Source organism: Azolla caroliniana, unplaced genomic scaffold (genome assembly GCF_043228905.1).
Source record: "Azolla caroliniana isolate FFs.n. ecotype wild unplaced genomic scaffold, voAzoCaro1.0.p SCAF_4, whole genome shotgun sequence".
In the NCBI taxonomy this organism is placed as follows: domain Eukaryota; kingdom Viridiplantae; phylum Streptophyta; class Polypodiopsida; order Salviniales; family Salviniaceae; genus Azolla; species Azolla caroliniana.
In genome coordinates this window covers 4,962,855-5,034,943 of record NW_028230439.1, presented here as the reverse complement: position 1 = coordinate 5,034,943, position 72,089 = coordinate 4,962,855, and the positions used below count along the sequence as shown (strand labels likewise).

The window sequence follows — 72,089 nt, the reverse complement described above, 5'->3', positions numbered from 1 at the left end:
ATAGACACTCCCTACAACGGTATACATGGTGGACACTATTCCATGCCATTGTGTTTTCGTGCATAAAAGTATGAGAGATGAACATTGACAGGAGATGTAGGAACATTGACAATCCAATCATGATACTACATTGCATTGACTTCGTGACAAAATGAAAAACAATTGCAGTGTGAAATCAAAGCCTTTCCTATAACAAATATAGCAAGCAAAATACAATGTTGATTTAATGAACTGTGATGACACTCCCACTCTTATCAATTTCAACACTATCATACCAAAACTCCAAAAATACCATTCAAAAATTTTCTTTCCAAGTGTAATTATTTTACGCTAGTCTTCACTGCATTTCATTACGCTAAAAACAAATGGTATCAGATATCACAATTGATGATGATACGGGAAATTAATAGCAGAAAGCAAGAAAACATTGGGAGTATGAAAGAAGTATGCTATTAATTTCATGGTCTAGTTACTATTTTTTCACCAAAACAGTAATTGGACCATAAAGTTAATAGCAGAAATCATGAAGGCTTAGGGAGTATCAAAATCATAGAAGTAGAATAAGCCTCAAAAGGCACCTTGTCAATCCTGCAAGTTTGGTACGGAAATCATTGAAAGAAGGATTAGGTGCATCTCCCTCAAGATAAATTTGAAGATCTTTTTCTGCACACTTATGAAGTCTTTCGAGTCCAGCTTCAGCTTCCCCTGGAAATATGGTATTATTAGTGTTTCCATCTATCGCATAGTAAAAAAGACATACTCCCCAACATCCATTACTACATTGTTACAACAAAATTTGACTCATTATTCAAACTTATTATTTCTATATACCTTGTAAATATTCGAAGAATTGTCTCTTAGCTTGCTCGTTTTCTGGAAGGTAATAACCATATGCATATGTCCATTTCAATACTCGGCGACATTCAATTATCTACAAAAGTTGAGAAAACAGCATGAGTTCAAAACATTATCTCAAAGAAAAAAATCAAAACAATTCAGAATTGCAACAGCCCTCACAATGAGCATTATTGTTACCTGAAGCCAGGCTTCAGTTATAAACTTAAGCTGAGACACTGGTTGACACTGCCTATCACTGAGCTTTTCAATCTGCAGGCAAATTTTCTCAATTGTGCATAACCAATGACATATAGCTTATAAACACATATTCTTCTAATGACCAAACTCTTGAATTCCTCAGCAGCTCTATGATGTCAAAGATGAACTAGTCTTATTATCTGCTGATGCTAATAGTTTAAGGCCCTTGGCAGAAGATATGGGTATCCCCATCAAAAGTATAATGTATAATCCTGGAGATGTAAATCAAACTAAGTTCAGATTATTATTTCAAAAAAAAACAATACACACCTGCACTGTTTGCATTTGCTGAAGGTCTGATAATGCCTTTGCTCGGGACTGAAATAAAAAGTTTTTAAAAAAACAATAGGACTTGTGATTGACAAGCTCAACAACACAAGGAAATTTCTTAACTGATTCATTGGTAGCCCATCGCTCATAATAATGTGTGTATCGTTCCAATGAATTCTTGGCCATTTCCCTTCTTCTTTCTGCCTCATCATACTATAATCATATAAAAATGTTAATCCTTCTGGACTACTGCAAATGTGGGATGTTTCTGATACAGTGGATGTTAACTTAATATATAAGTAATAGAAAGGATCTTACTACTCCTTCCTGCTTAGCAGTTTCATAGCGGTTGCATGCATAGAATCCACCAGTTCTCTCACCATGCTCAGACCATGCTCCAAGACAGAGCCTGCGGTTTTAAAAGAAGAGAGATGTGTCTTTGCGCAATCAGATATTTGTTTCCAGAATCTTGTTGAGAAGGTATCAAACAGACAAGTTCAAACCTCACCAGCAAAATTCATATTTACAAGGTGGTGTACAGGTTATATGCATACAGCCTTGGTTCTTCTCTATTGGCCGCTTACATTTTGGGCAGGGTTTTGAATTTGCAAGAATCCTGATATTCCAAAAAACTTATATTTAATTCAGATCACTAGCATCAATGTTAACAAATAGCAATAAATCAAAGTGAATGCTACTTACAATGTTGGCCATTAAAAATGCCCCAAATTAAATCAATTAAAATTTGTGAATCTAAGAGACATTGCATCTAGTTGCAGCAGTTATCCATAACAAATAATGCTGCCCAAAAATGTCTATAGTGTCATTCAATGTTCAGAAATTTACTCACCAATTCATATTCTCGGATTCCGCAGAATTTTTCAATATCCACTTGGCAACTGTATCGCAATCCACAGGCCTATGGGCCTCTTCCAAACACTTCAAACAAAACAGTAGAATTTAAGCAGAAAACTATTTGTTCTATTATGATTTATGAGAAATTCAGCTGAACTTACATTCCAACAAAAAATGTAGCCACATCTGCAAACAACGTCATATGGACCACTTCCAGGGGTAAACTCCAGAGCAAATTCACAATTGGGGGCAGGGCACCATTTTGTCTGTATTTCACAAAGAAACATGGAGTTGTAGATGTATTTACTTAAAGTTAATAGCTAATAGATACAATAAAACACCGAAATAAAATGCTGACCAAACCTTTCTATTATCCTCAACATAAGATCTTAGGACGTATCGTGTATACTTCACCCTGTCCTGATCTGATACCAAAGAAAGAACCATATCTTCACCAACCGTTGCATGACAGGATGGATCAGGACACCTCAATGTAAGACACCCAGGGCCATCATTAATGGCCGTATGAATATAGCCTGTACGTAATTACAACATAACTATGCTCACTTAGCATTATATAGGTGCCATGGCAGAAAGTATACCATTGTACCACACCTGAGATATTTTCTGTTATAAATAAATTACCTATCCAGCAAGACCTACAAAAATTGTGTCTGCACCCAGTGGCTTTCATGTGATCAAGAGGATAAGACTCAAAGCAGATTCCACAGGTGAGCTGCATTGTTGTTCAAACAGACACTATATGGTTGGAACTTTAAAAATCAAGAACCCCAAATATTATAAACAGATTGCTACTCACATCTCCAGCATCAAACACCGGTTCAGCTGAAGGTCTTAAAAGCAAACCCAACGATTTACGAACTGCTTCTTCATCTGCAAACCATTCATCGTTCACTTTGCTGACACTCCTAAACACAGTAATTCAGCAGTTAAATCGTGGCATTCGTTGTAAATGATACAGGGGAGTCCCATATTGTATTTTGATCGATACATATATGATGTCAAAGAAAAAATAAAGCCATTTCTCATTGAAAAGACAATGGGCAACACCAACCAAGACATATAACTGTGCTGAAATTGTCCATAATCAATTAGGAATCATATTATTGTTTATTGCACACCTAATCTTCCATTTACAAAGAAGTAGCTTATGTTCTCTGATGGTTGCAAGCCAAAATCAAGGCTATGAAAATTAATTCTAAATTGATAAAATCTTTGAACTCTATCACTATTCAAAACCTCGAAAATCTCTGTGCAGGAGATTTTAGAAGAAATGCAGTAAATAATTTAGGATGAAATGTTGCTTCTTCAGAAAGTACATAGTATACAGAATAGTTCCCATACCCAGCTCATAGTTTTATGTCGAATTTAATCTTGAAAAGTAGGTTTCTCTCTCAATCATGTAGCATACTGATAATCTTTAGTAGAATAGAAATCAAATGTTGAGCCTCAATTATGTTGAAGTATCGAAAATATCAAAGAATGGCCGATATTACTCTTTGAACTCTTCATATGTACCTATGGCATATACTGTATTATATACTTCATGGCGTTCAGATTTTGCTAAAGAAATCTCAAATACTAATACTATGCTCTCAGTGGCTATATGCTCAATTCATAACCAACGTATCTAAACTTGGGAGTTTATGATATTAGTAAGGATGCCATAAGAATGATATTCACAATACACAAACTATGTGTCAAAACATACAGTTCTCAAGTTTGATGTAATATGTAGCATATATTTACATTGTCCTCCTTGGATATTTACCATAATATTGGTTTGCTTTTATTTTCATTTTCCCTTTAGAGCATGATCATTCAGTAGTATGTATTGAGGAGGCTATTCCCATGCTTTACTAGCCAAATTACCAATAACAGACATTCTCACAGAAAAGCCAATGTACCAGGCAATGAGAGCCCCATTTTATACGCTATCTCTCGTACTCCACTTTTATGTTACCACTGCCCACATGAGTTGAATGCATTGATAACATCTACATTGGCCTGCCATTCTATGCATTCATTACATTTAACTAATTTAGGTTTTTCATGCTATTTTGAACATGGATCATAATGAATAATAGATTGTTCTCTCAGTGGAATGCACTGTAAGGAAGGCAAATCAATTATTTTCAAATTAAACATTGCAAAGGAATCAAAGACTAACAAAGAAATTCTAGGGTCTATCTTTTATTGTTCTAATGTCATTATTGTTTGAGCTAATTTAGGTTTAACTTTTTCCATTGATCTATTTGACACCCAAATTGGAATCTATTGCATATTGAATGTAATAGTGTTGTCCAATAGATGATAGATCAACCTCCACCTACTATAGATTTAGTTTATTACATTGTCTGAATTGCAGCTTTCACTATTTTTCTTTCTGAAGAAAAGATGGCAACTCATGAGTTCAGGTCAGTTAAGTTATAATCAATAGGATGCAAACATCTTTTTACGATGGAGAAAGATTTTTGTAGCTCATAAAAAGAAATAACACTCTAACTTATGATGTACATCATATTACTATATTCAAACTCAAGATTTACTCGAATGATCCAATCATACTATTAGGGAGTCCTAAAAACAAATGAAAGTCAAATTTATGAAGGCCAGATATGAATACTATTATGCACATATATCTACACTCTACAATGTACATAAATGAGATTTGTATTTTCATCAAAAGGTAGATGAGCAATGTTTGAAGGTCATAAAGCCTCATTCCATAGAGAGAGATCACCATTTATGACATTAAGAAACTGGGCAGAAGTAACAATAGCCCAATTAGTAATTACAATGATGAACTCTACTAAAATTCTAAAGTAATAATACCATTTATAATTTCGTAAAAGGATGCCAGCTTGTGTTGGTGAGATATCCAAAACTGTCGCCACACTTTGCACAGCCTCTTCTTGTCGTTGATTGATATCTTTCTCACTCAGAACAGTATACGCAGCCTGTGAAGTTAACATATTTGTGTATGCATTACTGTAAACATAGTGACGTGAGCTTTATGTAGACAAATAAAACAAATTTTCCTTCGAGGATTGTAAAACTGCAAGATAACATATTTGTATATGCATTACTACAAAAATGGTGCAAATGAGATTGAGCTCAGAGAAATGAAACAGTATTTTCTTACAGGTAATGGTATATGTAGCCTGAAAAGATGTTATATACGATACTGTAATCATGGTTCTGATGACCTTGAGCTAAGACAAGCAAATAGATTTTTCTCACTCAGAATAATACACGCATCCTGAATGATCATGTATTGTATATGAAGTACTCTTCACATGATGTCAGTGAGCTTAAGCTAGAACGAAACATTATCTCCTGAAAACATGGATCGTCAGAGCATAATGGTATATGTAGCCTGAGATTTACATACATTTCTACATGCATTATTGTAAAAATGGTGCTCGCAAGTTTAAGGCAGCAGTTGTAGCTAGCGCGAAACTAGATCGAATTAAGATAATGAAACAAATTACCTGAATTTAACCTGAATCCAAACTAGAATTTTTTTATTACTTGAGCTTAAACTAAAGAAAGAAAAAAACAGATTACCTGAGCTGAAGCTCAATGAAAACAAATGCAAATCAATAAAAAGGTTTATATGACCTTACCAAGTTAAACAGATTACCTGCGAGCGACGAAAGGAAGGTAGAGAATCGTCGTCCTCCTCCTCATCCATTCCATTCTCATCAAATCCATAATCGGACTCCTCACTCTGATTGCGTTCATCATCATCTTCATCATCATCATCATCATCATCATCAGAAGGCATAATATCGCTCTCATATTGTTGCTCACACTCGGACGTGCTCTCCATGGCATCATGCATGTCCTCCTCCGAATCCATTCTTAGCAAGAGAAGGAAAAAGCAAAAGGAATTCGATTTCTCCTTTTTTTGGCTTTCTCTATTGATTTTTTTTGACAGTTTTTTTTTTATTACTTTATGACGAGGTCTGCTCTGCAGGAATTTGACGAAACCCTAAAACACATCTGGTGTTTCTTTATGCAACGTAACAATCACAGGAACGGGACACCCTCTTCTCTGTCTCTGTCTTTGTCTGTCTGTCTGTCTGTCTGTCTCTCTCTCTCTCTCTCTCTCTCTCTCTCTCTCTCTCTCTCTGTGTGTGTGTGACGGTGAGAGGGAGGTTGAAGGGTAGAAGAAACAGAGAGGGCCTCTTCTGTAGAGAAGATCTCGTTCTAAAGGTAAAGACAAATCTGTGTGTGTGAGAGACAGAGAAAAGGCAGAGAGAGAGAGAGAGATTGTTCATACATACTTCATTATAAAACCAGCTTTTTCTAGGGGCACACATTAGTGATATCTTACACACGCATCTGGGCTCCTTTTATCATCGATAATTCTCTTCATTGTGGATATGGCTACTAACCACTCCACCACCACCATCCTCCGACACTCAAGAGTCCTCTTGGCTTTCTCCCATTCACAGGACACAGAGACAGAGACAAGGAGACATTCGTCTTATGTCCATAGGAGATCGATTACAATCTGTGTATGAGACATGGCCTAGCCCATGTCAAGCATCGAACCATCGATAGATACATATTTTTAGCGTCCATAGAGAGAGAAGAAAGAAAGAAAGATATATTAACGTCTTCTTAAGGCCAAATTTGGCCCATGAGACAGTTGGTTTACAACAAATTTGGTATTTATCCAATCATGAGAGAGACAGAGAGAGACAGAGAGACAGAATGAAGATGGCCCTCAAGATATGTTTAAGACTATTGTACTGCTCTGTTCGTGACATGGACTGAAGAACCTACGGAATCGTGATCAACTTTGGCCAACTCCGTCACGCTCACCTTGGCCCCCACGAGCCTTTCTAAAGACACCCTCAATCTTAATTTGTAATTATTTGCCTCTTTAAGGAGTCTTGGGGATCAACTCGGGGGGGGGATGTGTGGACTGTTGGTAGATGATTTTCTTCTTCTTCTTTTGCATGGTTCTATTGTAAGATAGTCATTGTTTCAAACCATCATTGATTATTTGTCAAATTTGAGATTATATTTCTTAGATTTGGCAAGTTTTGTCACCTTGCTATTTGATGCAATGCGGATTTTTCTCTTTTGAAGTGTTCGGGATTGTGTTATAATTGGGATATGAGCAATGTTTCCATATTTAATAATAGATATGGAGTTAGAGCATGTTTACAAAAGGTCATAGTGAAGTTGCAATTTTGCGCGTTCGAGCAAGTTGAAATTCTATCCTCATTTGGGTGTTCTTTGTGCCTATTGGGGTTCAACATGTTCCATTACCAATGTAATGGCGACATCAAAATAGTTGTAGTAACATTATAGTGTTTTCATATGTAATTGATACGATTGTGTGTTTTGAGAGAGAGAGAGAGAGAGAGAGAAGTTTGTCCGATGAAGACCATATGATCATGCAAGTCACCTACATTCAATGATATTGTCAACTACTAAAATAGTGACATTAGTGAGCGTCAAACCAATATGGAGGTATAAAAACCACTATGTTAATAATATATATGGATGATGATGATGACGTGCTAATGCCCCTAGAAGTGGCCTAGAGAAAGTAAGTAAGAAAAAAAAATCCCCTTGAGACATTTGGTATGGAACGTTGATAACTTACTTACAATGGATACAATTAAAAATAGGGAGCATTATTAAGAATTTTTCAATGGTTGTAGAACTATAACTTCAACTTTTAATGGAGTTAGATCTCCAAACTAACCAATCTTGTTGAATATACATGATACACTTGTATTTAACTAAATTTTCTATTGTTGTTCTCCCTTGCGAGTTCAACATTGGTGTTTTGAAATTACAACGGAGTGATTTCTTATCCAAAATTGTCATTCTTTATCAACTTTACTTGTAGAGGTGCCATTTCTTAGTTTCATAATGGAGAGTGCCATGTGTCACTTTCTCATAGATGGATCATGGGTCTCATTATCCACACATGGATGAAATGAAGAGACATACAATGTTTCTATGCATAATCATTGACTCATGAAATTCATCCTCAATCATAGACATCTTGCTCATTCCAACCTTTAGTGAACTCACCTTGGTGAACACATGTAGCAAATCTCTCTTGGAGCAAAATTTCATGATGCCAACTTTTTTAAAAATCGAACAATGACATTCTCTTTGTTGATGAGGAAATATGTTACATCCAAATGGGTTGGTTTGGAAGTCTAGCTATCATATGGCATGGAATTCATCCAGAAAAGTACAAATTCAATGCGTGTTAGAGAAGATAAATGCAATATTGGAGTTACCGAATTAACCTCTTAGTCAAATTATGAATCACGAAATCTACACTTATTGCATGTACCAATTTCTAAGGGCCAATTATTAGTTGGCATGGAAAGAAATTTGATAGATTCATGTTAAAGATGTCATAAGAAAGGAAATTTCCTATTAACCTTGGAACTATTCCCAAACCTATAGCAATTTACTTGTTAAAGAACTATTCCCAAGCCTATATGGAACTAGATTTTCAATTTATGAGCAAACTTGCTTACTAGAAAAGCTACATTTCTACTTCATTTTGTTGAATAAATGCCTCTATGCACACTCTTGGTTGCAAACTTATGCTAAAAATGATCGATTTTATTATTAGACCATTGCAGGCTAGTAGTCTTTGTCATTTTGAAGGTATATGGATAGCCTCCTAGTACTAGTTTATTATTTAGTTGGAATAAATGACTGTAACACTTTAAATGGAAAGGTCGAGATGGTTAAGAAGGGAACTCTATATGATTAGAACCCATACAAATGAATTCAATATTTTTAAAAATAACAATTGATGTGTCATTCATGATATCACACAGGGTATATTCACCATTCAAGCTATCAATAAGTATTATGGAAATGTATGACATTCTAATGAGCCAACAAAAGATATCTCTTAAGCATGAACCATTCACATATTTGGAAAGCCATTCAAAGCATGATCAAGTATATGCCTTAAAGGTGGACATCTAGTTGTTAGTTCTTGTTGACCATTTCAATTAGTATATTCAGTGCTACTCTACAATCCAAATCATGGATAGATGTATCATGTCCATAATGATTTCAAATGTGTAGAAATCAACGTTAAAATACATGTGGTACAAATCGTTGTTAGTGAAAGATGTGCATTCTTATTGGGATATGCAATGCAATGTAGACAATAGAATATATAAAAGCCATTAATTTGGTATAAATAAAGGTTTAAATGTATCTATTAGAATTTGCCATTGATCAAAGAATGTGCATGTGCCTTAAATGGAGGTTTTTGCTTGGCCCACTACTTTAAGAGTGCTTCAAGCTCAAAAAATCCCACACTACATAAAAATTTACAATGATGTGAAAGCATCTTAAATTGGTGGGTAATTTTCTACAACTATCATATTGTTTGCACAAAGGGTGGTTGGTGTAAGAGTTGGCAAGGTCTTCTTGTTTTTTGTTTACTTGATTATTTATGTATATACAACCATATGCAAGTTTTTCCAATGGGGTCAAAAACATTCTATTTGTCCAACAACCAATTCCATTACAACTAATGAATCATAGATCCATCAACTACCTTCCAATAAGCAATAAAATCATATCTAGATGTTTATTATATTCAAATGACATTTCAAATCATCACATACCCTCCTCCTTGAATGTTTTTAGTTTATAAAATAGAAGGAACGTAAGGAGCCGAAGGAACCTCCATGTCCTTTTCTTTTCTTTTTTCCAAAAAAAAAAACTCCTTCCATTAGTTATACAATTTTACAAATGAGACGATTATGTACAAATCCCTAAAACTAAAGGGACGCAATAGTTCCATCTTATGTGGGTGCCCACGGACTCAAGAAAGGGAGAGGACGACCATTGTTGGATGAAGGCTATTCGTTGTCTTTCAACTCCCTAGGAGCCGCCCTTAAGGCCATCATATTGGCTCTTCAAAGTGGCTACAATTTCACTCCATATCTCTTGCAATAACCTTGTTGGATGGGTGGTTTGGTTGGAGAAGACTCGCCTACATCGTTGTTTCCAAAGAATCCAAAGGTTTATTGGGTTGACCAATTCCAACACCTCTTGAGATTTGTCATTAAGAGGAATGGAGTGGACATTGCCGATGGAGGAGAAAAGGACCTCTTGTGCTTTTATCACCAAAGTCATCCCCTCCTCCTGATGCTCATATCTGCCAATTGCAGCCTGCCATGATAGCCAACATATATTTCCCCACTTGGTTGAGCCTTGCACCTGGCATAATTACAACAAGCGGCCAACCCCCAGCCATATTCGATGGGCCGTTGGGCAGTCCCACAAAGCATGTCGTATGGATTCTATTGCATGTGGGCACTCTACACAATTAGGAAAGCTAAGGTTCCGACGTTGCGATGCTCCCACCATAAGGACCTATGTATTAATAGCCATTGGAACATGGTAATTCGCCTCGCGTGTTGTTGTTTCTAGATTTTCTGCCAAAACTTGGTGATTATTGTGGAAAGAACTTGAAATGTGTGCCAAACCTTCACAACATCTAGTTCTTAGGCGGCTTGAGCAACTAGAATGTGACGACCCAATCTAGTTGTGAATTGGAAGAAAGGGATGGGTTTGCTTCCTTGCCCCGCATAGGGATCACACCATGTCCATTGCAAAGGGTCCCAACTGACCTTACGTAGCCTCCATGTCCTTATCTTATATTAACTCACTTTGAACCTCAACACATGTTGACAATTTCGTCCATACAATAAAATGTATTCCAATTACAATAGTGTTGTGGAAAACCAATATTACTGAAAAATTATAATTTCAAAACCAGATATAACATGATTCAATTTAGCAAACTTTCTGACACTAAATAAAAAAATAAATTTCACCACATAACCAATGAAATGATACTATCGAATTAAAGTAAAGCTCACTTAAAATGATTACACATTAATATATGTAACAACGTTCACAGACAACACGTAAAATGATTACTTATAAACTGTTGGGATAATGATAACCTAAATCTAGCATCTGAATAGCAAAAATATTGAATACTTGGTTGCTTTCCAATAGATATATATTTAGCTACTACTCCTTCAAACTATATCAACCCATGATATTTCTATTGCAAGAGAAAGGGTAACAAAATGTACATGATAATATAAGCTTGCAAAACAACATCAAAAGGTTATAATTCCTAAAAGAGAGAATAGAATATATACATCCCATTACATCATTGGAAGACACATGACCATTGAAGTAATGGCTACAGCTTTAATATTTCCATGAGAAATATGTGTCTTACAGGAGTACTTATTCACATCAAACCCAAAATAGAATTTCATGACATTAACAGAAAGATTAAAGGTATTTTGCATGTGTGAAACAGAGTACCTAATGGACATACAAGGATATGAGAAGAGTGAGAGGTGAAGCAAGCTGCAGAAAGGATAATGGAAGGCAAACAAGAATTTGTTAAAAACAGTTCAAAATATGTGCAGTGCCAAAATTGACTTGGCAAGAAGTATAAATATCTGCCTTTTATTAACCATAAATTGCCCAAAACCCTAGAATCTAGCACCCTTCATGCATCCAATTCTCTTACATCATCAAAGAATTAAAGGCAAAGCCCAACAACGTTTCAGACTATTTATGATATCAAAACATTAAAGTATAAGTGGACAGAAGTGAGATATGGAATCTGTTGTAATGTTTTTTATGCTGATCCCCAAATAAGTTCACTATAAAGAAGTTTTAGTCATCCCGTACAGCCCTAACAGTTCCTGCAAAAGAGAAGAAAAGAAATGTCAACCCAAATTAAGTATTGAAACCACCCAGCAATGTCCTTTGACTGACTTATTACCTTGTTCATTTATGATCATGAGGGTTCTTGACACTACAAAACTTTGAAGTGCAAACAGAATTTTCATTCTAACACTGGACAAATCAGACATTTCTTTCTTTCTCCTTTCACAAATTGTGAGTAAAACGGGGGGTAGTTTTCCAATGCTTAATTTTAATCTCCCTAGGGCAGAAATGGCCAGTTGACAGGAATAAAATGGAGGATCAATGCATAAAGCATTTTCTCAAGAATCACCCAAGTCTCTGAATGCAGAACTTTTTTGAAACTTGCAAGTAGGTCACCAGATGACCTAATGATTGATGCCAATAGCCATTTCTCATGCATCTGAGATAAGATTTGGGAAAAGCAGACCACTTGATCACACAGATTCCTTTTGAACTTTCTATGCAGTATATCGACCAATGGAGTATAGGTCAAGTTCTCATGCATCTGAACTTCATCCTACAACCTGCACTGCAAAGATTTGGTACGCTAAAGCTTGAACTTGGCCATATATATCACACAGACTCCTTTTGAACTTTCTATGCAGTATATCGTCCCTTGAAGCTAGTAACTGTCTTCTCAAAAGAGGCTATCCTTGTTTATAACAGAATTACCCTATATGTGAGTGCAAACGAGATCGTGTTACACTAGGACAAGGTAATCTAGACATTTCTATTTAATAAAGATAATTAACTTTTGCTCTCCTCAGAATACACTTCTAGATCCACCCGATATCAACGTATAATAAGATGGCAATTATAACATAAAATTCCTCTCCTAGAAGCCAATAGAAATGAAATTATCAATTAGTCTCTCTGAGTGGCTTTTATGAGACCAAAGAAATTTACATCTGAGCTAATGACTGATAACTTGGAAAAAGGGGAAAAGAAACTCTATCTAGGATAAATAGAACATTGATGAAATAGATTGAGAATGCATCAAGCAGCGGTATAACGAAATGGGAGGAGTAAAAATGTCCTTCAACGTCAATAGATATGCCATATGTGGTTTTGAGATAACCACAGCATTATCAACACAAAGCAAAATAATTACAACAAGAGGCTGCTGATTTATTTACAATCATACTTCCATCTATTACAAGGTTTCGAAAAAGAGGTAGTCTGAGAAAGCTGTGTAAATGACAGTTTGCAATTGAAAAAAAGAACCTGGCCATCTAAGTAAGCCTGATCAGATCACTTAAGCATTTGCAATGCGTGAAATGTATGGATGTGTAAGAGAGGAATGTGCAAACATAGAGTACTATGAATGCAGTGTTCCCAATAATGAGCAACAAAATCCTTCAGATATTTGTCGAATGTTCCAGAGTATCCTCACTTCTATTCAAACACATTTGATACCAGCATCTTCATAAAAATGTCCTTAGCAGATTTTTTGATTCCCCACAAGGAGAACCATCAGCGTACTACATAGAGCCAAAGCACTCATCTTTATCAAAGATTGACTTCAACTATTCTTGATTACATTCTTCTTGAGCAAATGTCAACCTAGACACCCACATGACATGAATTGGAGCATTTTCATTACAAGCCTATTCTATCATTCCTAGGTTAATCCATAAAGCCATGTATGTATCTGTAAAGCCAATCCTGTTGAGCTATCAGCCATGGCTTTCGAGAATAATCAGATGGCTCTTTGTCACACATTCACAGCATGCAAATCCAAAGAGCCTTTTTCTTAAATATAAAAACCTCTACATCCCCATCATCACCTTATCATAGGCCACCAAATAGCATGGTCTATCCACACACTAGCACAACAGGAAAAAAGAAAACCGTTGCTAGCATCAAATTTATGTGCACAAACCTCTTTGAATTTTGACCAGGCTAAATTTTGAACTGCTCAGATTGAATATGGCATAAATATTGATGCAGTACTCGAACACTTGGTGTATTCTAATAACCCACTCTCAACATTTACACGAACTCAAAAATGCTCCAACTACTAATGAAATTCTGTCTCTGGTTTTGTGTTATTTTAGACATTGCACCTGGGAATGAACTAATTTCTTTATTTTGGAATATTTAATCTTCATACTGCCTTGAATAATGATCTTCATCTTATTATTAAATCTTGATCTTGAATAAATGCAACAAAGATCTCGACTTAAACCAAAATATTACATTTATGTTTTTGGCTTTCAATTGACGTGTTAGCAACTTACATTTCAAAATAGGAATTGCAGAAATATTGTAAAGAATGGAGAGTGTAGGTGAGGTTGTGCAGTGGAAGAAAACTATGTGTGTGTGTAAGACAAGCAGAGAGATAGAGAGATTTTAGAGAGACAGAGAATTGAGAACAAGAAGCTATATTAGAAAATATGAAATACATCCAATAGTAACTTAGTTACAAAGGGTTGTTTTAAATACCAACTAACCTAGGGCAACTTCCTTTTCTACTATTTACAAAACTAGCCTGAACCTAGAATGCCCATTGCTAGTGTGAAAGCCATTGCATTGAGGAAGTTGAGTTTGATTCTCAACACACCCCTTCAAACACAACTTCCGGTCACCGCAAAGTTGTCTTGTTGTTTGGTTCATTTCGGCTTTCTGGATTCCTCGGTTCGGAGTCCAAATGGTTGGTCAGATCGGTTTCAACTGTTCTCCTTCGTCTTCGACTACCCTGGTCGAAACGGCTTCCTACCTCGATCGACTGATCGGCTACTACATTGTACTCGTCGGTGGTGTTGTACTCCCCCTCAAGCTTGACAATGCGACTATAGTTAGACCAAGGTCTGACATGAATTGCCTGAGCTTGACAACGCCTAAGGTTTTTGTGAAGATGTTGACTACCTCAAGGTCTGTATTGATGTGTTAAAGGTTGACATCTCCAGCCTGAACACACACTTCGATAAAGTGATAGTACACTTCAATATGGTTCATGCGTGCATGGAACACCAAGATCTGAGCCAGATAAATACTACTCATGTTGTCACAATACAGGAGAATCAGATCCTTAATGGGGACGCCCAGATACTTCAAGATTCGTTTAAGCCAAACGGCTTCATAGGCGGCAATTGCCGCACCCCTATATTCGGCCTCTATGCTCGACAGTGCAACTGTCGGTTGCTTCTTGCTGCTCCACGATATGGCTCTGCTGCCAAGGAAGAAGAAGAATCCCGATGTTGATCATCTCTCAGCTTTGTAGCCAACACAGTTTGCATTTGTGTACCCTTCGAGTTGAACAATCGTGTTCGACTTATACATGATGCCGTAATCCATTGTCCCACTGATGTACCTGAGAACTCTTTTAGAGCAATCCAAATGAATATCTTGAGGTTTTTGCATGAATCGGCTAAGTAGACCAGCCGAATAGCTGAGGTCAAGTCGTGTAATGGTTAGATAGATGAAGCTACCAATCAACTCTTCGGTTCCTGAGTCGGCATTGAGCTTGAGGTTTTGATCGAGAGGGGTGGACACAGGTTTGCATTCTGTTATCCCAAACTTGTACAACAAGTTGAGAATGTAGTGCCGTTGGGAGATGATGATCCAAACTAGTGTCTGAATTACTTCTATACTGAGGAATTACTTCTTTCATTTCGAATTTGCCGGATAGGAGGGTTTCGACCTTATGGACGTTGGTTAGATTCTTTCCTCTGATGACTCGATCATCCACGTACAAGATGATGACAATCGAGCTATTAGATTCGCTTCTTATGTAGAGGGAGTTGTCTAACTTTGACATTCGGAAGCCGATTTGTTGAAGATACTGAGTGATCTTCGAATGCCAAGCACGTGGTGCTTGTTTGAGTCCGTACAACGGCTTCTTGAGTTGGCAAACTGCGGTCGGATGCTTGGTCGATTTGAAACCAGGTGGTTGAATCATGAAAACCTCCATTCGGAAGTCGATTTGTTGAAGATACTGAGTGATCTTCGAATGCCAAGCACGTGGTGCTTGTTTGAGTCCGTACAATGGCTTCTTGAGTTGCCAGACTGCGGTCAGATGCTTGGTCGATTTGAAACCAGGTGGTTGAATCATGAAAACCTCCTCTTCTAATTCGCCTTGAAGGAAGGCGTTCTTCACGTCCATTTTGAAAAGAGAGATGATGATAGAAAAGAGAGAGAAGGAAGATATAGAAACCCAAATCTACAAAGATATATTAATAAGGAGTGATGATCATAGAAACAAGAGAAAGAAGATACATAAACTCAAGCCTACAAGAATGAATTGATCACTAGAAAAAACGCACTACATGAATAGGCAAGAAAAACCCCACAAGAAAAAGACTCTCCTTTCACCACCTCACTCTTCTTGCTTTATATGAAGTTCTCCTCTAGTAGATAAGTTTCGCCTGCTTTCTTTTCCACGCTTTTTTTAGAGCTTTTCCATCTCCTATTCTTAGCTATGACACAACGATCTTCTAATCGTCATATCTCCCTCATCCATGCTCCAAATTTAGAGTTTTAAAAAGCTACGGATAGCTCTCGTCATAAGCTTTCTAACCCATATTTACACATTATATTTGGCTTCCAAACGAATGAGTTATGGGCGTTCGTTGTAGACTGTATTTTGGTGGCCCGTTTTTTTCTTCTTTGACTTTTCTCCATCTTTCTTGCTTTTAGTTTGACTTATACTTGAAACCTTAGCTCGTGTTCTTGGCCTTCGGGTGTGAATGCTCCATACCTTATATTTTTGTAGACTTCAATACCTTGAATTCTAAAAACACTTTCACATTTAGCCCTCCCCCTTGCTTTTTGGTGAACCATTTATGGTGAACCCTAAGCTACTAATAAAACTAAAGGTTCTCCTTCGCCTTATTCATGGCTATAGACAAAGAAGGAGATAATAAATAAATAAAAACAAATGATGTGAGTAAAACCCCCACTAGTCGATAGGAAAAACCTCACACTTCTAAACACACACACATACACATTGACAATTGCCATCACCATCTTTCTCCTTGTCAACACAAAGAAAGAGGTTACAACAATTAGTATATCTTCATCAACTTTCCAAACAGAAGTAGGTCTATGTGATACATAACTCTTGATAGAAGTAAGCATGTTAACATATGAATAAATCTTTCGAGCGAGCGAACCTTTTGTACAAATACCTTCAAAGCTTCGATACTTGTCAGAATTGTCATATTTTGAATTACGTCGATCTTTGCTTCATCAACATGACTTTCTTCTTGGCACACCACATTCTTCACATTACCTTGTTTTGTATGTATGACCATTTCATCTAGAATCTCATCTCGAAAAGGAAGCAAAAATAAAACTCATTTGGTTGAATCATTCAAGGGTTGGAAGTTGACGTCTTTCTCCTTTGGAACAACCACAATAAGTGAGACAAACTTCAAATTCTCCAACTTGATGTGGTGTTTGATGCCTTCTACTCTTATCTGTGAATAGTCATTTATGAATAACTTTGTAAACTTAAAAAAAAGAGAAATAAACCTTAGATCCTCTTCTCCTTGGACATCGTTTGAAATCATCATTTTTTTCCCCTTTAGGGTGATAATACTTTTCTCTTCAATGACTTCTTCTTCCTCCTTAGACACCATGTGGAATGATTTGTTTTCCCTATCCCATGAAGATTCATCAATTGTTATGCTTTCCTCTTCTTGATTGCCATTATCGATAGATGATTCCTTCTCCTTTATACATTTGATTAGTTGTGGTGGATCCTTTGATGGTGATAAGTTCATGATACTCCAATCATGCATTGCAAGTAATTCTCTTTGCTCTTGATCAAATTGTTGTTGAAGAGTTGATGCCCACATAACTTTGTTGCTACTCAATGCAAATCCAAAACATAAATCATGCACGAACACCTTCATACACTGCAACTTGGCACTTACCAATGCTTCCTTACACGCATTGATCTCCAAAAGCCAATCTCCAGCTATCACTTCTAGGTTACCTTCTTCATCTTGCAACTTCGTTGTGGGTACTTCACCATCAACAACTTCTTTTGTCATATCTTCCATTTCATCTTGCACATATTCATCATCAACCACCATATCGCTTGTTGTATCAATAATGTCCTCAACATGATGTACATTGGCATCACCATCCATAACATCGCTTCTCATAACAATCTCCTTAGATTCGTCTTTCACATCATCATTCTTTATATCATGGTTGTCCTCATGAACTAGATGGGGGGACTCCACATTCATCACCTCTTCTTCATTGTCTCTGGAATCACCTTCATAGACATCATTATAACTCCAAAAATTAGAATAATGATATGAGGGAACCTGTTGAATCGGACATTGCAAGTAGGCTGGTTGTTGGCTCATGACCGATCCACAATTATTATAGCTTGGATTTATGGTATATGACGCCGATACTCCATATGCTTCACCGAAAAACAACTTCTTCAATTGTTGATCATAACTTTGACATACTCGAAGCAAATCATGGAAAGACCTTGGGTACTTCATATGCACTTCATATTGAAAATATGGATCTAGCCCTGCTTTGAATCTTTCCATCTTGAAGTATACATCTTCAACGCCTCCAACAAGTCCAATCCAAGTGGACCATATATCCAAAAACGTCTTCTCATACTCGAGGTAGCACATTGGTGAAACCATACGCAATTGGAAAAGTTCTCTTCGTAGATCTGTCGCATCGCGAACTCCATATCTTGCCATTAGTTTGATGATGAATCGGTAGATCCAACCATCAATTAGTGGACAACCGTTCCTCCCGTTATACAGAAAGGATCGACCCTCCCTGGAGCGCCAAAAATGAAAAGAGAGATGATGATAGAAAAGAGAGAGAAGGAAGATATAGAAACCCAAATCTACAAAGATATATTAATAAGGAGTGATGATCATAGAAACAAGAGAAAGAAGATACATAAACTCAAGCCTACAAGAATGAATTGATCACTAGAAAAAACGCACTACATGAATAGGCAAGAAAAACCCCACAAGAAAAAGACTCTCCTTTCACCACCTCACTCTTCTTGCTTTATATGAAGTTCTCCTCTAGTAGATAAGTTTCGCCTGCTTTCTTTTCCACGCTTTTTTTAGAGCTTTTCCATCTCCTATTCTTAGCTATGACACAACGATCTTCTAATCGTCATATCTCCCTCATCCATGCTCCAAATTTAGAGTTTTAAAAAGCTACGGATAGCTCTCGTCATAAGCTTTCTAACCCATATTTACACATTATATTTGGCTTCCAAACGAATGAGTTATGGGCGTTCGTTGTAGACTGTATTTTGGTGGCCCGTTTTTTTCTTCTTTGACTTTTCTCCATCTTTCTTGCTTTTAGTTTGACTTATACTTGAAACCTTAGCTCGTGTTCTTGGCCTTCGGGTGTGAATGCTCCATACCTTATATTTTTGTAGACTTCAATACCTTGAATTCTAAAAACACTTTCACACATTTGATGGAGATGCCACCCTTTAGAAGCTGCGAGTGAAATGACTGTCCACACATTTGGTCATCCTTGCCACCGGGACAAAGGTCTCCTTGTAGTCGACTTCGTACGTTTGCGCATATCGTATTGCTTCGAGTCGTGCCTCGTAGCCATTTACCGAGCCATCGGCATTATATTTTACCTTGTAGATCCACCTACAACCGACTGCTTTCTTGTGTGGTGAGTGAGGGATGAGATCCCATGTCTCGTTTTTGCATAGTGCCTACATTTCCTCGTTCATGGCTTCGACCCATCATGGATCCTTAGTTGCCTCGGAAAGAGGGACAAAGTTTCTCGTTTGCTGCAATTATGGCTTTCTTAACTCCATTCATCCGGATGATAGGGGCATCAAGGCCTTCGAACTAATTATCGAGTGAGTGAGTCAATGCGTTGTCCAGATCTTCGTACTCTAGCATTTTGGCCTTCCCTTTATCCATCTTTGGATTCAGACGAGATGTGCTTTGATCGCGCGGAGGCTCTTGAGGTTCACTCAGTCTGGTCGTAATTGGACTTTATTCGAACATATGCCTGAGTTGATCTTCAACTTCTATCTCTTGGTCGGCCGAGTTCGGATCGACTAGGGTTGGAGTCGGATTCGTCTCTAGTTCGTACCAAGATGCCGACTCGTAAAAAACGACATCACGACTCACTTGATCTTTTCGGGTAGATGGATTATAGCACTTTTGTTTGAGTGAGTATCCTACGAGGATACATTTCTCCAACTTAGGATCGAGCTTATGTCTCTTCTCGTCAGAAATATGTACATATGTGATTGAGCCGAATATCCTGACATAGGATAAGTCCAGCTTCTTCCCGAAAAACTTCTCGTGGGGTGTTATGTCATGTACCCCGGATGTTGTGCACCTGTTCATGAGGTAGACGGCTGTGTTTGTCGCTTCTGCCCAGTCCGGCAGGTTCTTTTCATTCATCATGACTCTTGCCACCTCCAATGTTGCCGAGTTTTCCTTTCAGCTACTCCATTTTGCTGAAGTGTGTGTCGACAGGTAAATTCCCAACGAATTCCTTCCTTTTGGACATAGGCTATAAATTTGTCTAAGAAACACTCCTTTCCTCCGTCCAATCAAAGACATCGAACATGTCATCTTGTTGTTTTTTAGACTTCATTTTTAAAGGCGGGAAGTGTCCGAACACTTCGCTCCTTTGTCGCATTGGGTAAATCCAGGTGTGCCTGGAGAAGTCGTCAATGAATGTGAGGTAGTATCGACGTTCACTTAATGTGGCTGTTAGGGCTGGTCTCCATACATCTGAATGTATTACATCCAGGATTCGTTTACTTACGTTCCTCTCTTTTGGGAACGGTTGTCGATGTTGCTTGCCGAATTGGCAAGCTTCACACACTCTGGTAATCTACTTCTCTATAAAGGTTGGGTGTCCGTTGACGACTCCTTTCGACTTCATGCCCTTGAGCTTCTGGAGATTGATGTGGCCGATTCTTTTGTGCTACAATTCTAAGTCGGTGTCGACTTTGAGGCCTTTCGCAAACATGGCCGACTTCACCTCGTTCGATTCGAGGATGAACATTCGACCTTCTCTTTGACCGAGAGCTATGAGTCGACCTTCTTTCTCAATAAAACACCCGTCGTGATTAAATCGTACTTGCATGCCTTATTCAACAATGGAAGACATTCTTGAGGTAGGTTTGTTTGCCGTCGTTCCCGAATGAGACATTTCCGACATGCTGAATGGGCTGAGTTGTGTCATTCCCAATTTTGACATAGCCGGGTTGATCAAGCTTTCTCAACTCTCAGAACCAATCTTCGTGAGACGTCATGTGATTGGACGCTCCAAAGTCGACAAACCATACATTGTCTGAAGAAGAGGTGTTGGTTGGACCCTGTGCCGACATCGAGTGTGCTTTATGCCTCATTATGAACATTCCGCCATGGTCGTCATAGTCGAAATTCAAGGCACAGTTCATGAGTTGTCGGCTGGTCGAAGCCAACTCTTGTTTCTTTTTTTGGCACTCCTCGTAGTGGCCAAATTTCCCATAGTACCCACATTCAATCGGGTTGTTTTGGCGACTTGGTCCAGCAGGATGGCTCCCCCTTCTGCCGAACTACCTTGGTGTGTTTTTGACTTCTTGCCAATGGTGGGGGTCGTGTTCTCAGGTCGACTGACCATGTCGGCCTCTATTTCCTCGGCCGAAGCTTCTTCCCTCATCCAACTGGGAATAGAGTATCTGACCATCTTGTGCATTGCTCCTTGATCGGACATGGTTTTCTTCGACTAACAGTATCGACTGCAGATCGAAAAATGAGGGAGGATTCTCCCTTACAAAGATGGCCGATCTGATCGTGCCGAATCGTGGTGCTAAGCTGCTGAGGAATATTTGCCGAATCGATGGTGTGCAAGGCTCTATTCTCAATGAAGAGATTAGAAGACAATCTAGCGGAGAAGGTAGTGGTTCAACATACCATATTAGGGGGAGATATGATAACAAGAACCCAAATGTAGGACAAAGAAATAAAAGTAAGAGTAGAGGGAAAGGAAAGCAACAAGATATCACATGTTATCAGTGTGGCTGTAAAGGTCTTAAGAAACCTGAGTGTAGATATTCGAAGATGGAACTAGAAAGGAAGAAATGTAGGAGAGAAGAAAAATAAAGACAATAAATTTAATACAATAGAGAAAGCTAATATGGCTTCAAATGTTATCATTGAAGACCTATCTGGTGAAGATGGTGATGTACTTTGTATTACAGGTGATGCCTTCATAGCTCATGTTCAAGACATGCAAATCACCAAAACAAATGTTATTGGTGCTTTATTATCAATCGATGATGGATTGACACAGACGTGGATAGTAGACTCTGGGGCTTCTTTTCATGTTACTCCATGTTTGGAGTGCTTTACCACATTTGATGCAAGCAGCATGGAAAAGTTTATCTTGGTAACGATAGTGTTTGCAATATTGATGGTATTGGCACTATACACTTGTCTTTGGATAATGGTCAAGAGCTCGTGCTCATTGATGTCAGGTATGTACCTGGCATTAAGAAAAGTTTGCTATCTATAGGACAGATGGATTTGCATGGTTACCACATTATTCAATGGTGGATAGTGGAAACTTAAGAAAGGATCTATGGATATTGTGAAAGGTTGCAAAAAGGGCACTCTCTAGTGTTTGCATGTAAAGCTTTACCTGAAGGTTTCTTGCTATTGCTGAATTTGATTCTCGTTTAGAGCTTTGGCATAAGAGATTAGGACATATGAACCAAAAAGGACTTGAAGTCTTTTCTTCTCTAAAAAGACTTGATGTTAAAGGATCAAAGCTGGTTTTTTGTAATGATTGTCTATTTGGCAAACAAGTGAGAAATTCTTATTATTCTGGTGTCTCTCGTAAACCAAATGTGCTAGATTTGGTGCATTCTGATGTCTGTAGCATGCATGTAAAATCTTTGGGTGGTGTTGCTTATTTTATTTCCTTTATCGATTATTCTAGGAAGATTTAGGTGTACTTGATGAAAAAAAAAGGTAATGCATTTAAATCTTTTCATGCATTTGTGACTACCCAAAAAGGGACAAAACTGAAATGTCTTGGAACAGATAATGGGGGTGAGTTTACATTTGCAGATTTTAAGTCCTTTTGTGACTTACATGGTATTAAAGGAGAACTTACAACTCCATATAACTCTTCATCAAATGGGGTGGTAGAAAGGTATGTTAGAAATATTGAGAATCGATTAGATAGGTATATAGAGTTACAACTACAGAGATGGGATATATGAAAACAAAACTTCTATTACATATGAGAGTAGCTCACAATGGTAGTTTTCCCATGCACTCACACCTTAGAGCTTAGATAGGATATGGAACAGCTCACTACAAAATTAGTGGGGACTGATAATCAAGCCAACCACTATGAAAAGGAAGTGGATTGCTTTCTATGTTTGGTCTAAGTATAACATTAAATGTGCAAGTCAGTTGATAGTAGTGGAGATATTCCTTTTGTGTCAACTAACTTGTCATTTAATATGACCAACTCCCTAGGTACAGGCTAATGCTAGATAGTACTTATCTTGAAGTCAATGACGCATACTTCAAGACTAAGTATATCGTAACTTGCCCACAAAATATCCTAGTTGACTTGATTAGCCAATCCTATTACCTATTTCTCTCTTTCCTAAATACATTGTGTCCTACGCATCTACGGTTTCCTAGATTAACACCTTATCGACCCATATGGTCGAGTTGCACACTAGCCGCTCCTCATTTGGGGCGCTATCACAAAATGTGCACTCTAAGAGCACATATGGGGATAGATTTACAACTTGGGGCTGATCATTGATTATATCTAACAAGATATACTAGGACCTTGTGTGAGCGAGTACGGTGCATGCTGTCCACAGCTAATCTCCCTCATGAATTTTGGGGAGAAGCATTAAAAACCGTGGTTCATATATGTAATCGTTCTCCCAACAAGTCCTTAAAGAATGGAATCCCTGAGGAGGTTTGGTCTGGCAAACCAGCCTCATATTACCATTTACGAATTTTCGGTTGCGATGCATTTGTACACATTAGAACTGAGCTGAGAAACAAGCTCAATGCTAAGTCCACCATGGGCATTTTTATGGGCTATGGTAATGAAGGTGAAATGGGCTATAGGATTTGGTTACTTCAGTTCAGAAAAAGTGTATGCAGCTGGGATGTTGTTTTTAATGAAGAAAAATTGCTGAAAAATATTTGTTCCTCTGTTGAGAACTCTAGGAGCGTTATATTTCAGCAATTACAGCCATCCACAAAATCTGAAAATAAACCTCATGATGCTATACCAAAGGTTGAATATGATGATCAACCGGTTATCCTTGAGCCAAAAGAAGTTGGACAGCAAAGAGATGCTCATGAAGGTGTTGGACAACGAGATCAAGATACTGAACAACAAAATATAGATGTTGAATGACATGCTAGACATGGTTTGCAACAGCTAGAAAGCGCTGAAACTGATTTTCCTCTAGATTTAAAACCAATCCCAGAAAATAATGATCATTGGGTACGTAGGTCTAATCGTTTAAGGAGGCAGGTATATAGATATGACCTCTCTTTGCATTATGTCATGCTGTCAGATGAGGGTGAACCTCTTACTTATAAGGAGGCAATGTCATGTGAACTTAGCAGTAAGTGGGAGCTTGCAATGCAAGAAGAAATAAAATCTTTGTATGCAAATGATACTTGGGATCTTGTGTCCTTACTTGAAGGAAGGAAACCTCTTCCGAATAAATGGGTTTATAAAGTAAATAAAATTGAAGGGAAACCAAAATACAAGGCAGGATTAGTTGCCAAGGGTTATGCACAGAAGGAAGGTATTGACTTCCAAGAGGTCTTCTCTCCTGTTGTGAAGATGACCACACTTCGTGTGCTATTTGCTCTTACTGCAATGCTTAATCTGGAGTTGTACCAAATGGATGTAAAGACCGCTTTTTTGCATGGTGATATTGATGAAGAGATCTCATGAAACAACCTGGAGCATTTCGTATGCAAACTAAAACTTAGCCTGTATGGCCTAAAACAGGCACCACGACAGTGGTATAAGAAGTTTGATACATTTATGCTTTCTCAAGGTTTTGATCGTAGCTATGCAAATCATTGTTTATACACGAAAAAGGATATCGATAACAGTCCCATCATACTTGTTCTATATGTGGATGATATGTTGCTAGCTGGGAAAAGAAAGACTAGTCTTGATGCTCTAAAAGATCAACTGAAACGGGTATTCTCTATGAAAGATTTGGGAAATGCAGAGCATATTTTGGGCTTGAGAATCAGTAGAAACAGAAAGGACAAATTGTTGTTTTTGTCACAAGAAAAGTACATTGAAAAAGTACTTTAACAGATTTGATATGGCAGAAGCAAAGTCCCTTGGAGTTCCTTTGCCTTCATATATTAAACTTAGCAAAGCTGATTGTCCAAAGGATGAGATGGAAGTCAATGCTATGAAGGGAATTCCTTATGCATCAACATGTGGTTCTCTAATGTATGCTATGGTAGCTACTCGTCCAGATATTGCTTATGCAGTGGGAGTTGTCAATCGCTATATGTCTAATCTCGGCAAAGCACATTGGAAGGCTGTCAAGTGTGTTTTCAGGTATCTTAAAGGTACACAGAAAATGTTTATGCTATGGGAAGGGTGCATTAAGTTTGCAGGGATATTGTGATGCAGACATGGCAGGTGACTTGGATACACGTAAGTCTACTAGCGGGTATATAGTTATAGTTGCTGGTGGAGCAGTGTCTTGGTGCTCCAAATTGCAAAAGATTGTAGCACTGAGTACTACTGAAGCTAAATATATTTCAGCTACAGAAGCTTCAAAGGAAGCTATATGGCTCAGCAGACTTGCTGAAGATCTTGGCATGTTTGTTAGTACTCCTATGTTAGGATGTGATAGCCAGAGTGTTGTGTATCTGGCTAAGAATGCCATGTTTCATTCGCGCACCAAACACATTGATGCGCGACATCACTTTATCAAACAAGTTTTGGAGGATGGTCTAGTCACATTGACCAAGATCAAAATATGGGATAATCCTGCAGATATTCTCACTAAAAGTCTTGGCAAAACTCAACATGAGCATTGCATACAGTTAGTGGGATTTACTTGAATGTTCACATCGGACCTTTAAGTGGGAGGTTGTTAGGTGTAAAGGCCTGTAGTTCACAAATTAGGTAATTATTTGTATATGTGAACACATTGTTCACCTATAGAGGACACCTCCTTTTGTAATGTGAACACACCTCTTTCTTTGTAGGGTTAACTAATATAATAACATTTTTTTCTTGTGTACCAATCAAGGCGGTTGGGTACACCCAAAAATCTGTGTCTCTACTCTCTGTTTGCTGAACATCATCCCTCAATAGCTGCTCCTTCAAACATCCCTCTTTACCTTTAAGATATTGGTCATTCCTCTGATTCAATGTCTATTTCTCCTTATGTTCATTTCTATTCCTACTTGGAGCCAAGGATACTGAAAAAAAAAACTCAAACGGTCAAGCACATCAAATGGTTGGGAAAAGATAATGGAACTTGTGGTCTTTGAAGTTATAGATTGAGATCCTTCACTTGTTCTAGATCATTAGTTCAAGAAGATCATATTTTTCCTTGTGAACTAGATAGATGAGACCACGTGTGGTTCTTACACATCTATATATGACATGCAAAGGTCTTTCCCCATGATAATAGAATCAAACTATCTGAAAACTAGTATGATGCAATGATTTTCTATTAGTCAAAAATTCTGTAGGTTCTTGCATTGTACAAATCTGTCAACACAAATAACGAGTGGGATATAATCACCAGTCCTTCATCATTTTTACTTTAACTCGTAATATCTTCTAAATGGTCACTTATATACGTCCGTGGCTCACATCAGTATAACATGAGAAATATGTACTTTCTTGTGGTCAGGGTCCAGAAACCCTTCAATATCGTGGACATAAGATGGACTTCGTTCAGCATACAAAAATTTACCTCTGAATCTTCTTTTGTTGGTTTCAGCATCCTCTTGCCTATGCTTTTCTACGTCTCCCTGTAGTTTCTCTTCCCAATTAGCCAAACCGTTTGCTGCAGATATGCCGAGACCGATCAGCAGAAGATGCTCCCATGGATCTACAGCCTCCTCAATAACTCATCAGAATTGTGCAGAGAATAACAAAAGTCGGAAAAAATGCAAAAACCAAAACTTAAGAAGGAAATTCAGAAAAACTGCCAAAACAAAAGTTTAAGCGGGTTGAGAGACTGCAAAAAACCAAACTACAGAAACTTAAAGAAGAAAAATTACAGAAACGACATAAAGAAGATAAAATTATGAAGAAGAGTTCTAGAAACTTAATAAAAGTTATCTGGAAACAGAAAATATATAGCTTTTACAAACACAAACAACGGAGAAGAAAGAAACAGAAATAATGTTTCGCAGCAAATGAAAAAAATCAAAGATAAATGACATCAAGCGCAACAATCAAAACTTAGAAACAACGGTACAGAAAATACAAAATTCCAAATTTTGGCATTTAATAGAAAAAAAAAGCAACATCGAACATGTAAGACCAAAAAAGGGCTGCATTTATGAACAAAATTAAGAAGGACAATTTACAGATGCCTCAAAATTTATAGGAAAGAAGCTACGAAGAAGAAGAAGATGATGATGTGTGTGTGTGTGTGTGTGTGAGAGAGAGAGAGAGAGAGAGAAACAGAATGACGGTTTTTTGCAGATGGTGAATGAAATCAAAACCCTAAAGGTGCAGAGAAAAAACAGGAGGAGGAGATCTTACGTCGCATGAGAGGTTGCTTCCTAATGGCGTTGGAGTAGAACTGCGAAGCTAAGCCGAAGGCAGCCCCGATGAACGTAGCAGTTCCCATAGCTTTGTGCCTGTGCCTGTGCCTGTGCCTGCGCCTGCGCCTGTGTCTGCCTGTGGCTTCTCAGATTGAAACAAATATTTATGTAGTGAATGAAGACGGTCTTCAGAGAATGGCCAAGGAATCCGAGTCTAAATTTCTTCCGTCTCCTCAAATGTTAATACGGTCATCACAGTAAGCCATGGTCATTAGACACATCGAAACGGACATGCCTTCACAAGGACCCGAGGACACATCATTGAATTCTAATGATCTGGTTCCAAAAAGAAAAAGAAATGAGGCAATGACTCTCCCGTGGCCGAGCTAGGCATTATCGCAACTGACAAGGGGTTGTACACATAGTTGGCCAATTAAGAGGAAGGAACATGTTGAGAGACAAGCTCAACATCGGCCGAATCGGCTGAGCAAGCCGAGGACCGGATCGGTTGGGACCGATCGGTTAGGCCAGATCGGTTGGAAACCGGTACGCAGACCGGTGTGTAGGAAGGCCGGGTCGGTGCAGAAACCGGGAGGCCATCAGAAAGATATTCCGCAAGGAATATATTTGGGAGTTAGTGTAGGGGCTCCTTATGAGCATTGAAGTATTGTCAGTACTTTTGTCAGTCCGAAAAGGACTTGTATAAAAGTGTTCATTGAACACACACGATGTACAAATTGAGTATTATTTTTGAAAAAGTTCTTGTGTTTACTCTCTCTCTCTATCTCTCCTGTGTATACTATGCAAACCTAAGCTTTCCATTAAACCTGCGTTTTCTGTTGTTCGGTTTCCTATATTGCTTCCGCACGCCATTCTTTTCATGGTATCAAAGCGCGAGGGATGAGAACCTCTACAGTCAACTTTGCTTGAAGAGAAAAAAAAAACCAACAAAGAAGAACAAGAAAACCGATGGACAGAGGAATGGCTAGCTCGCTTCCGACGGAGAAGCTCGACAGAACCAACTACGCATCTTGGTCCTACAAGATGCACCAGTACCTGCTTGGGCACGGTTACTGGAGCTATGTCGAAGGAGCGAATGACGCGGCACCCGAATCGACACACAAAGACTTCCCGGCGTGGGAACAATCGGCGAGCAGAGTGTTGTATTGTTTCGCGTCTTGTGTGGGCGAACACCTATTAAGCTACGTTCGGGATACAAAAACGCCGAAGGGTGTGTGGGAAAATCTGAAGAAGATCTTCACCGCGAGCACCACAGCCAAGAAGCTTCAACTCTGACAGGAGTTGAGCAACCTACGACAACGCGATTTGTCGGTGGTTGACTATACCTCGAAGATCAAGGACATATGCGACTCCTTAGCTTCCATCGATGTGAACATCGAGGAAAGCGAGATGGTCTAGGTTTGTCTCGGGGGTTTGGCGTCGAAGTTCGGGGCATTCCGAACTGTTGTGTGTACTCGGGAGAATACGCTGTCCTTTTTCGACTTACAGTCGATGCTCCTGGTAGAGGAGAACCACACGGGTGCGTCAACGAGCACACACACCAATAGCAAGATGTTGTACACGGAGGGAGATAGGCCCCGTGGACATGGAGGACGAGGCAAGTCAGTGCGCAATGGAGGCGGCTGACGAGATCAAGGAAGGAGGCACCGAAATGATGCCAACAACAATTCCGGACCCTCAAGAAACAGGGGGAGTCGAGGCGATGAGAACCGGCAAGGGAAACCCGCCACGGAATGCTGGTACTATGGCAAGAAAGGATACAGGGAGAGCGAGTGCTGGAAAAAGCGCGCCAAGTTGGAGAGGACTGGTTCCGGATCTGGTTCTGGACATACCGACAAAGGAAACCGGCACCGATCGCACTACGCCGAAGGATCCGGAAAAACTGGAAAAGGGTTTGCCTTCGTGACGAGACACGAAGCAAACTCAATGAAGCAGACCACCCCGAAATCGGACGAGGTGGTACGTCGACTCCGACGTGTCAAATCACATGATGAGCCATAAGGAGTGGTTCTCGTACCTAGAAAAACCGATGCAATCGGGAGTAGTCGCAACCGGAGACGACACTCCGCATCCGATTGCGAATGTTGGAGAAGTTCCCCTGAGCTATGTTGGGCAGAAAGGGAAACTCATGAACGTGCTACACGTTCCGACAATCACGAAGAACTTGGTGTTGATCGGACAGATCGTCGACCAAGGGATGGAGGTCTGGTTTACACACCTCGGGTGCTTCATTGAGGAAGAAGGCCGTGTTATTGCGCAAGGGCGCAGAGATGGGAGGATGTTCATCCTCGACTCTACTGACGGTGGCACCCCAATGTTCGCGAAGGGACAAAAAGTCAAGTCGGACATCGATTTATGGCACAAGCGGATAGGTCACGTCAACTACCAGCGGCTTTAGGACCTGCAATCGAAACAGGTGGTGTTCAGATTGCCCAAATTTAGTGGCCAGAAGGCACAAATTTGTGAAGCCTGCCAGCTTGGGAAGCAACACCGACTTCCCTTCCCCAACAAGTGTAACCGGAGCCGGAACAAGCTCGACTTGATACACTCCGGTGTGTGGGGGCCGGCACAAAACGTTAGTCTTGGCGGGAGCCGATATTTCGTCTCCTTCATCGACGACTACACGCGGCACACGTGGATCTACCTCATTGAGAGGAAGAGCGAAGTCTTCGACTGTTTCCAAGACCTCAAAGGGTTCGTGGAAACGGAAACAGGAAGAAAGATCAAGTGCCTATGGTCGGATGGCGGAAAAGAATACTTTTCCGGTCAATTCAACGGTTATCTACAACAAATGGGAATTCGGCGCGAATTCAATTGTAGATACACGCTGGGGCAAAATGGCGTGGCCGAGAGGAAAAATTGGTCGGTTGTGGAAGCGGCTCGGGCAATGTTGGAGGAGAAGAACTTGCCCAAGTTCTACTGGGTCGAGGCAGTAAGGACCGCAGTATACATCCAAAACCGGATCAGAGACAAGGCGTCGGCGCACGAGCTATATTTCGGAACAAAGCCGAACTTGCGACACTTACGAGTTTTCGGTAGCATTGTGTATGTGCATGTGCCGAAGGAGAAACGGAAAAAGCTGGACGCAAAGGCCAAGAAATGTATCTTGGTCGGTTACTCGGACAAGCAAAAGGGTTATAAGTGTTATAACCCGTGCACCAAACAAGCGCGCGTGAGCCGCGACGTTGTGTTTGATGAGTCCGCGTCCTGGTACTTGCCTTTGACTTCGAATCTCAACTCCAATCCGAGCTCTGACAATGAGGTCAGCGAGACTGAGATGCCTCCGGATGAACCTGAAATCGGGACCCACGAAGAGAGTCCGATTTCGTTTTGGTTAAGTGGACCGAATGGACGACTGAGTCGGTTCGACCAGTCCGATGAAGAGCCGGCGAATAGTGGAGACTCGGCCGTGCATTCCCCGCACAGGAAGCCGAGGAGACGGCTTACGCGCAAAGAGAAAGGGAAGAAGAAGGTGTCGGATTCCGACACGGATAGGAATGAGTCTGACCGACGTGAGTCTGACTCCGAGGGAAGCGGTGATGGGTCTTCAAGAGCGAAGTCCGCGTTGGCCGAGAAGACCTCGACATCGGCTAATGACCGATCACGCCGATCTACCCGCCAAAAGAACCCAGTTATGCGGTTCGGATACGAGTACATGGCGCATCATTATGCGTACATGACCCGTGTAGCGGAAGTGCGTGAGCCGGAGAGCTACGCAGAAGCGGCTAAGGACGCGAATTGGCGCACCGCGATGGAGGAAGAGATGCACGCATTGGCAGAAAACAAGATTGGGACCTGGTTGACGCACCGAAGGGTGTGAAGCCGATCGGATGTAGGTGGGTGTACAAGGTCAAGTACAACATCGACGGCTCGGTCAACCGATACAAGACCCGATTAGTGGCAAAAGGCTACGCGCAAAAACACGACATCGACTACAATGAGACGTTTGCGCCGGTCGCGAAGATGACGACCGTCCGTGTCTTGCTTGCGGTAGCTATGGCAAAGGGGTGGCACTTACATCAGATGGATGTAAAGAATGCGTTCCTGCAAGGTGGGCTTGAGGAACAGGTGTACATGGCACAACCCCCCGGATTTCACTCCGGAACGAACACGTCAGTAGTGTGTCGATTGAAGAAGTCCCTTTATGGACTGAAGCAAGCCCCACGTGCTTGGAACGCGAAGATCACGCAGCAACTGTGTCGGATGACCTTTGCAACGTCAAAATCGGACTCTTCCCTATTCATCCGGAAAGGTCGACTCGGTCCGATAAGTATTTTACTATATGTTGATGACTTGGTCATCACCAACGCCGACCTAGGTGAAATCGACCGCGCGAAGCTCCAGCTTGCGGCATCGTTCGACATGAAGGATCTGGGGGATCTTCATTACTTCCTCGGGATCGAAGTGATCCATACCCCCGAAGGCATATTGATCAGCCAACGCCATTATGTGCTGAGTATGCTCTTTAAATTCGGGATGGCCGACTGTAAGTTCGTCTCGACTCCTCTGGATAGAACCGTCAAGCTTCGCCCCAATTCCGGAAAGGTATGCGACCTGACGAGGTTCCGACAAATTGTCGAAAGCCTTATCTACTTGACAATCACCCGACCCGATCTCAGTTATCCGGTCGGGGTGATCAGTTAGTTCATGGCGCGACCTACCGAGGAGCACCTTTAGTGTGCGCAACGCGTACTGCGGTACGTAAGTGGCACTAAGGACCGGGGACTGCTATATCGGACCGGTACAACCTCGCAGTTGGTCGGCTGCACCAATGCTGATTGGACTGGCAACGCCGCCAATCGCCGATCCACGTTCGGATACACGTTCTCTCTTGGGAGTGCCACGATAGAGTGGAGCAATAAGAAGCAGCCGACAGTTGCACTGTCAAGCACCGAAGCTGAGTACCGAGGAGCGGTTGTCGTGACATGCGAAGCCATATGGTTGAAGCGGCTACTTAAGGACCTGCAAGAGGAGGTGTCCGATCCGACAACGATCTACTGCGACAACCTCAGCAGCATCCAGCTCGCGAAGAACCCCGTTTTCCACGCATGGACCAAGCACATTGAGGTGCACTACCATTTTGTCCGTGAGCGTGTCCTTTCTGGTGAAGTCGAACTTCAGTATGTTCCTACGGATCGGAAAACTACCGACATCTTCACCAAGCCCCTTGGTCTGGACAAGTTGCGGCAATTCTCGGGTGCGCTTGGGTTGCGTCACCTCGACGTGCCAAACTTGAGGGGGAGAACAGTCTCGAAAGACCGAGCAAGGGAGCAGGAAGGGAGCAGAAGAGGCCGTGACACCGAGTCGGATGACGAATTCAACTTCGGATCGGCTGAAGAAGCCGAGGGCGAATCCGCGGAAGAGTCCAAAAGCGGACATAAGGGGAGCAACTGAAAGAAAGAGCCGAAGCCAACCAAGCATGGGGGAGATGATGCTGTCAAGTGCGAGAAGACCGAAGACGAGTTGGAGACAGCCAACTCGGATGAGAGCGAAAACCGATCAGAGGTAGCTAAGTCGGTTCAAATGTTTGATTCGGATACTCTGAATCAACTGAGGGCCAAGCGGAAAAGAAGGCAGCAGGAGAAGTGCCAACACCGCGACAACAAGGGAGCTGTGAAGGGCTATGGGAGTAGACAAGCCGACTAGAAGGGTCGAAGCGCACAGAGTCAAACATGCCGAGGAGCGCGAGCGAGGCGTGGAGCCAGGAGGAACCGAAACAGTGATCCAAAAGATCCCGAAGAGCCTCAAGTTGAGCTTGACGGGGAGTGTTGAGAGACAAGCTCAACATTAGCTGGATCGGCTGAGCAAGCTGAGGACCGGATCGGTTGGGACCGATCGGTTAGGCCGGATCTGTTGGAAACCGGTACGCAGACCGGTGCGTAGGAAGGCCGGATCGGTGCAGAAACCGGGAGGCCATCGGAAAGATATTCTGCAAGGAATATATTTGGGAGTTAGTGTAGGGGCTCCTTATGAGCATTGAAGTATTGTCAGTACTTCTGTCAGTCCGAAAAGGACTTGTATAAAAGTGTTCATTGAACACACATGATGTACAGATTGAGTATTGTTTTTGAAAAAGTTCTTGTGTTTACTCTCTCTCTCTCTCTCTCTCTCTCTCTCCCGTGTATATTGTGCAAACCTAAGCTTTCCATTAAACCTGCATTTTCTGTTGTTCAGTTTCCTATATTGCTTCCGCACGCCATTCTTTTCAGAACATCACTAAGTTCATCGGTGTTTATCGATGGAAACGGTCGTTTGTGAGGCAAAAAGGAGATCATGCTTTCAACATGTGATGTGGTGTTGTCAGGCTTAGAAGCCTACATCGGGGAACTGCAAGTTACACCCACTACTTGGGTTGGGTTCATATGGGCTTTACTTGTTGAATTCAACCTTGATGATGCAACAAGGATGACCCATCAAGATCTTATGGATTGGACACAATCCAATGGAAAGAAGATGACTTGCTTCTCACTAGTACTAAACATGTTTCGCCAAAGGTTCAAGCAGCATCTAACTCTCGATCAAATGCTTCTCAGTGGTAGGCAAGGTCCCCGCAAGGTCTTGCTATTTCTCAAAGTTGTGGATGTGAAGGATAGAATAGAGTTGGAACTCTTCTCGAAAGAAGACTTGACTCAACTAAATCGTCTCGTGGGAAATTGGGCAACGATCAAAAGGGCATTTGGTTGCTTTTTTACAAACAATTAAAGTGGCTTGAGGAATTCCAAATGGTGGGGCACACACGACAAACATGGAAGCCTCAGCTGGCAAACTCTTGTATACTAAAGGAGCCTAATGGGAAGAAGATTGAGGATTCCATCATTGAGGAACTAATCAAAGGTGTTATGGAGTTCAAGATCTCAAACATGGTGCAGATGGAAAAATGGATGAGAAGAGGAGTGTAGCCAAAGCTTCCCACCATAACTGTGATGCATTTTGTGGATTGCAAGAGGAAAAATATGCTACTTTTTTGGAGGGTGTGAACATGATTAGAGGGCCATAACCTTTATTGCTTGGACATAGACTAGGATAGGAAATAGAAAACCTACTTGGTTAGGTTGAAAGTGATCGTTGGTTAGTCAACCAACAATTTGAGTTCTTCCAAGTATTCAATTATAACAAAAAACTTGTAATTATTCAACCATATATTTTGTAATAAACCATGAGTTTACTGATTCTCTTTGTGTTCTTGTATTTACTCATGTGTATTGAACACGATTTAAGGGATAAGGAATTGAAACGGTGTTTGCGTAGTATGCATGAGGGTAAACAAAGTGGTTGTCATGGTTTAGTGAGAGAGAAGATGGTTAGAAAATTGGAGAGACTCCATGTAACTTAAGAACATGTGAAGGTATGATTAATCGATTTGGGTAAGAATTGGTAGATCACGTGGTAAGATTTGATAGACCATATGACGCTTAGGGAGAGGCAAAAAATAGGTGATCCCAACATGACGGTGTAGTCGCTCAACTGACCCTTGAGGCCTCCTGGTCATATCCCAATTAAAGTGTGCTTCCTTTGGTCAACTTTGGGTAATCTAATTGCAAGGTGTTCTCGGTACTATGTAGGTATTGAAAAAAGGAAGGATTGTTGCTATTCGATACAATACACAAAAAGAAACCTAGAATGCCAACCAAGAGGGGTTTGAAACAATTGACAACCATGATCAATAGTTGCTAAGGTTGTTGCAAAATAAGATCTTTACAATTATAGAACTTTTTCATGAAACTAACCACTCACTTGCCCATTTCGCCATCTCTGCCATGTAAGCAATGATTGGTGCTCAATTAATAGTATTCATCAACCTCTCATATTCTTAACATTGTCAATCTCATCCTCTTTCCCTCCATCCCTAATAGCTTCCACCACCACTTTCTACCCATTGGAACCTCCTTCCAAAACCCATGGAGTGACACGAAAAACAAGGTAATTGCAGACTTCCCCTTGATGATGCGTCCACAAGTCCCTTGACCAAGGCATTCATCTACCTCTTCTCCTACCCACTTCTACCATCAAGAACTCAATATCGTGTACTCCTATCACAAGTTTTGTGAGGGCATCAACATGAAGGAATATATTGCCATGTTTCTATTGGCCTTGAATGGTGTAGCATCTTATCACAACACACCGAGTTTGGGCTTTCCTTGGACAACCAAGCCCATAAAAAGTATAACCAATTATCATCCAAACACTTTCCCCACATTTGACACTTTTTATACAAATTTTTATTGCACGTTAGACCACAAACTCTTAGTATAGGAAGATGAAATTTTCCTTGACAATGACAAAAGTAGTCCCTTGATCTCACTGCATCAATTGGAATGGTTTATCAATTACTAAAGCACCTACTTATATAACATGGTTTACCCATGCAAGCTTGCCACCACGCTTTTATAATTATCACCACGTGGCATTCATGCAAGCATGCCATTTGTTGATTATGGGTCGACTTGTGTGAGTTGACTTGACATATAGCCAAGAGTATCTATGCAAAGTTACACTTCTTTTCTCCATATCCATTCCTCTTTTCTTGTCAACACGTGCTTTGTTTCTTCACTCATATCTATTTTGTTTGCCCAAAACTAAATGGGTGGAGTCGTCATTTTGTTTAGTTATGGGTCATTGGAACATGAACAAGAAATTTGTACCCATGTTGTTGAAGGTATAAAATGGGTCAACAAGAGAGTACATGTACCAATTAGCATCCTGAATTCATCCATCTTGAAGGCCTTGGGATACATTATTCGTTTGGAGAGTTGTAAGGAAGACTATGAGATGTACCTCAACATTCGTAATATTTGGGGTAGGGATATGGCATGGTTTCTTTGTGGGAACATGGTCATGTTTTTCATTTGGGATACAGAGAATGGCTTGAAGATGGTTGCTACAATTGGTGGTATGCAATAAGAGGTGGGATTCCTAAGGTTGAGCGATGTTAATTATTTACTTGAGTTGAAGGGTCGTAAATAGTGAATTGGGGCTTCAAAGTCATTTGTTGTCATGCAAAAGACATTAAGAAGATAAAGGAATGTGAGTTACCCTCCTAAAAAGTATGGTCAGGATATCATTTACATTGAGACAACACGCCAAACAAACATCGAAACCCTTCACCCCCCACTCTTTTTCGAGAGACTTGGATGGAAAACGAAACTAGTCTCAGTACATAGTCATTCCTTTATAGAACATGCTACAACCCATAACTTTTTTCGACCATGCTAAAACTCTTTTATTTATGATTTTTTTATTTTTATTTTCAATTATTGGGTACACATTCCATTAGTGTAATAATTGTCTCATGGGCCAAATTTGATCTTAGAAGACGCTAATATATCTTTCTTCTTGTTCTCTTTCTTCTCTCTCTCTCTCTAAAATTTTGCATGCATACCAAATTAAGTGTTAATAGCTCTAAAACAAAGATTATGCTTGTGAAGAGCCAAAAAAGAGACGAGCCATGCATTATGTACAATAATGAGCCATTTGAATGTGTGGAAAGCTTCAAATATCTTGGCCTTGAAGTTCCCTCAAATCATAGATGGAATGAATGTGCTACACACCGCTTAGAGGCGGGAAAGCGAGCATACCAAATTAAGTGTTAATAGCTCTAAAACAAAGATTATGCTTGTGAAGAGCCAAAAAAGAGACGAGCCATGCATTATGTACAATAATGAGCCATTTGAATGTGTGGAAAGCTTCAAATATCTTGGCCTTGAAGTTCCCTCAAATCATAGATGGAATGAATGTGCTACACACCGCTTAGAGGCGGGAAAGTGAGCATATTATGCATTTGAGAACACATGCAATAGTGGAGATATTAAGTGTTGGGTCCTCAAGAAATACCTTTTTGACACTTTGGTGACACCGTTGCTTCTCTATGGGGTGGAAGTATGGGGTGGTAGCATCCCTAAATCTACTTGGAAAGAGTTTGAAAATGTCCAAAAACATTTTCTTACAAAGTTTTTACAAGTTAAGGAACAAACGCCATACATCCTCCTCCTTGAGATGGGATCAATTACCATTGAGATATTGGCCATGGAAAGAGTTATTGAATACATGCTTAAGGTTCAAAAAAGTCCCTCACATCAACTTCCTAGAATCGCATGGGAAGCAAGCAAAAAGATCCAAAAGGTGCATAAAAGCAAAATTTTGTGTTTTGGTTGGATGCAAAATATGAAAAAGTGGTTTGGTATATGGGATGCAACACATTTGCTTCATGATGCATCACTAGTATCCTCTGTAAATGAGGCCTTTTTGCAACGCCAATGTATCATGACATGGGAAAAATGTGGAGGCTCACTCTTCATACATTATAGTACACATGTTGCACCTAACTACAAGACCATATTCTTCACTGAATGGAGAAATCATACACATCGATACATATTAGAGCCCATTCCATTGGCTTCTATTCGAACCATTGCTTCCATAAGACTTAGCTCACATGCATTGCGATGTGAGACGGGGCGTTGGGGCACAAGTGATGAGGGTGGTTGACTATGCACACTTTGCACTAAACAAGTTCGAGAGTCTGAGTATCACACTTTGATACTATGCTCTACCTTTGATCATATTCGACCATGCTTTCCACACATCTTCGACCAAGCCCAATCCTTGCACGAATTTCTCTCACAACCACAATGTGCACTCTCTGTTGCGACATTCATTGGTAAAGTTCTTGAACATCAAGAGTCGCTACTCACTTTCACACGTATCACGTGAAATGTATTTTTTTTGGTCTCATAGGTCATATTTGACCTCGGAAGACGATAATATAATCTATCTATCTCTCTCTCTCTCAATTACATTATTCCTCAACCTTGGTGGGTGAATGGGGCAAAGTTGTATCCCCATCACTCATCCTCCGGTCCTACTATATATATTTATATATTATAGAAATTTTTGGCCGTCATCACATTATGTTTTATGGGACTTAATGAGGTCAACTACTAATTTGGTCTTTTTCTTCTACAATATTAATGTATGGTCATAGTTAATACTAATAGAATAATATCCGGATATCATTAGATGCTTGATGTACATATCATGAAACTCAATGATGTTTTTGTGCTCTTTTCTTTGAATGCTTCATTGAATATAATAGACATATGGATCTTTATAGTGTATAGTCGAGAGTTCAAGATTTGATGTCAACCTTGATATAGGATTAAAATCCAAATTATAAGAATAAAGATTTGCTTTCCTCACTTAATTACTTTATGTTTATTTTGCATCAAAAGTAAACATCAATTTGCAATGACATAACAACTATGTATTGCTTTGGGGATTGACGATCTAAATTTGGGGAAATCCTCACTTTCCTGTGTTGCTTTGTTCCAACAAATGCATCGTTGCATTGTTACATTGATTCTCAGATAGATAAAGAGAGACAAATTGACCATCCATACAAATCTACAATTGTTTTTACATTTACAAAAAGGCACATTCAATGAAATAACCAATACTTCGTGGCATTTGGAGAAAAAAATGAATAAACCAAGTCTCTTGGGCCAAATAGAATTAGCATGCTTACAACTAGACAAGTCCTATAAATTTTTCCCACTCAACTCGTTTGTCAATTAATGAAGAAATTTATTACAGTTTATCCAACAATGATTCGCAGTATGATGATCATCACTTGTGTTATGGCGCCAGCTTCTATTCAATCCTTTTGGAGCATTTTCAATGCTGTCAAATATATGTTTCTAATCTTACAATTTAATAAGGTACTGAGATTTCTGGTACATATCCTTCTCAGCTTCAAACACCGTGATTGCTACTCTTGGCAAAGTGATACAATAAAAACCATCAATTTCAATATTCTTTGCATATAAGCTCTCTACAGCTCAACTCAGAACAATGAGTGAGAATCAATGAAGACGCCAAAGCCAAAAATGGACATTTCATGCACCCATAAATGTTGCTGAAACTACCACAGGCATCCTAACAACATGCCCTTTGTTGCCAATCCACAACAACGACCCGAAAGTAAATGACTGACTCGTCTTTAGTGTCTTGAGAGTGACAATGAAACTTTGTTGTTCCCCATTACGAATTGTGAAAGTCATTGGCTCCACAACAACTTGTACTCCGCTTGGGGCATGTACTTCCACACGATACCTTTCTTGGTGCCGACTCACACTTGTCACTTGACGTTTTACACGACGTGAACCAATCAAGTTCCCAATTGTGATGGATGGCATGTTGAGATCAGAACCTCGGTTTCTGGCTGCCTCGGCCCCACATATGCCACCAGTGGCCTCTTTCACAGTATTCATATCTACACCGGGAACCGTGCATAAAAAATTGACATAGTCTTGAAAGCCTGCATTAAGACAAAAGATATATAATAAGGCTGGGATCTATATTGATCTCTAAAAACAAGTAACACTTCATCTCACATTTCCCACATTGCAAAATTATGACCTCAAATGAGCTTTTTGAGACTGAAGCAGCCCATATTTTACCTAAGTGGTTCATTCGAGCCTCACATCACTTCCAGAAAGTGTTTAGAGTTGAATAATATAGAGAAACACAAGGCTCTTTCTCACATAGAAAACATGTATAAACCTTTTAGTTTTATTAAAATTGAAATATTCTTGACTAGAACCTTACCAACATCAAATATGAGACCAGGGTCCATTGCCGCAGTGGCATTTACAAAACCGCTTCCATAATCAAAAGGTGAGGACAACTTGTTGGGTGTGGAAGCATTGCTAGAGGGTTGGCTTGCATGGATATATTGGCCTCGGTTGTCAAATTGTGAAGCTGTAGTCAAAATTGCAGAGCGTATAGCAGCATTGCTCCATCCGCGATGAGCATGCATGAGTAATGCAGAAATCCCAGAAATATGTGGCGCGGCCATGCTTGTTCCCGAGAGCATAGCAAATCGCTCTCCTATAGAGACAAAAACTCAATAAGTGTGGATAGTACCATATTTAACCTAGCTGTAAATCAATTTAGCATTTATAGTTTTATAGTTTTCTTGATAAGAACTGTATAACTGACCTTTAAATCCAACAGAATCAATACCAGTGGGAGTCCATGAACCCCAAATTTGACTACCCGGAGCTAATATATCTGGTTTTAGGATATCTGATTGCATTGAACTTGCAGTGTTTGCATACACTGGACCCCTTGATGAATATGAGGCAACTTCTGGGGCCACAGATTTAAATACCGCTATTCTAGAATCTTTGATCCAAGCTGTTGCTCCAAAGTGTGTAACCTTCTTGCTGTCATCCCTTTGCGTGTTTTGATTGTAATAATCCATTATAATCTGAAAATAACCACCGCCCAATGGAAAGAAATGTGTTAAAATGGTGTTTCTTGCACACATATTTTAGCGATACACACACATACAAAATACACGCATGCAGATATGCACACACACACATGACTACTCACCAAGGATGCATCTGTATCTGTGATAAAAGTGGTTGGTAGAGAGTATGGGCGAGGATCCAAAATTGTTGATTTAGGCTGTTGAGAAGATTCAGCAATCTCAGGGGAAACAATAATAAGCCCTACTGCACCTAATTTCTTGGCTGTCACAATCGCATCATCAATCTCGATTCCAGCCCCTCCAGTAAACAGCTGTAAGAAGTTGCATATGAGAATTTTCCCTCGTACAAGAGTCTTATTGAATGCTTCGGCATCAGGGCAGTATGAATAATACTCTGGATCGAATGTATCTGTGCTTTCAGTGATATATGCATCTTTCGAGTAAATCATGGAATATTCCCTCTTTCCTGGTGTCCCACCTGTAGGTTAAACCAAACCAAACCAACACCAATGAGATGCAAGGCCCATATGTGAATATCTTTTTGGAAAATTTCAATAAACCTCTTTAGATTGTGAGCAGAAATTGTGTGGTAGGATTAAACCTAGAGCTGACAAGCATTCTGATACATTCTATATGGGAAAGATATACATCAGTCTCTAGTAATCAATCATAGGCAGAAAGAGATATACTTGATAAACCACTTCCAATGAACTCTTGTTTGTTTCCAAGGATGACTGGATTCACATAGGAGCGATCTGTTGTAGAGGCTCCAACTGACAATATCCATGGACCAAAGGAATTCATGGTCATCGGCGAGGGGCCATTATTTCCTGCAGCGTGCACAACTACAGCCCCTGCCTTCACAGCGAAAAGGAGGGCGAGATCAAATGTACTCAAAAATGGCACTCCCAAAGCACTTGATGTAGATCCCAAGGACAGACTCAATACATTCACTCCATCTTGTATGGCCTGTACAACCGAAATGTTTTACATGAGAATATGACCTCTGTGAATTTTATCCTTATTTCAATTACAGAACTACTATCAATCTCACAGAGAAAGCACTCTCATAAGTTCTACAATTTCTTTGATTATGCCCCTTCAGGTTGAATCATGACGTATTCTAATATTCTCGACTCATGTTCAACTGACATAATTTCAAAATTGTAGCTCCAAAAACAATATCTAAAGTGTTAACAAAAAGAAAATTCTACGCAAGTTCACATAATTATTTTTCACCGAGAAGGCCGAATGCCAATCAATGAGGTCACATTAGATTAATTCTTAGGATTTAGTGTTTAGAGTTCCTGAATTTTCTCTCTATTATTGCTTGGTTTTAATCCATCCCTATGCTTTGCATGCAATGACTTGGTTAATAAGATCCACCTTCTGATTAATAATTAATCACCATCTAATAGACATCTCTTAATTAGCCATAAACAATCTTGTTTATGTTTCTTGAATACATGGAAACCTACATAAAATGAAATTAGAACTTTGCCCATAACCCAGCATCAATGAATGATTTACTTGCCTGATCAACTCCAGCAAGCACATCAGATAGGTAGCCTCCATCCCTGTATACAACCTTGTAGACCGCAAGTCTGGCATCAATGAATTACGAGGCAGATGTCATCATAAACCACATGCACATGTTTCCTCATCATAATTACACACACACACACACAGTGTATAAGTATCTAAATACTTCGTGTTTCCATGTTTACCTTGCTCAAAATTCTAAATCCTTAATCTCCTTTTTTTCACTAAGCCCTACACCATTAATCTCCTTTTTGTCAATAAACACTAAATTCTTCATTTACTTTTTGTCAATATACCCTAAATTCTTCATTTACTTTTTGTCAATGAACCCCAAATCCTTCATCTCCTATTTTTCACCACTAAAATGATAAATGCTTAAATCACTTTTTAACAGTAAACCCTAAATCCTCGGTCTCTTTTTTTCCACTAAAGCCTAAACCCTTAATCTCTTTTTGAATTTAAGCCCTACGTCCCTATTTCTTTTGTGCACTATTTAATTTGTTTTTCAACTAAGTCCTTAAACCTTAAACCCTAAATGTTGGAAGAAAAGATGCATACCGAGCGCCTGGAGCCATCCCGCTAGCCAAACCGTAATTGAATCCAGAAACCACCACAGGAACACCATAATTTCCAACCGCGATGGAGCTGGTATGCCTGCGGATTGACGCAAAACACAGAAAAATATACCACTAAGCTTTCGGTTATTACCAGAATACCCCTCTTGTATAATAAGTCTTTTCTTACAATAAAACTTTTACACTCTGATTGGCACGTTGGAACTTGGCCATTACATACCCGCACATTATGAGCTTATTGGTCGATAAAAACACTCACATTATCATCTTTAATGTGGACCTTAGCTATGTCTGTTCAAATGGTGGTGAACAAGGGTGAGATACTCCCTAGGAGAATGTACCATGCAAGCTTTGGGGAGTATAACTTGTAGAAGCTCATAACCTAAGGGGCATTGCCTAGGGTCGTTACCCTCTCTAGCGAGGCCCAAAACTATTGTCTAAAATTGCTTGCTATATTAACCTTGAGTGATGCATGGAACCCTCGGGAAAGAAAGTTCTTCCCCACATCGGGACAATAAAGTTGCCCACGAGTTTCTCTCGGACAATAATTTGGGGTGACTATATAAAATTGCACATGGTACTTACGTGCCGTGCCCATCACCATCAAGGGGTGAATCGATGTCGTATGTGGCATTGAAAGCATTTGCGGCAATGATGCCCTTTGAAAAGTGGCGCGCGATGACGAGTTTGGAGTTACACGACCCAAGTGGGAAAGATGGCGAAACTGTACACTTTCCATGCCATTGCCGAGGTGGGGGTTTTGTAGAAAAAAAGGATGGATGTTTGGGGTCGATGCCTGTATCTAACATTCCCACTACCACTCCTTTGCCAGCATTACGGATAGAGCCTTTCCTTGCCTTCCATGCACCTTGCAACAAGCCTAAAAACTTGGGTGTATATGTGGTGGTCTTTGCTATTCGACTATCCACCTCCATGCTAGCCACCATTGGATGTGCTCCCAATGATTCAACCTGTAAAAACCAAACACCAAATTTTTTCTCTCACTCTCTACACATCAGTAAACTTTTGAACATTGAGAGTCACTAATAAACTCCACACACGCTACATGATAATGTTTCAGTACTTTATTGCTAAAGTTCATATTTGACCTCATAGGATGAGCATAGAATCCATTTTTCTTTCTCTAACAACAAGAATCCTTCGATATTTTAGAGACATGACATAATATATTATGAGATTTTATAAGCAACAAGAGCACTAACTATTTAGCAATGCTTGACCTCAGATACATAAACTCATTAAAAAAAGGCTTATAATCATCATCCTCCTTAAGAACATCGCTTACATCTTCCTTTGCTTTCCAACAACGAAGTTCTAATTAATCTATTGATGTCTAATTTAGTAGAATAAATGGGCGGTTACAATGCATCCTATTTTTCCTATTCAAGTTGGACATCTAGAATGATGCTAAAATAAAACATCGTTCATTAAAGTGTAACATGAAAGAATTGCCTCTAGAGATTGTATATGTACCTTCAAAACTATCCATTGGTCCAAAACATTTTTGCCTTTAGTTTTTTGAGTTTACAATGAAGCCCACATTTTAGTTTAGGATTGATGTTGTTCATATAAAAAAAACTTTACATTACTTTGGGATCACGAACCATAACAATTTGCTGGTGTTAAATGTTTTATGCTTGATATCATTTACACTAACAATTTTGCGATTCAAATATATTGCAATTTCACTTTGCACATCTTCTATATTTAAATTGTGAGACTATTAATTATGCCCCTTCAAAATATATCTTAAAAATAGGGTAGGAACACAATAACGTTGTCCTTAAAGGAAATCATCTTACTCATTCAATCCTTTCATATAAATTGGTCATTCATAAGCTTAAAATAAAGGTTTTGTTCTTCTTTTAATGAGGTCCTACAAATTTGTTCAAGTTGGTGTACAAGAAAAATATGATCGATTAGAATTCAATGAAAAAATTGTGTTAGATGACAACGAAAATTTGGGATTGTTTCCTTGAAATACATGGAATCAACATTGTCCAAATCATATATGTTGTGAAATGTTTGCCTTTGTAATTACATTAGTACGAGATATCATCATGACTTCAACAAGGTGAATTGATGCATGGTAAGCCACAAGAAAGTTAGTTCAATGAAATTGGCATCATAAGAATTAAAATATAAAGATTGATGCTATTGTTGGATGCACTGTCGTCACCCCTACCCCTCACACAACCCCTCCTTTACAATATTATATAATGAGTTCGGGGTGTGCATGTGCATGTGTGCGAGTTAACAATCAATGGTAGATCCATCAACATATCTTTCAATCGATATTCACGTGATTTGGATCAATAAAAGAGACGGTTATTATTTAGAAATGACTATATTATAATTTATCGCCCAATATGGTGCAAGAATAGGATTATGCCTTGGATCAATGTATGAACTATAGTATAATTTATGGCTTAATATATTGCAAGATTGGGGGTTATGCTTTCAAGTGTCCAAACATATGGGTCTTACCTCTATTCTTTGGCTCATCCTTCATTGGTTGACTTCTTAACCTAATGATTCTGTATAATGTCAAGATAAAAGAAAGACATTCCGAGGGGACAAAACACGACTTGTTGGGCAATTGTTGTACGAATCGCAAACAAATTAAGCGTTCCGAGAGTGAGCCTGATGCAAGCATTGTATTATATGTATCTATAGATATGATCTGTATGAGCCTGATGCAAGCATTGTATAATCTATCTATAGATATGATGGATACTCGGTCGATAGATATTTCGTGTGTGCGTGTCCATATGGATATGTATGTGTGTATATGTTTCCATGAGGGTAGAGGTACCTGGATGGGGTCATTGAGTCTGACTGCAAATGCATTGAGGAGGGTGGTGTAGCTATAGAGCTTCTGGTAGGCACCCTTTCCATTTGTCTGCTGCCCACCAAGGGACTCCTCCAGCACAGTGTCATGGACCGTCGACAGCAACGCGGAGTACTCCCGCCTCCATGGGCTGCTGCATGCATCATCAACAGATCAACATACATACATATACATACATACATACATACATACATACATACATACATACATACAGAGTAGACACATATACATAGATTACCTTAGGAAATCTGATGGTGTGCCTGACTGAGAATAGATGCCATCTGGGTGTGCGGCGAGGGGCTCATGGCCCTTCAATCGAACAATGTAAACTGTGGACGATGAAGCAGCAGCAGGGATGGATGAATGGGCGGCGGCCAAGAGGAGTAGTAGGAAATGAAGGAGGCAACAAGAATGAGCCATGAGATGGTGGGATGCAGAAGGACCTGAGGTGGCCATGGAAATTGCTTTGTGTAATAGACAAGTGAAAGAAAAGGCGCCTTCCTTCAAATTTTAAGGAGGCAAAGAAAAGAGAAAAAGAGATAGATAGAGAGAGAGAGAGAGAGTAATAAAAAGAAGAAAGAAGAAAACAATCTCTTCTGCTATGCCTTGTGTAACTGAAAAACGAAACTCTTTCTCTCTCTCTCTCTCTCTAGCCAAAACTAACTGTTCCCCAACCTCACGTTCTTATTATGTACATACTTCTATTACCACTATTACTGCCACCACCATTACTCTCTCTCTCTACAGTTACTAGCAACACATCACGTTTATATGGGGTGAGGGGTGCCTTTTTCTTTTCTTTGTGTTTAAACTGAGATCTTGAAAAGATATGCTCTCCATTTGTTGGGCCTTCACTATGCGTTGACACCCCAAGAAGAAGAAGAAGAAGAAGAAGAAGAAGAAAGAAGAAGAAAGAAGAAACACATCCCCATGTTTGTTGTGACTCCTAGAATGTTACATCCCAAGAACCTCTTACTCCCTCATGGGGGTAAAAAAAGAGAGAGAGAGCCTAGTCCGTATATCTCCTTTGAAACTTTCGGCCATTATGTAATTTTTTTTCCTTCTGTTGTGTGTGCGCGTGTTTGTAAGGGAATAGAGGCCTTGGGGGAGAGGGGAGGGGTTGACTCATCCGATGTGTTCAGGGTTCTGTGATTGGAACCACAACACACAAGTTTGACGGATTGAGAAGGCGTCGTGAGTTGTGGGCTTCTAAGTCTTCTCGACGGATGGAGATGACACCTGACATGACTATAGGGAGATTGGAAGCTGGACAGAGAGTGGTTGCGCAATATGTTCAGCGGGTCCAAATTCTTCATTTAATCATCCGCCACGCAGTCGAGTAGTGTTAATACGTGAGTCCAAGTCCGATCGGAGATCCACCCCAATCATAAAAAAATATCAATAGTTGACAAGGGGGATATCCCTTCATTTCCCTAGAAATTCCAACATGGCTACTACATATCAAATAGGTAGGCTCCAATCCACCCAACATGGCTATCGGTTACAATCGTAATAATTTCGATGGTTTCTTGGTCTGTTGATGTTCTAGCTTTGCGGCGTGGGACTTTTCGAAGTAAAGGTAAAGGTTCCCCATGTTGCAATCTAAATGAATGTGGCTTATTCTTTTATTTTCTTAATGGGCAACTATTCTTACATTATTAGGCAGTTTGCCGTTATTAGGAATTTTCTTATTATGTGACAATGTTAATTGTATGGTTTGATCCAAGCTCATGGAAAGAATGAGAAACCCTTGCATGTAATAATGGATGTGTTGGGCTCAATGTATGCTTTGAATAGAAGAAGCTTACAATGCATACAATATCTAATCAAAGCAAAACAGTTGACATGATTTGCAACAATAATTTGGAGAAAGTCCAACTTTATCATGTACTCAACTTTAAAATGATTCTCATGTGTTTAAATCCACGTGGATGTTTTCTTGATTTGGCCTCATGACTTATTTTGCTTGCATTGACACATGGATAATAGTAAAGTCTACAATATCCATATATTTCACCCCTACTCATAACTCTGTTATTTATGCTTTAATAAAGGGGTTAAAACTCAAGGGGTTTTGATTCCATCATCCACACATTCTATTCATGACCAATTATTGTAGATAGTTACATATGTAATAATTAGGTACTAATGATGTGTAACTGGTACACTAATTATGTAAGTGATTCTTAATTACATGTGTGATCAAGGAGTAGAAGCAATATGTGTTAAATATATGTTTGTGTATGAGGGAGAAGATTGATATATTGTGTGTGTGTGTGAGAGAGAGAGAGAGAGAGAGAGAGAGAGAGAGAGAGAGAGAGATTAACATATTCTAAGTCAAAATTTGGCCCATGAGACAATTGGTTACAATAATGGGAGGTGTACATTGAAAATAAAAATAAGATTATAAAAAATAAATAGAAGAGTTATAGCATGGTACAAAAATGTTATGGGGTGTAATATGTTTTATAAAAGGATGGATATGGATATGTTCTAGAGAGAGAGACGTAAGCAAATGATTGATAAGTTTTCACGTATTTTTACACGATGCAATGTACTATTGATGAATCATTTGCATGTTGTAGAGCTTTTGGATCTTCAAGTGCAACTACAAGACATTGTGAAGAATTTGTATTGTCAAAGTTATCATAAGGCAAGAGTACACTAGTTAAAAGAGGGATTTATAGATAATCAATCGCAATCTCATATATTTTTCAAGGATTAAGACCATCATATTCTTGTTCAAATGTGGTGCAAATTAAGATAGTGAATGACGTTGTTGTAGACCCAATCAAGGTTATTGAGTTATGTAGTTCTCATTTTAAGAATTTGATTAGGCCAAGGTTGATTATTAATGAGGACGTTATCGGGATAGTTGTGGTTCGTGCGGCGAAGTCGTAGAGACTAAGGTTAAAAGGAGTTGGTTAAATTTTTATAAGACTTGTGCGTTGATGTTATAAAGATTAAGGATAGGAAGAAGAAGAGTTAAAAGTAATGTGTGTGAGAGAGACGATCATATATAAGAGACAGAGACAATGTATGATTTAAGAAGCAAGAGTATATGATATGAACATGATTTATATTAAGAATATAAGATTTTACCAACTTTACAATGCTTGATCACAAGATAAAACCATTCTCTACCAAATTCTGGATTGAACCCTCGACTTCCACTTCTAAACACAAAACACTTCCCGATTGAGCTAACTTCTTCTTGTTGATTTTTATTTTATGATTTTCTCTTGATTCCTTTCTTCTTTTCCCTCATTAATCCCTTGATTCCTTGCCTCTCTTTATAGGTTCTCTCATGCATATGATGATATGAGGGTGCATGGCATGCATGTGATGCATGATAGCCATCATACTCATCTAAGCTCTAATGTATGAAGTTAAACATGACATAAGTATGATGAAGTAAATATAATTATAAAAAATAACTTATTGTAATGGTATATACTTCATATTTGGTATACGAGGTTGTGGGTTCAAGTGTTTTGAATGTCACTTGATCTAATATTTGAGTTTATTTTTATATCATGAAGCATTTTCTTCACGATACCCACCCCCTCTGAACTTGCACATTGGTTGTGCAAAGTTCATCCAAAATCTTGGAAAAACTCTTCATTCCCTTTCCAAACTGGATGTTCCCTCAAGTATTTTTTGTTTCTTTCATGGTTAGGCCTCACGGTTAAGAATTGGGTAGTCTTTCTTCCATATTGACTTTTGATCCTTGTGAAAGCCGAACCATCATTAATCACCTTTGTTTCCATCCTTACTGCGGTGATGTATGGTTGACCAAGGATGACAGGGTAGGTTGATTGATCCTGCACAAAGAAATTTTGATCCACCGACACATCTTCAATTGTTACCTTGAGATTGGGACATGCTTTGAACAGATCCTCTATCATCTCTGTCACAACTCTTATCTTCCACCCATGATTCTTATTGATCGGCCACCATCCTTGAGTGTAAAATTCCGATGACATAATGTTAATCTCGGATCCATGATTGATCAAAGAAATACAAGGAATATGTTGCTCCCCAATTTTTGTAGGTGTCTTCGTTGTTGCTCGAGCCCAATGGTTCCTTATATAATGACTCCTATTCCCTTCATGATTCCCAAAATAATTTATCTTCTTTAAACTTGCAACATTAATGGTGCCACGATCCAAATCTTGGAGTGTTGTTGCAGACCCTCTCGTAACTTCTTCCATCACATGTTTTATGTCCATCACGACTTCTAAGCTCGAAGCAAGCTTGAAAGTTGGGTATGTGTTCCCTTTTACTTTATCAACTTCTTTTGACTCAGGAGCATCCTTTTCCATCTCTCTTCTCTCTTGTTCTTGTGTGTCATGCCTTTTTGCCGGATCAACCTCCTCAACCCTCTTCTGCTTCCCTTCCACCAGTACATCTTGTGCATTTACTTGGACGAATGCTGATAGTGCGTCTACTGGATCATTCCATCCAGTGAAGTTTCGTATTTTATCACCCACTCTTTTTAATTCATCCACTCGAACCTTCCATTTTCTTGCATAATCCATCAAATCTTGTCAAAAGCTAGATCCACCATTATTATGAGTCTTCTATGCGCAACCGTAAGGTTGTCACAGATTGTATCACTTGAATTGTTTTTATCTCAACATCTTTCATTAGCTTTTTCATTCCACCTTGCCTGAAGTTGAGTAAGAGTGGTTGTCGAGTCTCGACCAAGTGAATCTTACCATCTTGATAGTAGATTTTATCATTATTAAGAGCATCCCTATTGTCAGGAATAAAACAGAGAGGGAATTAGTACTAGAGATGAGGATTATTACTAAGAGGAAAAGAGGGTGTCGAATTCTGGAGAGAAGGAGAGAGAGAGAGAGAGAATGATGATAACAAACGATATATTATATTATATGAAGAGAATATACAAGAATAACAAGAAGGCTTAAGATTGGCGTTGAACCAAACTGGTTCTCAATAATGCCACGTGCCTCTTTTTATAGTATGCTTAGGAGTACTCTTGACATTTCTAGAATGTTCAAGAGAAATCTAGAATATACATGGATTTCCTAGTGAAATAATAAATGGAAATAATATTTTTCTTATTACAATATATAGCTATAGCTTAATGGTAGGGCTTCAACCCAAGTGACACAAGAATATGGGTTCGAATCCTTTTGAAGCCATACCATGCTATATCATGACACTAACCCCCCCTTAAGACGATGAGTGTTACAAGGCGTCTTAGATGGAGGACCTGGTTTGTCAGGATATTGTCGATGGAAGTCCTCAATAAGAGCTCGAGCATTTGTGACATTCTCGACTGGTTCGCTCGCTTGGACTATAGCCTAGCCAATTGACCAAATAGTAGAGCTTGTTGCGAACAATCTTGGAATTGAGGATGGCATCAACTTTGTACTCCAGTCCTGCTTCAAGCTCGATCGGGGTTGGAGGTGGTGTAATACGATTCAGAATAGTGTTCTCTTGATAGGGTTTGAGAAGAGAACTATGAAAAACCGGATGTAACCATAGTTGCGTCCAAGGTAGATCAAGACGAAAAGTGACATCATTAACTTTTATGATAATATAGAAAGGACCTAATCGTCGATAATCCAATTTATCGCATGGTCGAGTAGTCTTGATGTGTCGTCGTAATTTCCATACCCGATTTCCAATGTCAAAACAGGATGGAAGCCGATGACGACCCGCATAAGCCTTATGTGTTTGTTGAGCTTGATGTAAATGGGTAGATAGGTTTGCCTATATCTTGCATAGCCGCTCGAAATGATCCTTTGCACGAGGATTTGTGGGTAACTCCGGGGTTTCGAACACACGCCATCGAGGATGATAGCATGTATAAGCATAAAATGGTGTAATCCTAGCCGATGAGTGGATAGAGTTATTATAAGAAAATTCGGCAAAGTGGAGAATATCCGCCCAATCATCTTGTTGATAGCTTAGGAAACACCGAAGATACTATTCCAGCGTTTGATTTGTTCGTTTTGCTTGTCTGTCTTTTTGAGGGTGATAGCTGGAGGAGAGGTTACAAGTGACCTTGAGCATTTTGAAGAAATGCTTCCAGAATTTCGAGATGAATTGAGGTCCACGGTCGCTGATGATACTATCCGGGAGGCCATGATGCCGAAATACCTCACACATGACAATTTCAGCGGTTTCTTCACTAGTGATTGCCTTAGTACAAGGTAGGAAATGTGCTACCAAGGGCGAAATCCGACGTGTCTGCCTCCATGATGAACAGTTTTTTTGGATCAACATGAGCTAGAATAGGAGTTGATGTAAATGCTTTCTTAAGACTTACAAAAGCCGTGTCAGCTTCCTTAGACCAAACAAACCACTGCCCCTTCTTGGTAAGCTGTGTGAGAGGCAAAATAAGCTTTGAGTAATCCTGTATAAACTTGCGGTAGAAATTTGCGAAGCCTAAAAAACATTGCACATCTCGCAATGAACGGGGAGTCTGCCACTCTACCACAGTTTTGACCTTAGTTGGATCCATAGAGATGCCTTCCAAGGAGATGACATAGCCAAGAAATTCCACTTGGTTACACTCAAAACTACATTTTTCTAGTTTTGCATAAAGACTATGTTCTCGAAGTCGTTTTAGTACTAATAGTACATGAGAATCATGCTCTTCTCGAGTCTTCAAATAAACTAGTAGATCACCCAAATAGATGATCAAACAGATATCCAAGAGATCTCGGAATATATCATTTTCCATGTGCTGGAAGATTGCTGGCGCATTGGTGAGAACGAATGACATAACCGTATACTTGAAGTGCCCGTATCGGGTGCGAAAAGCGGTCTTCCATTCATCTCCTAGTTGGATCCGTACGAGGTGATATGCGCCTCATAAGTCGATCTTTGTGAAGAATTGTCACGGATAGAACTTTGCACCATTAATCCATTCTAAAAGACTCGAGATAAGGGGAAGTGCATACCTATTCCTGATGGTGAACTCATTCAAGCCATTGTAATCCACAACGAGACAAAGTGATCCATCCTTTTTCTTGACAAAGAAAATGGGGGCGCTGGCTGGAGATTTTGAATGTCGAATGATACTGTGGTGCTGGAAGGTTTCACTGATACTGTGAATACAAACATTGATTCCTTGCGTCCTTCCTCACGCAGTATGTAGCGAAATGGTTGAAACCTTATGAGTACATTCTCGAGGTTGTCGATATCGGATTTCTCTTGTTCTCCAATCTATGTTTGGATTGTGTAACTCGAACCATGGTAACCCCAAAACAACGGGATGTTTTGGACTACTAATTATATTGAATGATACTACACATGCCAAATTATCTAGGACAACACTAATTGGCTCTGACTCTTCTGCGATATTTCGAATCAATGGGGCGACCATCGATGACTACTACAGAGGTTGGGCAAGGGAGTTTTCTTAAGGATATCTGATGAGCTTGGGCAAAATTCTTATCCATGAAGCAAGAATTAGCTCCAGGATCTTGGAGTGCTAAGACATGTACTAGAGGAGTACTTTTAGTACTAATTGTTACTTGAGCTAGGAAGACATTGCTAACTTGCTTAAAGGGAATGGAACTACTAATGGGCTGCACAGATCTAGGGTTGTCCAACCAAACGACTCCTATTTTGGTTGGACTTAGTCGTTTAACTCTTCTTCTAGTTGACTAATGACTTCAAATTTGTTTGATAGGCTTGGGCTATTAGAACTATCAGACATGCCTAATGAAATAGACTTTGTCATGATCACACTCACATCATGCCTCGAAAGGATTTGAACCCATGACCTTGTTGTACACATGTCAAATCCTTAACCATGGTATTAATATTCTTATATGTATAGTTTTTAGAATATATAATCTAATATCATAGGGATATTCTATATTACTCTACATTCTAGAATAACCTAGAATATTCTAGAGTGTTCTATACACTAGAACCTTCTAGAATACTCTAGAAACCTTCTAGATTATTCTACATTCTAGGATGACCTAGAATGTTCACCCCTTGTAATCCATTTTACTCTGCAATACAACATTTCCCTTTCTTTCTCTCTTTCTCTCTCTCTCTCTCTCTTGACAGTTTGAACCAATTTTTTTCATTTCTTCCTCTTCCACAAACCCTAACAAGTTCTCTTCTTCCTTCTCCTCTCGCCTCGTAAGCTATGGAGTCCGTGACCAAATAGGAGTATTTGCGTGTTCTTTTTGAGCTCGACATGCTCACGAATAAATTTGTGGCATTAGAGCATGAAAATCAAAGGCTACTCGGAGACCTACAACATTTGAGTGTCGAAAAAGCTCAACAGTATGAAGAATTATCACAACGGTCACCAACTTGAGGCAACTATATTATCATTATGAGAACAAGCATTAGGGGTTCAGAACTGCCCTAAAGAACCAAAGATTAGCCTCCCCACCAAGTTTGATGGTACAAGGTCTTTATTTCGAGGTTTTTTGAATCAAGTTTGTCTGGTTATTCAGCTACATCCCAATCGGTATCCAACAGACGCTGCTCATGTGGGATTAGTGGGAACTTTGCTATGCGGTATGGTGTTAGCATGGTTCGCACCACTTCTCGAGAAGAAATCACCGTTGTTGGAGGATTTCAAGGCATTTGTTAAGGAGTTTCAAGCTAGTTTCGGAGACACTGACAGTACTAGGACAATGATAAACAAGATTCGAAGGCTCCGACAAGGAGATCGTCCCGCGTTGGCTTACACAGCTGATTTTCGTCTCTTGGCATGCGATATCCCTTGGGATGAATTCCGTCAAGGTTTGCGAAATGATGTCAAAGATCTCCTTCTTACTTTCCTTGAAGATCCAAAGTTGCTTACAGAGGTCATTAGTCGAGATGTGCGATGTGATAATCGCCTATTTGAGCGATGTTCTGAGCGCCAACAAATGTTACACCGCCAACCAGAACAGACTTACGCTTCCGTAGTCGCAACGCCTCCACAAGTTTCCAAACCCATTACAAGGGATGGCCCAACTCTGATGGAAATAGAGTCGACACAACGTCGTGGGCCTTTATCAGATGCTGAGAAGCAACATCGTCGAGCGCATCGCCTATACTTATATTGTGGCGGTCTAGGACATATAGTTGTAAATAGTCCACATAAACCTAGACGTCAAGTATACCAAGTAAGTGCCCATGACAACACTACTTCGAGTTCCATTGTTACCTCTATTAACATAAGTAAGCCTCATAGTCCATGCCATGAAAATAGATTCGATGTCTTGAGCCAATTGGAGGATGTGTTAAACGAGTAAGTCCGGCCAAAATAGGAGCCATTTGGTTGGACCATCCTAGCTATGTAGAGTTAGTTCCTAGTCGTGGTTCCATTTCATCAAATCAAGTGAGTCGAGTTTTTTCTACACAAGTCGAGCTTACCACATCTACATGTCATCGAGTCCTAGCTTCTGCCCTCCTAGATTCTGGAGCCAACTCTTGTTTCATGGATTGTGAATATGCCTTGTCACAAATCATCCTCTTGAATAAGCTCCCAAGCCCAGTAGCCGCAAGAATCATTGATGGCCGTCCCATAGCATCAGGAGATATAGTCAAGGAGTCCGAGCCAATTCGGATAGTTCTTGGCGATTTGGCAAGCATAATCTCTTTCAACATTATTCGCAGTCCGGAACACCCAATAGTGCTAGGTCTCCCTTGGTTTGAACTCCATAACCCGAAGATTGATTGGATGAAAAGAACAATTGAGGAGACCCGGGAAAAAAGCACAAACCCTGCATCCCTCTCTCCGACATCTGATACTAGATCCCCTGAGTTATCGACCATCTCTCTACGACAATTGTGTGAGGAAGGGGGGAACGAGGCCATGTTTGTCTTCGCAATAGTAGTAAATCCATCATCCACTTTACATGAAGCGGACATTAAACTACCAGAGAAATACAAAGAGTTCTCAGATGTCTTTGATAAGTGAAGACCGATACATTGCCAGAGCATCAACCATATGACTGCCCTATTGACTTACAACCAAGGAAAGAACCTCCATGGGGCCCGATTTATAATCTCGCCCTTGTAGAGGTAGAGACTTTGCGGGAGTATATTGATGAGAATATGGCAAATAGATTCATTCAGCATTCTAGATCCCCTGCGGGCGCACCTATCTTCTTCGTCAAGAAAAAGAATGGGACTCTTCAGTTGGTCGTGGATTATCAAGGGTTAAACAAAGTGACTATCCGGAATAGATATGCTCTACTGTTAATCCCGAATCTTTTGGAACGTCTCAATGGAGAAAAATATTTCACAAAGTTAAGAACTTCGAGGTGCATATAATCTAGTTCAGATTCGCCCGGGGGATGAATGGAAGACAACTTTTCGCACTCGCTATGGCCATTTTGAGTATACTGTGATGCTATTCCGTCTCACGAATGCACCTGAAGTTTTCCAACATATGGCGAATGATATTTTTCGAGATTTTCACTATAGTTTACTTGGATGATATTCTAATCTACTCGAAGATTCAAGAGGAGCATGATGAACATGTTCGTCAGGTAAGACTCGAACCCATGACCTTATGTTACATGGGTCGAGCTCTTGTAATACGAAAAATATTATTTTCATTTAGGTTTTACCATAGAAAATTGATGTATATTCTACATTTCTCTGGAACATTCTAGAAACTTCAACAGTACTCCCGAGAACATTATAAAAGGAGGCACAAGGCATTATTTCAAACCAAATTGGTTCAACGCCAGTCTTAAGCCTCCTAACTGCTATTGTATATTCCCGTAACATAATATATCTTTTGTTATCCTCATTCTCTCTCTCTCTCAATCTCTCTCTCTCACTCACTACTTCCTTCCCTCGAGAGTTCTACACCTCCCTTAGTACTAATCCTCATCTTTTAGTACTAATTCCTTCTATGTTTTAGTACTGTTCCTGAAAGTACTTCTCTATCTTAGTACTACTCCTAACAGTTTGAACCGACATAGTCTCTGCGTCCTTCTCTTCCTTTAACTTTTTACTTCTCCCTCCCTTCATTCTAATCTCTTATTCCTCTTTTCTCTCATACTATGGCCACTGTTAGCGCTCAAGAATATCAATCCGTTTTCTCAGAGTTGCAATGCTTGAAAGAGAAGTTCCTTGCTTTGGAACAAAAAAATCAACGGTTGTTGGAGGATCTTTAACAAATCTCCTTAGAAAAGTACCAGACGCAACAACAACATGGGGAACTAGTGGTACACGTGCAACAACTCGAAGCAACCTTTGTAGCGATGCAACAACAAGGACCCAGTACGCAAGGGATTCATAAAGAACCCAAGATTGTCCTTCCCATGAAATTCGATGGAACACGATCGCAATTTAGATGATTCCTTAATCATGTACAATTAGTCATTCAAATGCATCCTTCTCGATATCCCAGCGATGCATCACGAGTAGGACTAGTCGGCACTCTACTTAGTGTCACGACTTTGGCATGGTTCGCCCCCTTGTTAGAAAAAATCTCTCCCTTGTTAAATAATTTCGAAGAGTTTATTACCAAGTTTAAAGCTTGTTTTGGAGATACCGACAGTGTTAGAACAACAATCAACAAAATCCGAAGATTGCGCCAAGGTGAGCGGCCGCCCTCGGCTTATGCTACGGATTTCCGTCTTCTCGCCACTGATATTCTCTGGGATGACTAGGCACTAATGGAGCAATTTCGTTTTGGCCTACGTAATGATGTTAAAGATTTACTCTTAAAGTCATTGACAGAAGCAATCAGTCGTGCGGTGCGATGCGATAATCTCCTCTTCAAACGACGTTCGGAATGTCAGTTCCAAATGCCACGGACAAGATCAGAGCCCACCTACGCTTCAATCGTAGCAAAGCCTTTCCCAAGGGAGTCATTCAATACGTCTTCAACCAATACTCCGACTCCAATGGAAATCGACACCACACGTCGCCGCAGACCACTATCGGAAGAAGAAAAGCAGCGACGCAGGGCAAATCAATTATGTCTTTATTGTGGTGGATTGGGGCATATTGCAGTGAATTGCCCCCATCAGCCGAAAAGGAAGGTAAATCAAATAACCGCTAGTACTAATAGTACTAAACCCGAGTCTATTCCTTTAGGTGTGTCTGATAGTCCTAATAGCCCAAGCCTTTCAAACAAATTTGAAATCCTTAGTCAACTAGAAGAAGAATTAAACGATTAAGTCCAGCCAAAATAGGAGCCGTTTGGTTGGACAACCCTAGATCTGTGCAACCCATTAGTGGTTCCATTTCCTCTAAGCAAGTTAGCAATGTGTTCTTAGCTCAAGTAATGGTTAGTACTAAAAGTACTCCTCTAGTACATGTCTTAACACTCTTAGATTCCAGAGCCAACTCTTGCTTCATGGATAGGAATTTTGCCCAAGCTCATCAAATATCCCTAAAGAAACTCCCATGTCCAACCTCTATAGTAGTCATTGATGGTCGTCCCATTGCTTTCGGGAATATTATAGAAGAGTCAAAACCTGTTAATATTGTCCTAGATAACTTAGTGTGTGTAGTATCATTTAATATAATTAGTATCCTAGAACATCCCATTGTTTTGGGATTACCATGGTTCGAATTACATAACCCAGCCATAGATTGGAGAACAAGAGAAATACGGTGTCGACAAACCCGAGGATCTACTCATAAGATTGCAACCATTTCGCTACATCAGTTGCGTGAGGAAGGACGCAAGGAAGAAATGTTTCTCTTCGCAATATTAGTAAACCCCTCTAGTATCAATAAAGAGGAGTCCATTGTTCAACTTCCAGAGAAGTATCGTCATTATGTCGATGTGTTCGATAAAGTATGAGCTAATACGCTTCCTCACCATCGACCGTATGATTGCCCCATCGATTTACAACTGGGAAAAGAGCCACCATGAGGACCGATCTACAATTTGTCACCAATCGAGCTAGAAGTCCTTCGAGCATATATAGAGGAGAATTTGGCAAATGGTTTCATTCGACATTCGAAATCTCCAGCCGGCGCACCCATTTTCTTCGTCAAGAAAAATGATGGATCACTTCGTCTCGTCGTAGATTACCATGGGTTGAATAAAGTCACCATCAGGAATAGGTATGCACTTCCCCGTATCTCAAGTCTTTTAGAATGGATCAATGGTGCAAGGTTCTTCACAAAGATCGACTTATGAGGAGCATATAGCCTCGTACGGATCCGACCAGGAGATGAATGGAAGATTGTGTTTCACACTAGATATGGGCACTTCAAGTATACGGTCATGCCATTCAGCCTCACTAATGCACCAACAGTCTTCCAACACATGGCAAATGATATATTCCGAGATCGCTTGGATGATTTTTTGATCATCTATTTGGATGATCTACTGGTTTATTCAAAGACCCAAGAAGAGCATGATTCTCATGTACTGTTCGTACTAAAATGACTTCGAGAACATGGTCTTTATGCAAAACTGGGAAAATGTAGTTTCGGGTGCAACTAGGTAGAATTTTTGGGCTATGTCATTTCCTTGGAAGGCATCTCCATGGATCTAGCTAAGGTTAAAACGGTGGTAGAGTGGCAAACTTCGCGTGCATTGTGAGATGTGCAATGCTTTTTAGGCTTTGCCAATTTTTACCGCAAGTTCATATAGGATTACTCAAAGCTTGTTCTGCCTCTCACACAACTTACCAGGAAGGGAAAATCGTTCGTTTGGTCTGAAGCAACAGACATTGCTTTTGAGATTCTTAAGAAGGCATTTACATCAGCTCCTATTTTAGCTCATGTTGATCCAAAGAAACCATTCATCATTGAAGCAGATGCGTCGGATTTTGCCTTGGGTAGCATTCTGTCTCAACAAGGCGATGATGAGAAGCTACATCCTGTGGCTTTCCATTCACGCAAGTTTGACGCCGCAGAAATAAACTATGAAATTCATGATAAGGAGCTATTAGCAATAGTGGACTCTTTTACGTAATGGAGGCATTTTCTAGAGGGGCCTTCTCATCAAGTCATCGTATTCAGTGATCACAAAAACCTTGCCTACTTTCAGAATGCTCATGTGTTAAATCGATGTCAAGCTCGGTGGGCCCAATTCCTCACTTGTTTCGACTTCAAAATTACATATCGTCCGGGGAAGCAACAAGGGAAGGCAAATGCATTATCTCGGCGTTCGTATCTAGCACCGCGTCCCGGCGAGCCGGCTTTCGATAACCAAAAGCAAGTAATCTTGGGACCGACACGACTGTAAGAAACGCAAGTCTTCGGTATGCCCTTGGATTCCCAGGTTATCGATACCATACGTGAGGACTTGAAGACAAATGTTTTCGCTCAAGCCATTCTAGCACAAATTGATCCCTCTCGAGCATCTTGTTCACAGTCGCAACAACTAGGTACGAACTATCGACAATTCGAATGTCATGATGGATTACTATTCTTTAAGAAACTCTTGTATGTTCCTAATGGTACTTGTCACCTTCAAGTAGTCCAAAATTGTCATGACACATATACAGTTGGGCATTTTGGTAGTAATAAAACACTAGATTTAGTACAATGATCCTTTTGGTGGCCTCATATGCAACAATTTGTCGAAGATTTTGTTCGGACTTGTGATACATGTTGCAGAGCAAAAATGTCAAGGCATCATCCATATGGTTTATTAGAACCATTACCAATTCCAAGCAAGCCATGGCAATCCATTGCCCTAGATTTCATCACAGATCTTCCGGTCTCTAAGGGATTCAATGCGATCTTAACAGTAGTAGATCGATATATGAAGATGGCCCATTTCTTGCCATGTACTAAGGAAATCTCCAGTGAAGAAACTGCTGAAATTGTCATGCGTGAAGTATGTCGGCATCATGGCCTTCTCGATAGTATCATTAGTGACCGTGGACCCTAGTTCTTCTTGAAGTTTTGGAAGCACCTCTTTAAAATGTTTAAGGTCATTTGTAATATCTCATCTGGCTACCATCCGCAAATAGACGGCCAAGCAGAACGAACAAATCAAACGCTGGAGCAGTATCTTCGGTGCTTTTTAAGCTATCATCAAGATGGCTGGGCGAATATTCTCCACTTCGCCGAATTTGCGTATAATAACTCCGTCCACTCATCGACAAAGGTGACACCATTTTATGCTTACACAGGCTGTCACCCTCGGTGGTGTGTATTTGAAACCCTAGAGTTACTTACAAATCCTTGTATAGAGGATCGTTTGGAATGGCTACGTAAGATACAAGCGGATTTATCTACTCATCTACAACAAGCTCAACAAACACACAAGGTTTACGCGGATCATCATCGGCTTCCATCCAGTTTTGACATTGGAGATCGGGTGTGGCTACTATGACGACACATCAAGACTACTCGCCCATGCGAGAAGTTGGATTACCGGCGATTAGGTCCTTTCCGTATTATCGGAAAAATTAATGATGTCTCTTTTCGTCTCGATCTACCTCCACAACTTTGGATACATCCAGTGTTTCACAGTTCTCTCCTCGAACCCTATCAAGGCAGCACCATCCCAGGTCGTATTAAACAACCTCAAACCCCGATCGAGCTTGAAGATGGACCTGAATACGAGGTTGTCGCCATCCTCGATTCCAAGATTGTTCGCAACAAGCTCTACTATTTAGTTGATTGGCTAGGATATAGTCCCAACGAGCATACTTGGGAACCAATAGAGAATGTGACCAATGCTCGTGCTCTTCTTGAAGACTTCCATCGTCAATATCGAGATAAACCGGGTCCTCAATCCAAAACGACTCGCGACGCTCGTCGTTTCAAGGGGGGGGATAGTGTCATGATATGGCAAGACTCGAACCCATGACTTTATATTACATGGGTCGAGCTCTTGACCATTAGACTATATATTGTAATACGAAGAATATTATTTTCATTTAGGTTTTACTGTAGAAAATTGATGTATATTCCAGATTTCTCTGGAACATTCTAGAAACTTCAGGAGTACTTCTGAGAACACTATAAAAGGAGGCACAAGGCATTATTTTGAACCAAATTGGTTCAACGCCAGTCTTAAGCTTCCTAGCTGCTATTGTATATTCCCTTAATATAATATATCTTTTGTTATCCTCATTCTCTCTCTCTCACTCACTCTTTCCTTCCCTCGAGAGTTCTACACCTCCCTTAGTTCTAATCCTCATCTTTTAGTACTAATTCCTTCTCTGTTTTAGTATAATTTGTTAGGATCTCGGTCCCTCCAGATGGGATACGAAGGCCCGACATCAAAAGACCCAATGAGAACTGGATGTGAAGTACTCGGCAACGGAAGACCCGGTGAGAACCGGATGTGAAGTACCCGGCAACGGAAGACCCGGTGAGAACCGGATGTGGAGTACTCGGCAACGGAAGACCCGGTGAGAACCGGATGTGGAGTACCTAGCAAGGAAGACCCGGTGAGAACCGGATGTGGAGTACCTAGCAAGGAAGACCCGATGAGAACCGGATGACGAGTACCCGACAGGGAAGACCCGGTGATAACCGGATGACGAGTACCCGACAAGGAAGACCCGGTGAGAACTGGATGTTGCAGGCCCGGTGAGAACCTCTCATCGGATGGAAGGGACATATATGTAAATATGTTCCAGAGAGCCCATTGGGGCTATATTTGTAAATAGCCCGAAAGTCACATTAGTATAAATATGACCTAGGGCAAACTTAATAGTTATGATGATAGAGTTACTGGTGTAACTTCTGTACAATGCGTAAGAGTGAGAGAGAGAGTGATATACAGAGATCATGTCTCTGTTGTAACCGCTGCTAGGCGAAGACTGTGAGCAAGATGTTGTTGCCTGTGTGCTCCCTGTTGTATTTATTTGACATAGTGATAGTTTGGAGTCTGTGGACTCCCGTGGTTTTTCCCTCTGAGGGTTTTCCACGTTAACATCCAGTGTATTGTCTTTCTGTTTTGCATACTTACCCCCATTCCCATTTCTTCTGTGTTTGATCGTCATCAAGTGATCTACCCTTCGGTTGTGGCCGGAGATTATTCCGCATATTTCTCGACAAATTTGGTATCAGAGCGAAACGACACAGAAAAATGGACGATTCGTTGGGAGGCATGTTCAAGCTCACCGGCTCCAACTACTCAGTGTGGAAGTCGAAGATGAGGGACATGCTCGTGGTTAAAGATCTTTGGTTGCCGGTTCAGTTCGGCGACAAGAGACCAGACAAAATCAACGCCACGATATGGGAGGTGATGCACATGAAGACAACGGCGTACATACGGTGCTTCATTGATATGAACCTATACAACAACTTCAATGAAGAGAGCAAGGCTCATGAGCTTTGGGAGAAGATCAACATTATGTTTCAGAACAAAAATGTTGTTAATCAGGTTTCGGTACTTCGGAAGCTAGTAAGACTCCGGTACCAAGATGGCTCTAGCATGGCGGAGCACATGAATGCCTTCCAGGGGCTGATCCACCAGGCAACATCATTGGAAGTACCTCTCGCCGATGAGGTACTAGCACTGCTCCTGCTCGGTTCCCTCCTAGATAGCTAGGAGACGTTGGTTGTTACTTTGGGCAACGCCGGGCCGGAAGGGAAACGTTTATCCCTCTGGTAAGACTCTGGTACCGATTTGAAGCAGACTCCGGACCGGAACAGTAAAGACCGGAGGGGACCGGACCGAAAGGGAAGGATGGCAATCACGGCAAATGAAGAAGAGTTGATGCTCATCACCGAGGAGAGTGAGTTGAACCTTGCCGGAGACGAGACAACGTGGGTTGTTGATTCTAGAGCGTCCTTCCACCTTACCCCGGACCGGAAATGCTTCTCATCCTACATAGCCAGTGATCATGGCTGTGTCCGGATGGGGAATGAAGGCACATGCCGAATTGTCGGCATAGGAGACGTGTGGTTGACAACACCAACCGGATGCAAGCTGCTGCTGAAGGATGTCCGACATGTTCTGGAGGTTCGACTGAACCTGATATCAGCTGGTCGGCTAGATGATGAAGGCTACACGAGTAGCATCCGGAACGGAGTCATGAAATTCAGCAAAGGGAGCCTGATAGTGGCTCGGGCCTGGAAGGTCAACACCCTATACCTGATTAATGCCCGATTATGCCCGGAAGAAGTGAACGTGGCTTCTGACACTACCGGTGAGCTGTGGCACAAGAGATTGTGTCACATGAGCGTGAAGGGGATGAAGAAGCTTGCCGATGAAAACCTCATTCTGGTGAAGAACATGCATCTTGAGAGGTGCACCGACTGCCTAGCCGGTAAGCAAAACCGGACCTCCTTCTGATCAAGGCCACCGATGAGATGTAATGCACCATTGGAGTTGGTTCATACCGATGTGTGTCAAATGGACACGAAGTCCCATGTCGGAGCGCAGTACTTTGTGACGTTCATAGATGACCACAGCAGGAGGCTGTGGGCCACACCATTGAAGACGAAGGATCAGGTGTTATCCGTCTTCAAGGAGCTCCACGCAAGAGTGGAAAGAGAAACCAGACGGAAGCTGAAGGCGGTTCGAGCAGATAACGGAGGGGAATACCGGGGGCAATTCGAGGAGTACTACCGCTCGAAGGGAATCCGGCTCGAATTTATTGTGCCGAAGACGCCGGAACTAAATGGGCTAGCCGAGAGGATGAACCGGACCATAATGGAGAGGGTCCGGAGTATGCTAGCACATGCTAAACTACCCAAGACGTTTTGGGCTGAGGCGCTGTCGACAACGACGTATGTGATAAACAGATCACCCTGAGGGCCCTTGGATGGAGACACGCCGCAAAAGGTGTGGACCGCTAAGGAAGTGTCCTACCGGCATTTGAAGGTGTTCGGGTGTCTCGCGTACGTGCATGTTGCTAAGGACCGGAGAGGAAAGTTGGATCCAAAGACCCGGCCATGCATATTCCTCGGATACAGCGATGATGAGTTCGGATACCGAGTGTGGGATCCGGTAGACAAGAAGGTTTTCTGGAGCCGAGATATTATCTTCATGGAGGACAAGACTCTTGCCGACTGGGAGTCGGAGAAGAAGATAATGAGCTCCGATGAGATTCGGACCCACCCGGCTAAGATCCGGTTGACACTCGAAGAACCAGCCGGTTACGGTGAGGATACCGAATCGGCAGAAGAAGAAGTAGAGGAAGCTGAAACCGGAACTAGCCAAGACCCCGAATCGGATTCGGATGAAGAACAAATAGAGGAGCTGGTTGCCGAAAGCCAAAGACGGAGATATCCTCTCAAAGAGAGAAGGGCCCCTTGGAGATTTCCGGATGCAGAGCATGTGCTGCTGACTGATGAGGGGGAGCCGGAAAGCTTTGAAGAAGCGAAGGATGACACCCATAGCCGCAAGTGGTTGAGTGCCATGTAGGACGAGATGAATTCCTTGCATGAGAACCACACATATGAATTGGTGGAGTTGCGAAAAGGAAAGAGGGCACTCCAAAACAAGTGGGTGTACAAGCTGAAACTAGGAGATGCCGGCAACCCTCTAAGGTACAAAGCCAGGATCATGGTGAAGGGGTTCCAGCATAAGAAGAGCGTAGACTTCGATGAGATATTTCCCTCGGTAGTAAAGATGACTTCCATCCGGACAGTGCTGAGCATAGCGGCAAACATGGACCTCGAGGTAGAGCAGTTAGACGTCAAGACGACGTTCCTCCATGGTGACCTCGAAGAGGAGATTTACATGCAGCAACCGGAGGGATTCGTGAAGAAAGGGAAGGAGCACCTGGTTTGCCGGTTAAAAAAGAGCCTCTACGGGTTGAAGCAAGCTCCCCAGCAATGGTACTGGAAGTTCGGTTCCTTCATGACTGATCAAGGGTACCACAAGACGTAGGCCGATCACTGCGTATTTGTGAAAAGTTCAAAGGTGGAGACTTCCTAATACTCCTCTTGTACGTGGACGACATGTTGATCATCGGACGTGACCAAGTCAAGATACAGATACTGAAGAAGGCCCTGAACCGGACCTTCTCAATGAAAGACTTGGGTCTGGCAAGACAGATGCTGGGGATGCATATCATTCGGGACCGGCCAACGAAGCAATTGTGGTTGTCACAGGAGAAGTACGTGACAAAGGTGCTTCAGCGGTTCAACATGTCAGATGCGAAACCGGTCGGATCGACACTTCCGGCAAACTGCATGTTATCCGGTAAGAAAAGCCCGAAGACGAAGGCAGAGAAGGCGGATATGATGAAGATACCATATGCCTCTGCCGTCGGGAACCTAAGGTACGCAATGGTGTGCACCCGACCAGATATCGGATATGCAGTAGGAGTAGTGAGCCGGTTTATGAGCAATCCCGGCAAGGAGCACTAGAATGTGGTAAAATGGATACTCCGATACTTGAAAGACACCTCAAGTATGTGTCTTCGATTCGGCTCCGGTAAAAACCCCAACTTGACAGTTTCACCGATTCGGATATGTCGGCTGATGCGGATACCAGCTGGTAAACATCCGGATATATCATGACATATGCGGGGGGAGCTATTTCGTGGCAATTGAGGCTGCAGAAGACGGTTGCGTTGTCAACCACAGAAGCGGAGTACATGACGGCTGTGGAAGCTGGCAAAGAAATACTATGGATGAAGGACTTCATCGAAGAACTAGGGATCCGGCAAGAGGAATACCGGCTCTATTGCGATAGTCAAAGTGCCATCCACCTTGCGAAGAACACAACGTATCATTCTAGGACAAAGCACATCCAGTGGAGGTACCACTGGATTCGGGAGCGATTAGAAGACCGAGAGTTCGTGCTGACGAAGATCCACACGAAGGAGAACGGGTCGGATATGCTGATCAAGGTGCTGACGCTTGACAAGCTAAACGCATGTCGAAAGCGGATCGGATTGACGAGGCATCCCATGCCGGAGTGAAGGGGGAGTTTGTTAGGATCTTGGTCCCTCCGGATGGGATACGAAGGCTTGGCATCGGAAGACCCGGTGAGAACCGGATGTGAAGTACTCGACAATGGAAGACCCGGTGAGAACCGGATGTGAAGTACCCGGCAACGGAAGAACCGGTGAGAACCGGATGTGGAGTACCTGACAACGGAAGACCCGGTGAGAACTGGATGTGGAGTACCCGGCAAGGAAGACCTGGTGAGAACCGGATGACGAGTACCCGACAGGGAAGACCCGGTGATAACCGGATGACGAGTACCCGGCAAGGAAGACCTGGTGAGAACCGGATGTTGCAGGTCTAGTGAGAACCTCTCATCGGATGGAAGGGACATATATGTAAATATGTTCCAGAGAGCCCACTGGGCTATATTTGTAAATAGCCCGAAAGTCACATTAGTATAAATATGACCTAGGGCAAACTTAATAGTTATGATGATAGAGTTACTGGTGTAACTTCTGTACAATGCGTAAGAGTGAGAGAGAGAGTTATATACAGAGATCGTGTCTCTGTTGTAAGCACTGGTAGGCGAAGACTGTGAGCAAGAGGTTGTTGCCTCTGTGCTTCCTGTTGTATTTATTTGACATAGTGATAGTTTGGAGTCTGTGGACTCCCGTGGTTTTTCCCTCTGAGGGTTTTCCACGTTAACATCCAGTGTATTCTCTTTCTGTTTTGCATACTTACCCCCATTCCCATTTCTTCTGTGTTTGATCATCATCAAGTGATCTACCCTTTGGTTGTGGCTGGAGATTAATCCGCATATTTCTCGACACTGTTCATGACAATACTTCTTTGTCTTAGTACTACTCCTGGCAGGTATTGCGTTGACTCCGAGAATATGGTCTCTACGCAAAATTAGAAAAGTGTAGTTTCGGCCAGAATTAAGTAGAATTTTCAGGGTATGTTGTATCATCATATGGTAGTGCTATGGACCCCATGAAGGTACAAACAATTTTAGAATGACAAATGTTGTCCATAGGCCCGAAATATAAATACAAAATATGTAAACTCGCTGGTAGGTAGAAAAGTAGGTGGGGAAATAGGTAGAACTAAAATAGTCGAGTTTTGAGCCCTCACAATCAGCCGACAGCTCGGCTCCGTGTAAAGAAGAAATCTATATAAGCCGAGACCTCCATACCTCGAAAGGGGGAGAGATACCTAGATTATTTAGTAGGATTAATATCGTGGCACTGAGCTCTGTACAAAACTGTTTCCGGCCGAGAGTCGTGTACTGTAATCACTATGAGCTTTCTCATTTAATATAAATCTCGCTCTTACTATTCCTTCATCTGTGTATTCTCCCCGTACTCGTAAACCGAGCTACGTCTACGTCTACCGGGTTGTAGCCCGTGTACGCTCCCCGTTCCCCTAACGTCTTCTCGATATAAAAGAAGCCTCCACGTAACACGAACCCTTGATACCGATAGCTTGTGGGCTCATCGAAGGTGTTTCCTCCAGAAACGGGCAACACAATTTGGCACACCCGGTTATAGCTGTAAGGTCACAACGAACTATGTAGGAGGCAAACCTCAACCGCCATTACGACGCCCAATTGCCGCATGTGGTCTCGGCCACCTGCCCGACGCCTTGAGCTAGTCGTAGGAACTTCCGACTCGGCGGTCACTGACCAATCTTTCCAGGACCTATCGGAGGCCCACCAGTTGCAATCCTCGCCACCCAATACCTAATCGGGAGTTGATTCCGCACCGATCTCCCTGTCAAGCCCTCCAGAGGTCACCCAGATCTCGACACCATGCCTTACCCTTACCCACGATATATAGACGGCCCCAACTTGGAATTGCACACCCGTGCTTTCGTGTCCACATGGTAGGCCAACCACTCGACGTAGCGACTATCAGTTGCCTAAATCGAGTCCTCCAAAATTGCGGAATTTGCTCTATCCATCAATGGGCCGACTGCTCGATGGTATTCCCGCTTCGACGTGGGGGAGGTCACAACGTTCCAAGATGTCCAAACAAAGTTTTTAGAATTATTTCACCGCGAAGTTCCGAAGCGCAAACTGCTCTGACAATTCTTTTCCATGAGCCAAGAACCTCACGAGACGGTCGCCTAGTTCACGATCTGGTTTCAGGATCTCTGTCGACAACTGGCCGACGATGTCTCCGCACATCACATTCCGGATACCTTCCTTTCCAGCCTACGAGAGCCTCTACGGACGACTGTCGCATTTACCAATTTCTCTAACCAGACAATCGAACAGGTCATTGCACGTGTCCTCGCCATTGATCGGACACAACATAACACGACTTTCTCCATGGGCTCTTTGCAAAGCACCCTTCGTCAGGAGGACAATCATTTCCGACAAGCCCTCCAATGCATAGCTTGTTCAGGCTCAGGCCATTGGGCTCTCGAGTGCCCTCACCGGCCACATTGTCCAATCTGTCAGTCCCGATTTCACATGATCGAAGAATGTGAATACAACATGCTCAACCGCACAACGACGGCTCTGGTTCGCCAGATCGAGCTTCGAAATACATACTCACGGCAAGACAAATGTCAGTCATGCCGACATTGGGATAACGAGCGACCACGATCCCCGGATCGTCAACGCCGCGACGACGACCACTACCGCCATGACAACCGTAGAAGATCGGACGATTGTCGTGACCAATACCGCGATGACCAATATAGAGCAAACGATGAGTATGACCGGTACGACAACGATCGGGATGACCGGTACGATCAGCGGTATTCACGAAACGATAGAAGAAACTCTTACAGAGGTTTGCGGAACAATCAACAACATAACGACAATTGTCGTTGGGACCCTCCTCCAAACGTAACCGCACAACTCTCTTCACCATAACGCGCCACGAGCCAACACGCCTACACAAGCGGCCGGGAACCGCTCGCACCCTCTCCCACACACTGAGCACGGTGACACCAGCAACTCGGCATCGGTTAGTTGCTTTAAGTGTAACCAACCTGGCCACTATGCTACCCAATGCCCAACCACGGACCGCAGCAAGGCCCCGACCGTGAATATTATTATGGCGACGTTCAACACGTCACTACACATAGCAAAACCTAGGCCATCCAATGGCAAGTACAAGATGTCGTCCGACAAGCAGCCAAGGAATGGATTGACACAACCAATAAAAGCAACGTGGAGCGGATGCACACAAAGATGCAGGATGTGATCATCGGAGCACCACAGTCCACAGGACCATCCACCGCGGCAGAAGATGACCATTTGTGAGATGCCCTTACTAGTTCTAGGATCTCGTTGCCATTGCATAAGCTCTTACCGCTTATGCCACGCTTTCGGGATACCTTGGCTACGCTCACAACTAACGACAAATTAACCGCACCTCCTGTTAACCTGAGAGAGCCAGGGATGGGCCCACCCATCATGGATTCCCAGAATCCAGTCGTGAAAATCATGATTAAAGGACGCGACCTTCAGGGATGCATAATCAACGGTGGCTCCGGTGTGAACGTCATCAGCGAGGCCACATGTCACACACTCGGTCTGAACCAATGGGAACCTTGCCCCTTTTTGCTTCGGATGGCTGATACGCGATTGGTTCGCCCCATAGGGTTAATCCGCCACCTCGACTTCATGTTAGGAGGCCACATGTTCACTATCTCGGCAGTCGTGTTACGCCTCGAAGCTCCGGGCGCCTACCCAATGTTGCTTGGACGACCTTGGCTATGTAGAGCAAATATTAAGCAACATTGGCAACGAAATATGATCTCTTTCCGTCGGGGGAAGACCAAGGTACAGATAATAATAGAAGAATGCCTAACCACGCCCCACAACACCACACCCTTATATGTGGAAGGGGTACACATGCTCAACGGGTTAGCCGACGAAGAGGTGGATAACTTCCTGGAAGATCATCCCACTATCATACCCCTCTTCGAAATAAACGCAATCTCGGCCTTCAGCACACCACCGGACAAGGATGTCACGATAGATTCACTTCCCCAGTACGAGCCTGATTCCACAACTATCGTGGAATTACGACAAGCTCGGGACGCATTTGAATGAGAACTCGCCATCTCCCAGCGAATCAAAGCATCAACGCTCGAGTCACTGAACCTCGGCTCCGACAAGAACCCGCGTACACTACAAATCGCTAACAACTTACCAACCGACGAACGGTCAGCCCTCATACGCCTGCTCACGGAGTATTAGGATGTATTCGCATGGTCTTACACTGATATGAAGGGATTGGATCCCCAATATTACCAACACCAAATACACCTCCTGCCTGATGCTCGGCCAATCCAACAACGACGGTACCATATGAACCCCTACTACGCGGCTAAGGTCAAAGAGGAAATCGACAAGCTCCTCCGAGTAGGTTTTATACGCCCAATAAAAAGAGCCACATGGTTAAGCCCAATCGTCGCTGTCCCCAAGAAAAACGGGAAAATCCGTGTTTGCGTTGATTACCACAAACTCAATGCCACAACAATCATGGATGGGTTTCCTCTCCCATTCACGGATAGTGTCCTCGACACGGTTGCTAGTCATGAATGCTACAGTTTTCTTGATGTGGCTATAACCTGAAATCAGAATACACCCGGACGATCAGGAGAAAACGGTGTTTGTCACGGAATGGGGTGTCTTCGTGGCCGAGGTAATGATGCTCGAATTAAAAACGGCACCGGCCACATTCCAACACATCATCACCGAGATTTTCAACGAGTATATCCCGGCATTCATGCAAGTTTTCCTTGACGACTTTGATGTGTATGGCCAACGGCTGGAGCATATGACCCAGTTACGCCTCTGTCTCGATCAATGTCAACAAGCTCGATTGAGCTTAAATCCGGCAAAATACGCGTTCTTGGTAACAAGCGGCAACCTGCTCGGGCACATAGTCAGTCAGGAAGGTATCGACATGGACCCGGATAAAGTGCAAGCCATTTTGAACGCTCTTGCGTCCTCTACCGCGAAGGCCCTCAACCGATTCCTAGGCCAAATCAGATGGCATAGCCGGATGTTACGACACCTAGACGATTTCGCGACTCCATTGCACACGGTTGTGCATAGACTCCCATTTCAGTGGGCTTCAATAGAAGACAAGGCTTACCAATCCTTGAAGTTAATGCTCTCCCATGACCTTGTTGTACAACCACCAGTCTGGTCAGAACCTTTTCACGTCTCCGTAGACGCATCAGATATAGCCATCGGCAGCGTGCTCATGCAGCACACACCACGAAATTGGTACTGGCCAGTGTATTACGCTAGCCGAAGACTCTCGGTCGCGGAGAACTACTCAACAACTGAACGCGAG

The 72,089-nt window shown here is 41.2% G+C and overlaps 3 protein-coding genes across 3 annotated transcripts in view; all 3 read right to left on the bottom strand.

The window, feature by feature from the left end:
- The window catches only part of LOC147864934 (putative E3 ubiquitin-protein ligase ARI7), an 8,009-nt gene extending 1,519 nt beyond the window's left edge, over window positions 1-6,490 (bottom strand). The window contains exons 1-14 of the mRNA XM_087317598.1: window positions 5,888-6,490; window positions 5,077-5,201; window positions 3,041-3,149; window positions 2,866-2,956; window positions 2,584-2,756; window positions 2,382-2,486; window positions 2,216-2,304; window positions 1,874-1,981; window positions 1,684-1,774; window positions 1,489-1,578; window positions 1,366-1,413; window positions 1,036-1,107; window positions 832-931; window positions 579-705 (exon numbers count right to left, since the gene is read on the bottom strand). Coding sequence (XP_087173724.1) covers window positions 579-705; window positions 832-931; window positions 1,036-1,107; window positions 1,366-1,413; window positions 1,489-1,578; window positions 1,684-1,774; window positions 1,874-1,981; window positions 2,216-2,304; window positions 2,382-2,486; window positions 2,584-2,756; window positions 2,866-2,956; window positions 3,041-3,149; window positions 5,077-5,201; window positions 5,888-6,106 — 1,547 coding nt within the window. The 5' untranslated portion in view covers window positions 6,107-6,490. The remainder of the gene's footprint in view (window positions 1-578; window positions 706-831; window positions 932-1,035; window positions 1,108-1,365; window positions 1,414-1,488; window positions 1,579-1,683; window positions 1,775-1,873; window positions 1,982-2,215; window positions 2,305-2,381; window positions 2,487-2,583; window positions 2,757-2,865; window positions 2,957-3,040; window positions 3,150-5,076; window positions 5,202-5,887) is intronic.
- A 5,182-nt stretch (window positions 6,491-11,672) lies between these two features.
- LOC147864933 (excitatory amino acid transporter) lies at window positions 11,673-27,868 on the bottom strand. Its single transcript, XM_087317597.1, has 3 exons — window positions 27,739-27,868; window positions 26,939-27,076; window positions 11,673-11,999 (listed from the first exon to the last, which is right to left on the bottom strand). The coding sequence occupies exons 1-3, from the start codon at window positions 27,824-27,826 to the stop codon at window positions 11,971-11,973; spliced, it is 255 nt and encodes an 84-aa protein (XP_087173723.1). The 5' UTR covers window positions 27,827-27,868; the 3' UTR covers window positions 11,673-11,970.
- Window positions 27,869-39,543: 11,675 nt separating this feature from the next.
- LOC147864932 (subtilisin-like protease SBT2.5) lies at window positions 39,544-46,479 on the bottom strand. Its single transcript, XM_087318587.1, has 10 exons — window positions 46,262-46,479; window positions 45,988-46,156; window positions 43,737-44,122; window positions 43,135-43,230; window positions 42,569-42,638; window positions 41,724-42,003; window positions 41,157-41,512; window positions 40,758-41,028; window positions 40,365-40,646; window positions 39,544-40,074 (listed from the first exon to the last, which is right to left on the bottom strand). The coding sequence occupies exons 1-10, from the start codon at window positions 46,477-46,479 to the stop codon at window positions 39,653-39,655; spliced, it is 2,550 nt and encodes an 849-aa protein (XP_087174713.1). The 3' UTR covers window positions 39,544-39,652.
- Window positions 46,480-72,089: the final 25,610 nt, after the last annotated feature.

What these genes read in the sequence shown, in the direction of transcription:
- LOC147864932 (XM_087318587.1), bottom strand. Translation starts at nt 46,479, where the DNA reads ATGGCCACCTCAGGTCCTTCTGCATCCCACCATCTCATGGCTCATTCT. An exon ending in TGCTTGCTGGAGTTGATCAG is followed by an intron (nt 42,004 to 42,568) that starts GCAAGTAAATCA and finishes TCGGTTGTACAG; the next exon opens with GCCATACAAGATGGAGTGAA. An exon ending in CATTGGAAGTGGTTTATCAA is followed by an intron (nt 41,513 to 41,723) that starts GTATATCTCTTT and finishes TTTAACCTACAG; the next exon opens with GTGGGACACCAGGAAAGAGG.
- LOC147864933 (XM_087317597.1), bottom strand. Translation starts at nt 27,826, where the DNA reads ATGGGAACTGCTACGTTCATCGGGGCTGCCTTCGGCTTAGCTTCGCAG. An exon ending in GAAGCAACCTCTCATGCGAC is followed by an intron (nt 27,077 to 27,738) that starts GTAAGATCTCCT and finishes AGGAGGCTGTAG; the next exon opens with ATCCATGGGAGCATCTTCTG. An exon ending in CAACAAAAGAAGATTCAGAG is followed by an intron (nt 12,000 to 26,938) that starts GTAAATTTTTGT and finishes TCTCTTTTGCAG; the next exon opens with GAACTGTTAGGGCTGTACGG.